Consider the following 72089-nt stretch of genomic DNA (forward strand, 5'->3'; position numbering starts at 1 on the left):
AGCAAGAATTAGATGAACTACAACATGTGGGAAAAAAGAAAAAGTCTTGTGGTAAGAGAACAAAGGAATTTATTTTAAAACTTTCAAAAAGTGTACACAATGTAGAAAGTAGAAATAATATCTCAACAACAAAGAAGAACAAGAAGAAAAAATGCGAAATTAAGGGGAAATCAAGTTTTAAAAAATCAATGTATGGTAAAAGGAGAAAGAATCAGTATGAAGAAATTAGAAAGATAATGTTTTACAATAGAGTTGTCTTTAACTTGTTGAAAGATGTGAAGAAATATAAAAACAGATCAGCATTTTATGAAAAGAAGAAACAGATTGAAACTATTGTTGAGAAGGCTTTGAATTAAAAAGGAAATTATTTATTTTAGTTTTAAACAGAATTCGATCATTAGATAAGCCAATACATTTTATGAAGTCCAAAAGTAAAAAGAAGAAAGTAATTAACAGAACTAACTTTTGTGATATTTTTTTGGGTGAATGGAAACACAGTTCAAGTTCAGAGCCTTTTTTTAATGAAGAGAGCTATTTTCAAACCAATACATTATTGTATGCATTTGATACCAGTGGTCGTGCTTATGAGGTTAAAAACGGTTGTCCAATTGAAAAGGAAAAGATGGCTCCCAGAAATGTAGAAGAAGTGATAGCTGATGAAGTTCTAGAGAGACGTACTAAAGCCCCAGTGTATACTTGGGATTGTAGTAGTATTTGCAGTATACAACAGGAATCTATTGATATTTTACAGAATTTCTTACGAGACTTCAGTAAAAAAAAGTGTTAAACAAAAGATTAAGATGTTGCAAGGACTAGATCCTTGCAGAGTGACAAAAAATACTGGTTTGCAAGGTCATTCTCTGGCTTGTCTTTCTAGAAAAGTATGTCAAAGTGTTTTTCATCATTTATAATGTTAGCAGTACATCATTCTCAAATGTGGAAGTTAGTGAGAAGATTGTATTACGCAAAAAGTCCAGCAATATTTTTAAATGATTTCAACAGTGCTCTTTTGCATGGGTCAGTATCAGATGTAAAAAAAGTTAGTGATGAAATAGAGTTTTGTTACTTTGGTCCTGAAGAAGATAGTAGACAAAGTGAGACATTGATAGAAGTAGGTGTTGAAGAAAAGTAGTACAGAGAAGTTTAAAGAAGAAATTACAAAGTTTAAGGTAATTTCGTGTGAAAGGCCAAATTATACTTGTATTTGTTGTTGACAAACTCTCTATAAAAATCAGACTAGGACGGTTGATCTGTATTTAAAAAGTGAAAGAGAAAATAATGATAAGTGGAAGGAATTTGCAACTTATTTGTTGGTAGAGGATTGCTTTGATTTGGGTACTAATCAGCGTATTTGTAAATATTGTTATAACAAATTAGAGGATAATAAAATGCCAGCTAGAGCTGTCCATAATAATCTAGAATTGGTAGCTAGTCCTCCAGAACTGATAGATGTAAACGTATATGAGTCTATTCTGATTCAATCTAAAACAGGTAAGTTGCCTCCCACAGATTTACAGAGAGGATTAAAAGGAAGAGTTGTATATTTACCTCTGGATTTAAAGAAAAATATTGAAACTATTGGTGTAGAGAAAGAAGAAAGTGAACCACTAATTATTCTAGTAAATGGTGTTCCTACTAAGAGTAAGAAAATCTGGCAGGAATTAGTGGATGTCAGGAAAGTGCAAAAGGCAACATTGTATCTTATAAAAAACAATGATTACTACAAAAATGTGTATGTGGAAGAAGAAGAAATACTTTTAGGAGATGATATTGAAATGTCAAGTGGTCAAATTGAGAAAGTAGACATGTCCAAAACTGAAGAAATTTATGAACATTATAGCGTACATCCTTTACACTCGAAAGAAGTGATGAGGATTACTATTGAATTATTCCAAATGAAGAACGCAAAGGGCACTCCCATGAGTGTTTGGCAAAAAAGTTTGGAAGCTCGTTGTTTTCCCCAGCTCTTCCCAACTGGAACAGGTGGACGATATCACGAACGATCAGTACAGATTCCTGCATCAGAATATCGGGCAACAAGATTGTATGCAGAAGATCCAAGATTTCGACAATGTATCCCATATATATTTCATCTTTTGTTTGAGAGTGACTTGTCTGGACTTTCATATGCAGTCAACCACATAGTAAAAACAGGACTACATCTTCAAAATGTTTCTGCAAAGGAATTTATGGATAAAGAATCTCAACTGATTAATTTTATGGCATGTCAGCATGGTACTAATGAGTATTGGTATCGTCGTCATGGAGAAGTTAAATGCGTGCTAAGGAACTTAGGAACTCCTACGTGGTTTGTTACCCTAAGCTGTGCTGAATACGCATGGGACGATTTACTTGAATTTCTTCGAGAAGCAAATTCAAATATTAAAAACATTGAATTCAAGACTCCTGGAGAATTGTGTTCTTTGGATCCTGTAAATGTATGCAGATATTTCAATCATAGGTTTGAAGCTATTATGTCTTTTATCTGCAATAAAAAGAATCCTCTTCTTGGAGAAGTTAATGGTTTCTTTTGGAGAAAGGAGTATCAAGCTAGAGGTACTCCTCATATACATATGCTTTTATGGATCAAGGATGCACCCACATTTGGAACTGATTCGGATGAGACTGTTTTATCTTTTATTGAAGATTATGTTACATGTGCTATACCAGAAACAAGAGAAGAAAACACCTTAAGGCAACAAGTGTTACGGTTTCAAACTCATCGATGTGGCAAATACTGTTGACGGAAATACAAGTCGAAGGAAAAGTTGTATACCAAATGACGTTTTGGATTTCCACATCCAGTAATATCCAAAGGAAGAGTAAACAGTTTCATGTCAGCAGTGAGACATACCATCACTAGAAAATCTCCCCAAAATACTTACAATTTGAAATGAACTGAAGAATCAAAGTATATTAATGATTATAATCCAGTTATTCTCTCGATGTGGAATGCTAATATGGATATCCAGTATGTTACGGATAATTCCATTGCTGTTTTTTGTTATGTAACATCATACATAACAAAATCAGAAAAGACAGAGTTGAAAGAAATGTGGGAAGAAATTTCCCATGAGAAGAGTCTTAGTAAGAAATTGTACAGCTTTAGTTTGAAAATGCTGTCCCATCGAGAGATTGGAGCGTATAAATGCTCAGATCGGTTGTCCTCTGCAAGTTCATATTCAAAGTCAAGAGGAATCATTTGATTTAGTTTAGGTCTTTCTGCAACGCGAAATCGAGTACTTAAATCTATACAAAAAATAGAATATTTTGCATTAAATGAACCAGAAACCACAGATATTGTTAAAACAAATATGTTGGATACATACTATCCAAATAGAAGTCCTCATCTTGAAAACATAGGTCTCTATGAAGTGCTGCAATATTACAGTTTTAAGAGAAATACTACAGAGAACAAAAATGAAGAAAAATATGCAGTGATTGGTTCAGAAGGATGTTTGGTGAAACATAGTAAAGGATATGTGATTAGTCATAGGAAACTGAGATGTGATACTCCTGATAAAAGAGAATTTTACTATTTAGCACTTTTGCAACTCTTCAAGCCTTGGCGTACGGAACTAGAATTACATGGAGATTTTCAGTACTATGAAGATTCTTTCAATGCATGTAAAGATAGCATTGAATGCACAGTTTTTGCAAATTATCTCAAAATGTTGAATAAAGAAATTGATCAAGAAGCTACTATTGCGGCTGAGATTGCTAGAGACAGTTCTCAAGACAGTCAAAGTTCTGCTCCACTGAGTCAAGATCCACAAGGACAACCAATTCTTGAAATGAAGCAGCAATCGCCATGAGTGAAGTGGAAATAACAATGCATCAAGCTTAAGAAGATATTATGGCCTTGGGAAATTTGGAAGAAGAACTAAATATTGAACAGAAAGAAATATATCAGCAAGTGAAACAACAGATCGACCATGGTTTTCTTCATGAAAAGAAAGAATGCACATGCACATCATTTTAACCTATCCAAATGTATGTCAGTGGTCAAGTTGGTACAGGAAAAAGATTTTTAATTAAAGTTTTGACTAGTTATCTACAGAAAAAAACGGACTCACATTTGTCTTGTGTTGAAACTGCTCCAACTGGGTTGGCAGCACACAAGAATAAAGGAATTACATTACATTGTTTACTAATGCAACCTGTAGAGCATGAAAATAAATTGGAATATCACATCTGAAGAAGCTTGTTATTAAGTTTCAAGAGTGCTAAAGAAAATGAAACTTCTGATTATTGATGAGGTGAGCATGGTCTCAAACTTAATGCTTGCCTTTGTGCATTAAAGAATGCAGCACATTTTAAAAACAGAATACGATGTCTTATTTGGAGTAAAACATGTAATAGTTTTTGGTGATCTACTGCAACTTACTCCTGTAAAAGGGCAACCAGTATTTAAAACGCTTGTGCATGAAGACACCAAACAGTCTTTGGGAAGTGTTGGAAACGTTAACATTTGGTCATATTTTGAATACAAAGAACTTATTAAAAACAAGTGACAGGCAAGTGATGAAGATTATAGAACCATGCTTCAAGATATAAGAATTGGAGTATTGACTAAACATGGCAAACAAGCTTTGCAAAGTCGGTTACATACAAACTTGTAATCATCAGTGATGTCATCAGTGATGTCATTTGAGATGTCATCAGTGATGTCATCAGTGATGTCACTGACCATGTTATGAATGATGTAATATGTGACGTCATCAGCAGTGCATTGCGGGGGCGCGAGTTATAGTTAGCTGAACTAACTATAACGGTGGAATTTCTATGGTTTTGTACGAGTGAAATGTCCTATTAACTATAACGCCCCTGAAACCTATGGTTTTTTCAGTGAATATATATATATATATATGTGTGTGTGTGTGTGTGTGAAAAGATAGTTAAGCAACTAGTAAGTCCCTCAGAACCTGAAAATCTTGAACTAATAAAATTAACAGTTTATGACCCAAACTTATGCCAAAGTCTGCATTGTTCAAAGCACATCAAAAGTAATCCAGAAACCTCAATTTATGACCATTGCAGCCAAGTTGCCAATAAATTGTGGCAAATGAAATTTCACAAAAACAGAATTCAGAATTTTGCCCCATTCTGCTTGTAGGAAAATACATTGACACATACATTTCCCAGCAAGCTTTATCATATTTATCGTCATTATTCTCTAGTCCTTTCTCACAAATCAGTCTGCGCCCATTCATCTCTGAAGTCCATCCCATATCACAAAGCTTTGCTCTATCTTCTTGCCTTGAACTAATTTTGGATGCCCTCCGATTTTGTTTCCACATGAATAATGCACATGTTCTCCAGAAATTGGACGAAGGTTCAGGGGTGACAGTTCAAGGGTTCATCATCACATTGCTAATTGTTTTAAACCAAGTTCATAGTTTGGTAACCAACAGGCATTGTCTGAACATTCAGAAGACAGATATCTTGTGTCTGGCTCCAAAAACACTTCTATGACCACTGCCTTTCTCTAGGCCTGATGCCATCGGGCTGCTGCCAAAACCATTCCAAAAGGTTTGTGAAGTGTGTGCCAGATTCATGAGCGATCTCTCCTTCACAACATACATGAAATCAGTCACTTAAAGCTGGTATCAGCATGTATGCCTCTTTTAGGGCATCCTCCCTTTTCTTTAATACGCCTTAAAGATTGGAGTGGTACTAATTCGCCTGGATTACAAAAACAGTTATTTCGTCTGTCTCCCCAAAAACGTGAAGGACAACCGGAAAGAATCTAAACCTACTTTGCAAAGCTCAGCTGCAGCCTCAGGTAGAAAGATCACATCACACCCACCCTCAGATCTCTGCATTGGATACCTATCAAAATGAGACGTCATTTTAAAACTTTATACATACTATATAGATCTGTCCATGTCTATGTGATCTGTTCATATATTTGTACCAGGTCACTTGTCTAAACTTTTTCAAAATTACCATTCTCTTCGGCACTTGACAGCCTCATCTACCTTCTGGCTGTTCATCCCCTTACCTAAATGTGCTCCTTTACTGAAAGAAACTTTAGATATTTTAGAGAGAGTGAGAAATATTAAGTTTATTGGACATAAGTCCATTTAACCGAGCATTATTCAAACATATAACATCTCCTAATACGTAATATATCTATACAGGGATCCTCACTTTCCCCTCATCTTTTCAATCTATACCTTCTCTCCCTGATCCATTCACTGAAAGAAAGGAATGTTCAAACCTTCAACTACGTGGATGATTTCCAACTAGTACTACCCATCAACAATTACCCTGCCACCATTCACGAATTCCAGATGACGATGCTGTTTATCCGTGACTGGATGAACAGCAATCATCTGAAATTAAACCCAGATAAAATGGAAGTGATTCTCACGGGAGACTCACTGAACCCCTTGAGCTCCCATTTCTGGCCTAAAGAGTTGGGACAGCCTCCCACTCCTTCCACACATGCCAAAACCCTGGGAGTCATAATTAATAATGATCTTACCATGAAAACTCAAATAGGATCTGTAATTTCTACATGCTTCTTCAAACTAAGAATAATAAAGAAAATCAGCAAGTTTCTAACACAGGAAGCAAAAATAAAGACAGTACTTGCCATGGTGATATCCCACATCGACTACGCCAATTCTTCATACTTTGTCATCCCGGCTTATCTCACCCATCGCCTTCAACTGGTTCACAACCAGGCGGCCAGATTAATTCTTCAGGAAAACAGACGCCAACACGTCTCTCCCCTCCTGAAGAAGCTACACTGGCTCCCTATATCCCAGAGATGCGCCTTCAAGGTGGGATGCATTATCTTTAAATATCTGAATGGCAGAAACCCTAAATTCATCAATAGCCTGATCGACAGGTACACTCCATCCCGCAACCTGAGATTTGCCCATATGCACCTCCTGACAACACCCCCCTTTAAATGGAAATGCTTTGGTGGAAAAAGGTTTTCCACACTAGGTCCCAGATATTGGAACTCCCTATCTCTAGAGATTAGATCCTGCACAGACCTCATGACCGTCCGCAAACTCCTAAAAATATGGCTATTTAGACAGGCATACAAGTAACGCATCACTCTAACACCTTTCAGAGTAGCGCCAAGAAACCAATCTGGTGTACGTGCGCTCTACAAATTAAGTATAACATAACATAACATACAAAAAATATCTAATAAAATACATATATTACAATCATAAAAACCGATATATTATTATAGTTCATAAATCTAAATGTTACGACAATAATTTATACATGCATACAACTTCTTATACACAAAGTATCTATTCTAAAAATATCCCATCAAATACATGACACAATCATAATATTTAAATATAAGCAATGATAAGAATATGAAAGTCTCAATAATGAATATATTCATAAAATACATTCTAAATAGCCACACAAATACACAAGAAAAATACCTACATTAAGATTTCCGATTGTTGGAGAAAGCCTTTCCTTCCCCCTACTCATTCTACTAACTTACAGCCTCAAAAAATCAGCCTATTAAATTGGCGACATCTAAAAAACGCATCTCATACAATAGTTCAATGGCCTCGTTCTACCGTATTTAATTAAAATAGGCTGCATAAATTGTCACCTAAGATTAACAAAATATAGGCGATCTATGAAAATATGCATACTGGAGATTTTTATTTTCCACCCACACTTGCAGAGGTCTTCCGGATCCATCATTCCCCCAATATCCGCAGAATAGCAAAACAAAAGATTTAACCCCACCCGGAGTTTCAAGAAATCTGTGCGAGATATTGGGTTTATGTTTAAACTGTTATATTGTGCTGCAAACACATCAAAATAATCCTGACTCGGCGTCAACATTCCCCCTTGTCAGGTGCATTGCAACATTTCAAAAAACAAATGACTGATGCAAACGGTTAACCCCCCCAACACACATAATGTTTGTCTGAGGTTCTGCTAAGGAGCCACTTCTCATGTGCAGTGAGGTGTCGCTGTGCAGCTTCCCTGATCCCGCTACTCAGAACCCAGTGCCTAACTTGGATATATCGAAATCGTTCTCTTTCTGGGAGCATCCCCTCCGTTCTCATGGCACTAAACGGAATGGGCCCATTCACATCCAAAAGGTGGCCAATAGATCTGCGCCCCTCCCACTGCCAGGGCTCTAATTCCTGTTGCTTCATTCCAGGTGTGAAGGCTAAGTTCCCCACAATAGGGGTCAGAGGGGATTGCTGAGTCGTAAGTCCCTTCTTCAGCCCCGCCGCGTCCCAGACCCTAAGAGTAGGAGCCGTGACAGCCAAAAGGTACAGACTAGGTGCACAGTCCATTTTATCCAGAAAGGGAACCTTTCACAGAGAGGTACCTCCCAAGGCCCGGTCCATAAAGAGCCATGTCTTTTCTGAGTCTGCTCTGGACCACCCAACCATGAATCGTAGTTGGGGCGCTAGAGGGCACACAAGCAAGATGACCGCACTTGCATGAGGCTCTTGCTACTCAGGGGCCAAAATTAATAATATCCTCCTCATTTGCCACGAAGTCGACACCAAAAAGCACTATAGCATGGTCGAAAGACTGCCGCCACGGTTTGAAGCAGGTGACACCAGCTAAACCGGCCCAGCCACCGTGGAAGACTCCTCCCAGCCCGGCACTGCTGATCTCCCAAGATGGCCGTATGGGGATGTGAGCCGGAACATCGTGGGTCGGCGGTCCTGATTGGGAAGGAGGACACATACACTCCAGTCCAAGCGGTGAGGTGCACGCAATAACTGCATTATGCCTCAGAAGCTGCTTCTAACGGGGGCTCGTGCCCATCGAAACACTGAAGCCGGCAGCAAACACCTTTACCAGACATTGCCATCGAGACTACTGCAGGCACAGTGAAACAAGTGCCGTGAGTGGGGGCCACTCTATGACACAGTGCTGCACCGAGGGACGACAGCGCGCTCGCCTCCTCCCCTCCCCTTTCTCCCAGAGGCCAACGTACTCAACTCTGTACTGGCAGTGCCTGACCCTTTGTTTTTCTGGCTAAATCTGGGGGCTGCGGGCTGTAAGGCGGGCTGAGGCAGACCAGCCGCCCATCCCCCTGTTCCAGACTGCTGCGTGCAGCCTGGGGCACCTGGCTGCGTCGCAGCTGTTAACCAAGCGCTTCAAGAGAGACCTGCCCGGGATGCTGTGGTGGTCACCACGGTGTGAACACCAGACCTGCAGCGCACACCTTGCCAGTCACTGTTGAGACACCCTTGTATGCCGTGCTACTGCCTTGAAAGGACACGGTTAAAAACCTACCCACACCCTAGATAGCCTGGGAAATGTCTAGCCACTGATGTGGACAACTGAACTGTAGTTACTCCATGCTCTAAAGTCCTCTTCCCTTGCGGTCAATGCTGATACACCCCCTGCAGCACCTCCTGAAGAGACAGCGAATGGGAACGAGCCGGGCATTGCAAGCGCCACAACCCAATATTATGGATCTCCTCCTTGACAATCACTATTGGCGTTGAATGCCAGGCAGAACCTACAGCTGACAGGCACTCCGGCACTCAAGGCCACATACTCCCTAATCAGACGGCGCAAACCAACTACCCAACGAACTCCTGCGGGACTGATAGCTGAGCGCCTTTTGCAATTTTGCAGAGCAAGCACTTTTTCCTTTGCCATTGCCCCATAACACGTACCTGCTCTTCGGCTACTAAACCTTCCTCCCCAAATTGTTCTGCCATAAAAAGCTAAATAAATCGATGCATAGAGTGCATCATGGGGAAGACATACGGGAGACAAACTGAAATACCATTTGAGGCTCGCAAGTCCTCCAGAATGCAGGTGGATGCGGTAGAAAACACAACAGATGATTCACCTAAGGGATGCCCACATCCATGGAGGAACTGAAGGAGCTTTTCCTCATTATGAAATCTAGCCTAACCTCAATAGAGGCCCAGATGGACGCCATGTGTACGAGGCTAGATAATGTTACACACAAGCTCGACCAGCACGAGGAGCGCAAAAAAGACGTGGAGCAGCGCATCTCAGAACTAGAGGATACCTCCACTGAAAGTAAAGAGAAGTTGCTAAACATGGAAAAGTCCTGAAAGTAATAGCTGCCGAAAATGAGGACTTGGAATCTAGGTCGTGGAGAAGCAACATTAGAATTCTTGGCGTACCGGAATCCACAAACACGGAGAAAATGGAGGAGTATGTTGAACGCCTGCTCACCACGCTATTTGGCAGTGGAAAGGGCGCACCGATCATTGGCCACCCGACCAACACCAGGAACCCCTCCGAGGCCAATAATCACGAGAATACTAAATTACATTGACCGCGATGCTGCATTATGGCTAGTGAGAGAGAAACAGACGCTGTCATTCGAAGGCATGGAAATAGCCATATACCCGAATTTTACCATGGTAGTCCAAGAAGCTCGCAAAAAGTTTCTCCCTGCCAAAAAGAAACTCCAACAGGTGAAAACTGCGTATGCCATGTTATTTCCAGAGCGCTTAAAAGTCACATTTCAAGGCAAGCAGCACTTTTTTACTAACCCTCAACAAGTCAATGACTTTTTGAAATCCTTACGCAATAAACGCTCTGGACAAGCGTCTCCCTTAAGCCCAAACGCCGCCCCACCGCTGCACTATCAGATATAGAATGACATGACCATTAAAGCACGTTTGCCGACAGGCCGTGGGTACAGCTTCGTGCAGACGCCGAGGGACACACACGCTTCATACTGAGCCCGCAAAGCAGAAGGCATACAGTTACGATCAGTGACACTAAGCATGGAATAAGTGAGCAAGCTGTCCCTCAAGAAAACTATGGGACACCTGGACATATGAGACATCATACTTGTCCCTGAGCACCCTGGCACCTTCGAGGAGGTTCTGTGTCACTCTTTAGCCTCTACCCAATAGGAAATCCCTAAACTGATTTGGATCTTTATTGTTACAGGTGTTGTCATATGTTCCCCTGTTGAGGGCCTTGTTACAGGTTTGGTTCGGTGGGGCGGAAGGAACACACGCCACAGAAGGATTGGGCTGCTGATGTGGGTGGGGGGCAGGGGGAAGTTATTCCTATGCCACTAGATGACAACACGATGACAACTCGCCGCACTAACACAGTTCGACCACATGACATGACCACGACGCCCATTGCACAGATTAAATCACGCACTCGAGATGAACTGCTCTGGCCCCCTAGTTACAATATCCTCACATGGAACGTGCACAGCCTAGGCAACCCCCACAAGCACAGACATATTCTAGCATACTTAGAGAGGCATAACATACAATGTACTATGCTAAAGGAAACACATCTCAGCCCTGCCGCCCCACCCACGTTCTCAGCCCGCTTTGCGGCTCATTGCTGCTTCTCCCTGTATTCCACGTATGCAAGAGTCACTACACTACTGGTCAAGTACAGTCTCCCCTACACAGCCATAAGCTCATACACAGATCCACTAGGACGCTATTGCATCTTATGGGGAAGGCTGGCCTCCCAACCCATCACATTTGTTTGCTGCTACAGCCCCAATGCTGATAATCCCGAATTCTTCCATATCCTGTGGGGGAAAATCCTGGACATTGGCTCTACACATGTGGTGTGGGGAGGGGACTTCAATACCACATTGGATCCGGACATGGATCGATCACACACACTACCGCATCATTATTCAAATGCCCAAAGCCATTTTAAGAATATCACCATGGACCACGGGTTGATTGATGCCTTGCGTAGTCTTCACCCCAACTGTAGAGAAGGCACCTGCTATTCTACAATACACTCCTCATGCTCACGCATTGATGGGTGGATCCTATCCAGGGGATTGAAATCGTGGATAACCCAAGCAATACACTTGCCGCATACCTACTCAGACCACTCACCCGTGCTAATAACTCTCACTCCGTCTTATGAGGATTCACCATACAGGTCTTGGTGCCTACCCACACATGCATTGTTAGATCCCGTCTTTCAGTCTGAACTGGAACAAGAGATAGAGGACTTCTACCCATGAAACATTCATTCAGTGACACAATACTCCACGGTGAGGGAGGCATTCAAAGTAACCATCCACGGAATATGTGTTGCCAAGGGAGGGAGGATATTAACAGACATTCGGAACACACTTCACAAACTAGAAAAAGACCTAAAACACCTAGACGTCCAAATGCAGAAGACACCTACCCCAGAGTTACAGGCGAGGGCATGAGAGATGGTGACTGAATACCAAGGAACTGCAGACAGAAAGTGCAAATTCAGGGGGAAATATTGCCAGGCTCGACACTACAGGGAGGGAGAAAGACCGGAAACGGTGCTTGTAGCGATTACCCGACCACCTAGATTCTCGAATACCGTGCTTGAAGTAATTGACGGGGAGGGTCATGTTCATAGAAACACCCCATACATCTCAGCAGCATTTTAGAAATTTTACAGCACACTATATATGTTCCACAGACCTCAACCCGTAGACTTTGCCCCCTTTTTTGAAGATACTGCAATAGGTTGGCTGAGCGATGCCGAAAGGGAGTTTCTCCTGGCAGACTTCGAAGATGACGAGATAAGGGCTGCTATCATGCAACTACAATCTGGCTGAGCCCCTTGTCCCGACGGACTTACAGCCGAATTTTATAAAACATTCAGCTCCACTCTCATCCCAATTCTTCAGCAGATTTATGAAGAGGCAAGAGATACAGGGGCCCTTCCCCAGACAATGCGCAAAGTGATCATCTTATCCATCCAAAAACCTGGTAAGCCAGCGGATCAGTGCGACTCGTACAGGCCGCTCTCCTTCATTAACGTCGATGTTAAAATCCTAGCCAGAATAATAGTGAATTGCATCAGCCCACTGACTGCCCTGGTGTTGCCAGATCAGTCAGACTTCGTTCAAGGCAGGGGAACATCGCATAACCTCCGAACCATTTTTCCCGTCCTTCAGGACATTGACCCTGAAGCAAACGCGGTGGCTGTCTTCTTAGATGCTACCAAAGCCTTTGATACCCTGGAATGGGACTGTTGGGCTTGGCCCTTCTTGCAGGATCATCCCTAAACTTTTTGCCGTCCTCCTAACCTTTTTTTCTAACATGATGTTGGTGGTTTTAGGACTCTGGGCACTTTAGCACTGGTTAGCAGTGAAGAGTGCATGTGCTCTCTGCCCTCCATAGGCTAACATTGGGGACTCCCCCTTATGGGATAGCTCCTAAATGGAATAAAATAAGTATGTCATGTTTGGTATGTTTGAACTGGAAATAATAAATGCTGTGCAATGGTGTGCGTAGATTTATTTTCACTATTTTAGGAATGCCACTTTTATAAGTTGACATTTCTGTGTGCTTTTGTGCCTGCCTGCATGTCTGTTTCTAGAAGTGACCAGGGCTGGTGAAGAGTGGGTGGCTCCAGGGAGGGCAGGGGGAGGCAGGGTCAGGCTGAATGAGAGATCTGCAATTGGAGTAGTGGGAGGAGAAATCCCCTGTCCCTGAATAGGTCTGTGTCTGCCCTGTGCAATGCTAGCTCCTCCCCCTGCTAACACCCCTCCCAGTGCCAGTTGGGACTGAAACTTCCAGGACCCTTCCAGAAGCTTCTGGCCCCTTCTAGACGCAGGGCAGAAAGTTGTATAAATACAGGGGCTGTGACCCCATGTGGTTTGTTGTGCTTGTGCTGACTTGGAGGGGACACTCTGCCAGGAGGAACCGCTGTGGGACCCTGCGTGCTGGGTCCTGTGCCAACTCTGCCCCTCTGCCCTCTACTGGACAAAGGAGAGACTCTGCAGGAGCAAAGGCTGCTGTACTGGAAGGATTGCCTCTTTGCTGTGCCTGACTGTTCTCAGGAACTGCTGCTCTGCCTGGTGGTGCTGTCCCCCGGTCTGCTGACCTTTTCCCTGCCTTGCCTCAACATTTTTGGGCCCTTGCACCTCGTGAGCTCTACAACTTTATTCTGTAGGACCCTGGTCTTGTGAGGACCCTACCGCTTCATGAGCGCTATATTTCCATTCTCCACGAGAGGAGGAGCGTGGGTCCTGCGGCAGACGTCTGGTGAGGGAATCCCGGCATGTGGGATTCCCCCTGCATGCTTGCCTAATCGCGGGAGCCCACCCCGCATTCTGCCGCATTTGTGGCCACCCCGCTCTACACTTTAAATTAAGAGAAAGCCTACCCCTCATTGCCGCCAAGAAGAATGGAATCACCGCCGCGGCCCAGGACAACAATGAGACATGGCCGCTGCGATCGCACGGCGACCACGAAGCCAGGCAGGGTTGTACCTGACTGGGGTTGGAGCCTCGCAGGTGCACTTCTGCTTTCCTCGTCCAGGAGAAGGCAATCCCGGTAGCCTGCACACGCCGAGCGGGCTCCCGTATGCCTGGGGAGACCCCCGCGAGCTGCAGCGATGACAGAGGGCGATACCGGCTGCGACCTCACCTGCCCAGATCCCAAGGAGTGGGGAGTGGGGCTGGGCTCTGGGTTTTGGTGAGGCGGGAACGGGACTGAGATGCAGTAGGCGCCGTGGGTTTTGTATTGTACACAGCTGCACCACACAAGAGCGGGCAGCTGCAACGTGGGTGCTGAAGGGCTCACATTCAACCCAGCTGCGCCGCAGAAGTGGGCAGCTGCAACGAGGGGGCATTTTGAGTTTAGGAGTCCTGGAGTGGGGTTCCAACCAGCATATTGCTAGTGCCAGAGTCTTGTCTGCCTCATTTTGCACAGCTGCGCCGCAGGAGCGGGCAGCAGCAATGTTGTGGGCAACATTACTTTTTGATTTCAGAGTCCCAGAGGGGCCCTCCAACTTGACCGGTACTGGTGGTACTCTGCACAGCTGCCCCGCAGGATGGGCAGCTGCAACGTTTGGGCAATTCTGTGCTGTGGAGTCCAAGAGTGGGGCTCCAATCTGTGCATTGTTGGGGTCACCAGGTTTGCTCTGCTGATTTTGTGTGTAATGCATTTATGCCTAAGGGAATGCCTAATGTGATGATGCCTAACGTCATGCCATGATGTTTTGGGGTTATGCCCCCTGCTAATGGGATTTATACCTAATGTTTTCATGCTAACGAGATGCCGCATGATAATGTATTTATGCCCAATGTGACTTATGCTGATATGATGCATAATGTGTTTATATGCCTATGGTTGATGCCTAATGTTTTTCCCCTAATGCTTACATTGCTGGTTGTCTGCATAATGTGCTTATACCTGATCTAAGGTGACTTATGCCTAATCTAATGTGGTTTACGCCTAATGAGATTCGTCATGATTTTCGGCCTAATGTCATGCTAGAATGTCTTAGGATGATGCCTCATGCACATGTGATTTATGCCTAACCCTAATGTGATGATGCTAAGTTCATTAATCACCCATAGCTACTGGCTCTTATCCCTGGTTGTTTTACCTTTATTCTTTGGGGCTTGTGATGGTTCTGGCAGTGACCCAATTGGCGCTGCCTTGTACATAATCCCCTGTATATTGCTACCTGGTGCCGGTTGGCACAGTGTATATATATATCTGTGATTGTATTCTAATGTGTTTTTATAATACAAAGGCTACTTTTATATAGCTTTGTGTGGAGTCTCTTTTGTAGTGTGCCTAGTGTGTCGCTGCTGTGAGTGTGTGTTGCGCAAACGCTTTACACATTGCCTCTGGGATAGGCCTGACTGCTTCTGCCAAGCTACCAAGGGGGTGAGCAGGGGTTATCCTCCGGGTGTAGCTCCCTTGCCCTGACTAGAACGGGGGTTTCTGCCTGGCTTTGGCGTAGGCCCTAGCCCACCGGGATACCCCATTGCTAACAGGGACTATTTGGCTTTTGTAATTAGATGGATGGGATTTCCCATACCCTTTCTGGCTTGGATCCAACTGCTCTATACCAATCAACAGGCTAGCATACTAATTAATGGTACCCGCTCTCCTGCTTTCAACGTAGCTATGGGAACGAGGCCCCTCCTCTTCTCTCTTGCGATAGAGCCGCTAACAGCTAAAATACACCAGCATAGTGGGCCTGTGCACTGCTGAAATACAATTCCATATCTGGAATTTCAAACCCTCCGGCAACAAATGGGTGATCCCCATTTTAATCTGACGAGCAGAGTGCAACCAACCTTTGAATCATCCATTTTAATCTAGACTGTTTACCTCCCCAGGTAAGGTGGATGAGTTGGGATTTCAGATTTTCAAAAAAGTATCCACTGGGGGCGTATGAGATGTTGATAAATAAATACAACAATATAGGGAGGATTACCATTTTTATCAATGATGTTCTCCCTGCCATTGAGAATGGCATGGCAATCCATCTGGTAATCTTGTCAGTCAGTATATCTAGCACCCACCCATAGTTGGCTCTCATTAATTCCTCTCTATCTCTTGTCACCACGATACCCAGGTATGTGACTGCGCCATCACACCAGGCGAGGGGATAGTCTGGATCAAACTTTGTGGTTGCGGCAGTGAGAGGAAATATTTGAGATTTGCTCCAGTTTATGAAACCTTCAGACAACCTCCGAAAATGTATGAGTACGCGCAGTATCGGATTGAGACTGTCTTCTGCGTTGCGGAGATATAGGGTGAGATCGTTGGTGTATAATGAGATTAAAATTTGTTGTAAGAACTGTTGAGGGAAGGACCCACTCTTTAGTCTGTGCCAATCTCCCCGCAATAGGTGCGTTTTATGAAGAAGGCACACCTCTGCCCCAGTATTTTCCAAATAGGAAAGGATCACCTTCCTCTCAGTGGGGTTGTTCAGCCCTTTAACATTTAGTGTGACCACCCGCAAGGTCCGTGGATCCCACATGGTAGGTATGAGGATCTTCGAGCAATCCGAGCCTCAGGTGTTGCACCACCCCGGTGACTTGCCTTCCCCCACCATTGTGATTAGATGAAATTGAGGACCATGGAGTAGGGCAGCTTGCAGGCACCCAAAAACCAAACCCCCAAACTAACCCCTTTATAAACCAAAGTCTCTGGAGCTAGTCGTGTCTTCCGAGGGTTTGTCCAACAGAGCTTTCCGTTCCGTCCCGATGGTAGCTGGATCCGGCCCTGAACCCTTGCCTCTCCTGGGCACTGTCTTCCATCGCTCTCTCGTGTTGCGCCTCTGGGAGTCAAGACGGGCCCCCTCCTGTGAACCCTCCTGTTTATTGATTTGTAGAAGCTCAGCAGCTGCCGTGAAGGAGCGGATTTGTTGGAGTTGTCCTTGCCATTTAAAGATGAGGCGGAAGGGATGGCCCCAAGAGTAGGGGACCTTTTGGTCCCGTGGGAAGCTTGTGATCGTCCTAAACTCTCTGCACTTCACCAGTGTCGAGACTGTGAGATCCTGATATAAATGAACAGCGTGACCTCTAAACTGGATGTCTGCTTGGTCACAGGCCTTTTCCCAGATGGATTCCTTAGGTTGAAAATATTATGGACACAGGTAAGGATGTCCAGTGTATGTGCTTTCCCCATGACCCAGCTCCCCACTCTGTGCTTTCTGTCGAGTCGGATGGGTGTGGTCGAGGGCCCCCCCACTATGTGCGTGAATAAGTCGACCACAAAGGCCTCAATATCCTCGCCTTCCGTGTTCTTGCTAACTCCTCTAATACGGATGTTATTTCTCCGGGAACAGTTTTCCAACTCCTCCAAATGGGCCTGGGGGTCCAGCCTTTGTTCCGAGATTTTGATGACTTCCTGCTGTAATTGGTGAATCTCCTCATCTCTCGAAGAGCCCTGTTCCTCAAGATCATCCAACCTCTGGCCAATATCCGTCACATCTCTACGGATTCCCTATAGGTCGCTGGCGAGATTTTGTTTAAGCGCCTGGATGTCCTGCTTGAGTCCCAAAAAAGAGAGACCCTAGGCAGGGTCCGGTGGCAGGCCCCACTGGGTTGTCGTGGGTAGATGAGGAAGCCCTGCTCCGTTCTCCTTTAGGTTCATTCTCCTGTAGGCCCCCGGTTTTAGAGAATAAGTCCTTTAAGGAGCCTCCCTTCTTCCCTCTGCCAGTCGCCATCTTGCCCCAGTCAGTTCTCTCCACATACCTCACTTAGACTGTGCTGCCAACTCTCTTGCAATGTTGGGCTAGTGCTGAGTGTCCGGCACGCCTCTGCCTCCCTCCGTCCGCTGCGTTGCCGGTAAATTCCCATTGGACCAGTCCAGCCCCCACACTCCCAGTAGATCAGAAGGGACATTGCACAGTCTTGACGCGCCTGCCTCCACTGACCCACTGACCACAGGCCGCTATTCCTCTGTGGGGTCGTTTTAAATCGTAGTCCCTTTCCTTCCTGCCAGGGAGCTGCCCCCACAGTCCCTCTGGGCTCTTCCACGTCCCAGAGTGGGAAGGGAGTGGATGTAGGCCTTCTAGTTTGTGGGGCCACAGTAGTCTCTCAGCGTGTGCCCCAGAACATCAAACACGGGTAGGGCTTACTGCTTCGTGGCCCCTACGCTGACCTCCGTTTCTCTCATTCTGGTCAGCCACGTGTCCTCCAGCCCAGGCCTAAATTCTAGGCGTGAGTTGCAAAATGCCGAGGGCCCCTTTCTGAGAGCTATTATAGGCAATGCAGGGCCCTGGGGAGCACTGTCCTCCATGAGCGCCGGAGCCACTGGGTCGACCCTACGAGGCGCTCCCTCTCCGCTGGCCACGATGCAGGGCATTCCGTGTCTCTCTGAGCCCGCCCGGAGCTCCGCTTCGACGTTTTCCGGGGCCAGATCTCTGTTCCAGGCCGGTCTATCTCCAGCAGCCACAGAAATGAGGTCAGGGCCGTCGCCCCGCAGTCCGGTCTCTCTCGCGTGAGCTCGGCTCCTTTCTGTGCCCTGCTTAGGGGCTTGCTGCATTAGTCCTCTTTGCTGGAAGGCGGCGAGATCCCGCTAGGCTGCACCTCCGGCCCGTTCTGTTGCCGTCGCTCACTTTGGCGCTCTGGGACACTGCATCGGGGGCACCAGTCACCGCCGCTGCCCCCAGCTCCAACCCTTCATCCACCAACCTTGTGCTGCCTCGAGACCGCTTTGTAATGCAGGCAGGAGGAAAATCAGGCTCGCCGGGACAGAGCGGAGGAGAAAGACGAGTCGACTCACTCCGTCGCCATCTAGGCCACGCCCCCTCCCATATTGGGTTTATACATTTTAGAAAGTACCTAAGGGATCACCTTCTATACTCCTCTTACATGTTGGTATAAGCACATCTCAGCCAGAACTTCTATATTTACTACCAGTCAGACGCCTAAACTGACCAATGACCATTTGAACACTTCACCTTCAAGGTTTTTCCATCAGCTTGTGTTTAATTTGCCTCATTTGCATGTTATCCCATTGCTGTACTCTTCCGAATCCCCTCTCCACTACCACCGAGTACTCTGAGATGACAATTTGTGGTTTGAGCACTTCACAACAGCTTTAAATAAATAAATAAATAAATAAAAGGATTGGTGAATTTTACTAAGTGGTTGGACTGGTTAGAGGAAGGACTGGGCAACAGTTTTCTGAAAGACAGCATCAGCATAAAATATAAGCATCCTTGGGTATGTTAAAATCAGTGGTCGAAGTGGGCGGGAACGGCAGGGCACGGCGTGTCCCTACTTCTTTAATTCTATAGCTTCCGTTCCCCTACTTTTTCATTTTGATCATGCGTCCCGGGACGTCAGAAATATCCACGGCCTTAGAGAAGGCTTGGCATTAGTGGCTGTTCGGGGACTGGCGGGGACCAGTGAAGGAAAAGGTCTCCGTCTCTTGCTTCCTGCCCAGACGAGACAAGGACAGTGTCCGCTTCTGCTCTGCCCTGGCAGCTGCCCCTCCCCACCCTCTTTCTTACAACTATTCCCTCTCTGTCTGTCTAACTCCTCCTCACTTACCGAAAACCATGACTCAAGAAATGGTTTTCACCCTCTTTCTTTCGGTCGTTCATTTGTTCGCCTGTGAAATGGATGCATAAAATAAAACTTTTGCTGGAAATGCCATTTTTACATTTTTCTATTCCAAAGTGCAGCCTCGGAAATAAAAGGTTCATAATATGAAAAATCAATAAAAAAACAAGACGGAGTGTTCTTAACCCCTTCGCTGCCAGACCTTTTCCCCCTCCTGTGCCATGCCCTTTTTTGGCTATTTGGGGTAGTGCGCGCTGAGGCCCCTGTAACTTTTTGACCACATAAGGTATCCACGCCAAATTTGCGTCCTTTTATTCCAACATCATGGGGCTTCTGAAGGTACTCAGGGTTTGTGGATTCCCCTGGAGGGGTCACAGAAATGTGCCAAAATACAGCAAAATTTAGTTTTGTTTTGGGAAAATGGGAAAAACGGGCTGCAAATGAAAGCTTCTGGGTTTTTCCCTGCACGTGTTATCAAAAACGGTTTGTGGGGCTGAAATCACAATTTTCCCAGCTTTTAGGGGATACCAGACTTTTGTCAGAAACCCAACATTTTTTACACTGTTTTGGCATTTTTCTGGGACATAGCCTATTTTTGCTATTTTTTGTGCTTTCGACCTCCTTCCAGTTAATGGTAGAAATGGGTACAAAAGCAATAATCGATCCTGGAAAGCTATACATTTTAGAAAAGTAGACAAAATTCTGAATTCAGCAAGGGGTCATTTGTGTAGATCCATCAAGGTTTTTTATCGAAACTAACAGTTAAATATAGGATAAATTGAAAATTTGTTGAAAAAAAAGCCTTTTGTGTCAACGTTTTCACCTGTAACTTCTTCTAATTATGACAGCTCTTTGAAAGCAATATATCGTTACATCCGCTAGACATTACTGGTTGTGGGGATATACAGGACTTGTAGGTTCACCAAGAACCCGACGAACCCAGAGCCAAGAACTGAGCAGCAACTTGCAATGGTTTTTTATTATGTACCGGGTATATAGTAATTATTCTGTAAAAATGTGGACATGGAAAAATCGGTATGAAAGACACCTATGTGTTTCTGAAATGGGAACAAAATATAGAGTTTAGAAACAGTAGATATTTGCACATTTCTGAAATTGGGAATACTCATACTAGCATGAGAATTATCAGTCATTTTTTAGAATGACTTCTTTTTTACACAATGTCTTTCATTTGGAAGGCAGAAATGCATCGAAAGTCAATAGGTAATAACAGTTCCTTTACAAATCTGAATTACCCTAAGTCTCCCGATAAAAATGGTACCTCAGCTAAATTTGAGGTTTGCAGGGCATTCTGGGTAAGGAAACTTTGGGGGATCCACGCAAGCCATACCTCCCTGGAATCCCCCGGGTGTCTAGTTTTCAGAAATGTGTGAGTTTTGTAGGTTTCCCTAGATGGCCGTCAAGCCCGGGGCCAAAAACTCATGGGACCCCCTTTGCAAAACCAGGTTGTTTTGTGATAGGTAATTTTGATGTCTCCTCAATAGGTTTTGGGCCCTTGCCTGACGCAGGCACTAGGCCTACCCACGCAAGTGAGGTACCATTTTTCTCTGAAGACTTTGGGGAACGCAGGGTGGGTGGAATTTTGTGGACCCACGCAGATTCCAGAACTTTCCACCACAGAAATGTGAGGAAAATGTGTTATTTTGGACACATTTTTAGGTTTGCAATGGATTCTGGGTAACAGAACCTGGTGAGAGCCAGTGAAGTCACCCCATCCTGGATTCCCCTCGGTGTCTAGTTTTCAAAAATGTACAGGTTTGCTAGGTTTGCCTACGTGCCAACTGCGCTAGGGCCCAAAGTCCACAGGTATGCACATTGCTAAAAAAAAATCGGAGCCCAGTGGGCTTTCTGCCGCCCTGGGGGGGAATCGGGGAAGGGGGTTTCATCCCGATATGCCCCTAAAGGGGCAGAAATACTGTGGCTATTTTTTTGGGGGTGGGGGCATTGGTATGACCATTTTGGGCAGCCCCCACGCATAAAAAAAGCCTGCGTACTCGCTGGCGCCTAGTGGGCTTTCTGCCCCCCCCAGGGGGCAGATCAGGGACCAGTGCTACCATCTGCCCTCCCGGGGGGGCAGAAAGATTGGAATTTCTCTGGGGGTGGGGTGGGGTATTGTCATGCCCATTTTGGGGAGCCCCTACCCCAACACTAATAAAACAAAAAAATCCATAGTTTCTAGTAGGCATTCTGCACCCCCAGGGGGGCCAGATTGGGGGCTACAGCTCCCATCTGCCTCCTGGGGGGCAGAAAGACTGTCATTTTTGTGGGGGGGAGGGTGGGGGCATTGGTGTGCTTGTTTCGGGCAGCCCACACCCTAAAAACAATTGCGCAAAAAAAATCACTGGTGGATAGTGGGCTTTCTGCCCCTCTGGGGGGCAGATTGGGGGCTACTGCCCCATCTGTCCCCCGAGGGGGCAGAAAGGCTTTAATGGTGGCGGGGGGTGGGGGCATTGGCGTGCCCGTTTCGGGCAGCCCCCACTCTAAAAAAAAAACTAAAAACAAATCCCTGGTGTTTAGTGGGCTTTCTGCCCCACCGAAGGGGCAGATTAGGGGCCAATGCCCCATCTGCCCCCCAGGGGGGGACAGAAAGGCTGTAATGGTGGCGGGTGGGTGGGGGCATTGGCGTGCCCATTTTGGGCAGCCCCCACCCTAAAAAAAACTGGAAACAAATCCCTGGTGTATAGTGGGCTTGCTGCCCCCCGGAAGGGGCAGATTAGGGGCCAATGCCCCATCTTCCCCCCGGGGGGGCAGAAAGACTGTGGTAATTGGGGGGTGGGGTGGGGGCATGGGCCTGCCCGTTTTGGGCAGCCCCCACCCATATTTTTTTTTTTATTTCCCTGGAGTCTAGAGGGCTTTTTGCCCCCCGCGGGGGGAGGCAGATTGGGGGATTCTGCCCCCATCTGCCCCCCAGGGGGGGCAAAAAGACTAAATGTTGCCAAAATAAATTGGGGGGAGCAAAGGCCCTTGCCCAAGGGGCCGCTCCCCCCTCCCTGGTGTCTAGTGGATGGATCCCTGCTTGGGGATCGCCCTCCTGTGGTGATCCCCAAGCAGGGATCCACTGGGGAGATTCTCCCCTTTCCAAAGATACCTCTCCCGTCTTTCTACGTGCTCAGGGGGCTGAGATAGCCCCCTGAGCACGTAGAAAGTGAAACTGAAATGAGCCTCTTGGCTCATTTCAGTTTCACTTTCACTGTAATGACGTCGGCGCGACGTGCGCGCCGAAAGTCATTATAGTGAAAGGGGGGGGGGGCCTCGGGGGCTGGGGAAGCTCTTACCCAGCTCCCGAGGCTATTTTGAATGAAAGGGAATCCCTCTGGTGCCCGCACCAGAGGGATTCCTCAGGGAATGCCTCATGACGAGCTGGACTCGTCATGGGCACAGCGCGACTGTGCTCCATGGTGAGACCAGCTCGTCATGGGCTCTGGAGGGGTTAAAGTGGCCAGATTGGTTTTATTCAAACCCCCAAAACATTAGCGTCACTTTACTGAGTTTGCCAGTGAAGCGCTGTTTTCCCGCGGTGGGGAAGTGCGCCAAACCTGGAGGTACTGCAATACCTGGTTGATGGGTGGATTGGAAAACAAAATGTGTACGCCGGCTTTGTGTTCACGAATTGGGGGGCATATTATCAAGGACGGTGTTAAAATTATTGCCGGTTTAGCGGCAGAAAACTGCCGCTAAAGCGGCGATAATGGGCTTGATATTATGCCCTAGAGAATTCCAATAGAACCCAAGGTTCACACCAGAACATGGGCTTCTATTGGAATTCCCAAGGGCATATTATCAAGCCCATTATTGCAGCTTTAGCCGCAGTTTTCTGCTGCTAAACCGGCGATAATTTTTAACGCCGTCCTTGATAATATGCCCCGAGGTCTTTTTAAACCATACTGCTTACGTCTTGTCAGCATATAAGCAGTGGACATTGAAATGGGTCCTTTCTGGGCCCTGTAGTGTTCAGGCAAAAATACTCGTTGATTTCTGCATAAATGTAAAAGCGTTAAGTTTACCGTGTTGTTTCTGCTTACATTTCACATGCTTTATTTAATCTTTCATTCCCTATGAGTGTTTGCTTTTTCCAGGATGTTGTTACTTTTTCCTTTAGGCAGCATATTGCTCTTGCCTAGTGCGCAATTTGAATTGAGTCGCATCCAGTTGTTTATAGCAGGTCAAATTGGATTGTAGTTGAAGGCAGTGTGAATTTCTTTCAGTGGGGCAGTATGGTGTTCAGTGAGGGAGTGGATGTAGCACTGGGGGCAGAGCTGCCGAATTTAGAACTAGGGAACCAGGTTCAGCCTTCATGAACAGTCCCCCAGACCACTCTCCTGAGGGAGCACATTGCCATGCTAGACCTTAGAAGGCCCTGCAAAACCGGAAAAGCCCTGGTGTCTTATCACCAGTTGGTGTACCCTAGCAGTGGCAAGTGTGGGTTCACCTTGAAGGCTTGCCCACCACAATCCATACTGAAGTTCACCTCCAGTCTTGCTGGCAGGCCTACGAAGTAGCAGACCCTAGAGCAACATTGACTGTCACTGAGGTCACAGGACCCCTGAGAAGAGCTGGCTCAAGGGTGGTGCGACCGGTATGACTGCAACGGATGCTGACTTTGAGTGGGGGCGTTGTAAATTATGGTTTTAAAAGTACTTGCTGCCTCCTTCCTTCCTGGCCTACAGCAATTTTCTGCAATAATAAAAATGTCATGATAACTCCCGTGAATAATCTTCTTCCTAGAGAGAGATCAAAGTTTTGTCTAGTGGAAGTTTTGACTCAGGGAAAGATAGCGCAGAGGGTTAATGTGCCTGATGCAAAGAAAATGTACCATGCCCATCACAAAGTGCACATATTGTAAATAGGTCAGTGGGTTACTGCTAATGTCAGTAAGATCCTTTTGTTACTTGCAGTTTATAAGTTAAAATCCTAACAAAGAACAGTGAGCTATTAACTTTCATCTAAGAGCTGCATACAAACTGCAAAGTATAAACTAGAGCTTTATGGTTTTTTCCCTAAGCCTTTGATTATCCTAATGTTGCAAAAAGTGTTCATTTGGATAGAAATCAATAATGATTATTAAAGAGAACCCCCAATCATGGTATTAAGTTTTAAATTCTGAGTTTGTGTTTCTCCAGATCAATCACTATTAAAAAATACTGCCTAATAATATGGTTGTCATGTGACTCCTACATCTTGTAGTCCTTTGTCTTATGTAACATTTCCCATACAGTGATTTACACACGTAAAATTGATTGTCGCTGTGTATATCGCTGACGACAGAAACTCCATGGCTTGGAAACAAATGACTTGTGCTTCCATTTTAAGCATATTTGGGACATTCTTTGATTAGAAACATATCCCTCTTTGTGAATTTATTAATAATAACTCATATTAATCGTTAAATAATCATGTGTATCCATTGGTTGAATTACATAACATAATAAGCTGTAACTGGTCAGTGAAATGCCAAACAAATACTAAAGATTGGGATGTTTTGCCAATCCTGGCCACACCTCTAACTCCGCCCACTGACCCTATTATCGGGTTATTCCCGCCCTCTGATTCTCGGCCCACAGTTCCCCTAATTTTTTTTCCCCACTTCGATCAGGGCCGGACTGACTACCGGGCGTTTTGGAATTCTGCCGAGCAGGGAGCTGATTTCACTGTGGTGGGGGTTGATTTCGTTCATGGAGACCTGCGTGTACTTCGAAATAACTAAAGCAAAACGAATTTCGTTCAGTACACGCAGGTCCCCATCAACGAAATCAGCCCCTAGCTCAGCAGCATTCCAAAACACCCGGTAGTCAGTCCGGCCCTGACTTCGACCACTGGTTAAAATGTCCTTGTATGAACGTATTTATGATATGTGCAATATATGTTAGGGCAAAGTTCAACCCTGTGATCGCTATGAAATGCACCAATGTGTAACTCCATGAAATAACAAGTAGCCAATATTTCAGAGTCCGGGGATGTGTAAAAAGAGGTGTCTGTTACATGCTGTAGCTGTTATATACTACTCGGATCCAAGACCACATCAAAGACTTTAGGATGTTAAGGGACGTGACGTGGAAGCAAGCAATGTCATGTGGTATATACTTAGTGCCAATATCGGCAACTGTAGTCACATATCAACAACACAATACATCAATAAACCACACGACACCTTGTTTAGTGGAGAACTTTGCTGCAGGTTTATTAGCATAACCAATATGCCAACATGGTGGGTTATCTTACGGGCGATCCCAGGGCAGGCCAACCCATATGCCGCCTGCCCGTCTGATAAGCCAAATTACACCGTGGGCGTCGCCAATTGGTGCATACCAAATCTTGGGAGGGTCCACGCCTCCCATCCGTGAACCACCAGTCCACTCGCTTACTCACACCACCCCCGAAAGAGGTGGGCGGAGCGTTCCTGGCAGCCCCCGGTTGCTCAGACCCACAACCGCCCGTAGGACTAACGGGGCGCCGTAGTTCTTCCAGGGGACAACGCTAATACATCCCTGGGTATCCTGGCTTAGCACCAAGCTGTGCTGCTGCATGAAGTACCCCTTGGTATCTGCAGACTCTGGATCGCCCTATAACTCTTCCACAGCTCTGGGAGTGGCCACCGTCACTACCAGGCCCCCCCACCAAGGTAGGCCTCTTTACTTCCAACATGCTGATACCGGGCCTCTCCCAGGTCCAGCCACACAAGTCTTAGCCCATACAGGACCAGAGGCCAGCATGCCCCTTCTGGACAGGTGCCCCCATCCTTTCTAAACTCCCCGTGGATTTTTGACTGATATGACTTAAAACCAATAATTAGGTGTTGGTTCAATGTTAACATTGCCTGGCTGAAGAGCCATACCTATGACAAGCCACTCCTGCCAGGAAATGCCCATGCGGGTGGAGGTAAGAGTTTACAAGCCCGCCTTACTTCCTCTTTCACTCAGTTATCTGAATCTAGCACTAGTCGGAGTATGTCCATCGCATTCCGTCAGTCACCACCCTATGAGAAGCCTTGCTCTCCCCCAAACTTCTGCTAGTATACCAGGGAGCAGACAGGACAGGGTGAACCAGAGGGGAACCAAAGTATAAAGACCTCTCTGGGAATTCCAAGGGTTCTACTAATACTTTGTAGCCCAATTGCGTTTAACCCAGGCGTTTCCCCCCAAACATATCGACCATGTCGCCCTAGTTGAAAGGCAACTTCCACAAGCTGCCAGCTGCCAGCCAAGGCTGGCGGGCAGGAGAAATTACACGTTATCATCACTCAAATCAAAGGTGCCTGTTTCAACGAACTCAAGGACGGGATACTAAGTGAACCTACCAGGATCTGCACCTGAACCAGAGGTCGGACCCAAGCCCCTCTAAGTTCTGCCACTCCACCTGCCTGTTAACATGAATCCCAGGGCAGACCACAGGCATCTAACCCAAGCTTGGCCATGCCTGAGCTAAAACACCTCTAAAAGGCATGACAACAGGCTAACCACCAACATTGCATTCTGAATGTTCGCTGACAACTACCAAGGAAAATGCGCATAATGAAGCAACTGGCACCATGCCATCAAATTATCAATTAAACCTTCTATGACTGCAAAAAGTGCTCTTGTGGTTGTCCGTATTAGTGCTCCCTCCCATCCATATCAGCCCTAACCAGGCAACCCGCACCCTCTTGGCACTGGCACACTCCTGCCCCAGCAGACAGAAAGTGCCTGATCGTGTGTCGCCCCAAACCTACGTTTATCACTGACGGTATACCCGGGGTTGATGACACTCAGTTGACTCTACTGCTGAATGCACGTTGCACCACCACATGTATGTCTTTGCCTCTTCCGTGTCTGGCTGCCAAGTATGATGACATTGCCAGCCCCAGACCCGGGCGAAAATAGTAGCTTTACAGCTGCTGGTACTATTGATGGTACACGTAGCCTGTTGAAACAGAATGTAATTCCCTTACTATTGTTGTGCACGAACCCACCCATTGGCTCTCCATGGTTCAAAACCTTCCTGCTTATAATAGTTTCCTTGAAGAATGTTGATAAATCTAAGTTCTGCAATGGCAGGACTGCAAGCTCTAATGAGTTTCTTGAAGGACACCTAGTTCACATCCCCAAAATTACCCCTTATCGCCGTGTTGTATGCGCAGGGGCGACCTGTCACAGTATCCAAATGCAACCAAGAAGTCTAAACTTACCCTGAACAGTGACCCCAACTGGCCCTGAAGTGAGACAAACCATGCTAGGGCAAATCAGCAGCCTCCCTCCGACTTTCATGCTTATTAAAGCTCAACATATTGACAGCTGATAGCTCCGTTCCCCGTGTGACCCCTGCTTGCAATCTTTGCAAGGGGGGGTGGGCCTTCAGGCCTACTTAGAATGCACCATTCTACCAGTCCTAAAAGACCTTGTCAGCTGCCTGGCCTAATTATTCTGGACCGGCACTAGAGGCTCCCGCTTCGGCCTTGGGTCAAACAATTCGCAAGGAACATTGCTTAGCAGAGTGTGCTGCAAGGTTCTGCCTCCTCATCCATCGCATCCAGCTATGTACTCAACACTCATCAGCCACCTACAGCAAGCAGGACTAGGACTCCAAGAGTCACAACAGGAATCACCGCCACAACCCCGGGAACGGATGTGCTCACCCCAACCTACTGATGCACCGACCGCTTGCTTACTGCGCACAGTATGGCTGAGACAAGGAAAGCTGTTAATTTTACGCCCTTTTAGATGAACGTTAGACAGACCCGACAGGGAGCATCATGTGAAATGAGGTAGGGACCACAACCCCCCCCCTGTGAATCAGCTCCGGTGAATCTTGTCATGACCCCTACTAAGCCCTTAGTGATCACCATCAACAACCTGCAGTGGCCAGGTGGCAGGCACCCAGCGGGACCTTCAAATCCCAATTACTCTCCAACTGCTTGCCGCCTGGCGGCACTCCCTGCTGCAGGCATCTTGTTGCCACCACAAATCGTCCCTCTTGACCCGTACAAAACTACATCGCAGAACTTGTGTGGTCACCTCTCATCGGGGGGTCGGTGGAACGTATAACATGCGTCCCGAATGAACAATATACGTGAAGGTATGCCGGCGAATAGGAATCAGAACCTAATAGTAACTGTGCCTAGGACCTCATGATTCAAACTGCGACCTATAGAATATTATTATTATTATTATTACTTTATTTCGGCCAATTTGGCCATAAAAGTCACATACATACATAGAAAATCAAGCTGTAAACATGGCAGCAATTTAAGAAAATGGTACATGGAGAAAGAATAGCTTTTACAATTCATTTCATTTCAATTTTAAAAATATATAAAAATATTAAAAATGTAAGAGTTATGTAAACATATACACCTTTCCAACTCAGAGTACCTGTCCTTGTTTCTTACGGGTTATGTAGGCAGAGTATAGGAATTTACTTATGCTAAATACAATGTACTGGGTTGAGTTGCTTTTCATGATCCTAAAAGCTATTGCGCAGGACCTAGTTCCCAAGAGGTTGCACATTGGTTTTAGCCATTTCTTTCTAGCATTCATGTAGGCGCTACAAACAAAAAACATGTGAACCTCATTCTCAGAACAGACGTTGGAACACATAGGGCAACACCCCGTTTTAACATTCAATTCTCCCAGTCTTTTTTGTGCCCATCTTTCGGTGTTGTAATTAAGCATAAGTATCCCGTATCTGAACTTTAAGTAAAGGGTTTTTGCAATGGGTGGCTCTATCTCGTCCAGGAATGGTTCAAAACGGAACTCATCCTTAAATGACAGAAAGACCTGGACTGCGGAGCCAACACTACTTCCATCCACTAAATTTCCGCTCATGTGGATCCAAAAAGCTCGCTTAACTATTAGTTTGGAAGAGGTGGACATTTTGTCGGGAGTCTCCCACATTGAATATAAGCCCAGGAGTGTAAACCATTTTTTAATATGCACTAGCCATTGGATGGAATTAAAGGAATCAAGAGTCATCAATTCATGTAGACCATTTCTATATTCTATCAGTTCCGGGGTGGACCAGAGCCTAACCCAGAATATTAATGGTCTTAGGATAGCTAGGTGGTCTGTTCTCCTAAAGTTCAGGTCAAGTTGGAGAGGTAAAAGCACGCATGAATTTGTTGTCCAGATTTTGAAAACTATTCTTGGCCCATGTGCCCCATATCTCTGCTCCATATAGCACAGCAGATTGTATTTTAAATTTAAAAAGTTCTAAAACCGGGGTTACACTTTTGCTCGTGCTAGTATTCATTTTGCATAAAATTGGCTTGACATTTTGGGCATATGTTATCTTGCTTTTCTCGATTTGGGCTTTCCAACTTAGTTTGGAATCGAGCACAACACCCAAATAGGAAAAGTTTTCCACAATAGCTAATTTTTGGCTATTCAGGGTCAAGAACCCTCTATCTGGCATACTGGGATTTAATGACATGCATTTTGTTTTGTCAGCATTAATTTCCAAGCCCTTTGTCTGGCAATAGCAACTGAAGGAATTAAGGAGTGCCTGGAGGCCCTTTTTTGTTTGAGATATAAGTATTGTGTCATCTGCGAAGAGCAACGCAGGCACCCTTTCACCATTGAGCTGCGGCGAATCATTAACACAAACATTCAAATATTCGGGGACATCATTAATAAACAGAGAAAACAAGGTAGGGGCCAGGACACATCCCTGGCGAACCCCGCGTTCAATAGGAATATTGCGTGTCAACTCGCCATTAGGGCCCCACCTGATGTTTGCAAAGTTGTCAGCATGCAGCTCAACTATTTGGGCTAGGAGGCATCCCGGTAGACCTATTTCTCTTAAAGTTTTCCAAAGTAGACTGCGTGGGACAAGATCGAATGCAGCCCTCAGGTCAACGAAGGCAACATACAGGTGACCTTTTTTAATGTGCACATACTTCCAAATCAAACAACAAAATCGAAAAATTTGGTCAATAGTGCTGGTCCTACTCCTAAAACCAGCTTGGAATTTGGAAATTATGTTCGAATCTTCCAGCCAGTCATTAATCCTGAATAGCAAGTGTTTAGCATATAATTTTTGGAGCGTGTCCATCAGACTAATGGGTCTGTAGTTAGAGGGTATCAGTCTATCCCCCTTTTTAAATATTAACACAACCTCCGCTGCACGCCAACTATCAGGAAAGTTGCAGTTTGATGATAAAGCATTAAACAGGCGGTTCACATATGGGGCCCAGACGTCAACTTCGTGTTTGTAAAGATCCCCCGGTATTTTATCCGGGCCAGGGGCTTTGGTGTTTTTAAGTTCGTTGATCGCCCTTACTGTCTCATCCAGTGTAAAGTTGAGGGGTTCAATAAGGGGGGATTCAATAAGGGGGGGGCACCATAAGCTCCCTTTACTGTCGCCATCGTATTGTTTATAAAGATTTGTAAAGTGAGTTACCCAGGTCATCTCATCCAGGAATACATCTTTCACAGCTCTCCCAGCGTGCCCCCCATTAGCCACCAGCCTCCAGAAGCCAACATTATCATTAACTTTTGCAGCAGCTAACATTTCAGCCCAAATTGATTCCTCCCATAGTTTTTTGGATGTTTTTAGTATACGTTTGTATTCCACCCTTGCAAATTTAACTTCTTCTTTTGCCTTGTTTTTAATGGCAAGCAATAAGTTTCTTTTAGCAATCCTGCACGAGTGGTCATACCATAACTTTCCGTGATTGGCCACTCTTATGTTTTGTTGCTTTTTTCTCGGCATTTTTGATAGATACGTTTTTAGTTCTGAAAAGAAGACTTTGTGTAGATCAACGAAATGATCAAAATGTTCAGGTAAGAAGGCATGGTCAACTATATGTGCAAACATTTGCTCAAAAAGAGAGTACACCAACGCTAAGGCCTTACCATCCGCCAGAACACGTGGCCATCTTACTGCACGTCTGTTGTTGTTTGTGTGGACGTCCTCACACATGCTTACATGGATATTCTCAGTTGATGTTGTGATGGTGTCACTAACCATATTCATGTTGATGTAAAGTTCCAAAGGATAGTGATCGCTTTCCCCCCTACTTATTACTTTCAGATCAATCAAAAAATGCCAGATGCTAAGAGAAACAAGTACAAAATCTAGATTGCTTTTAGCTTTAGAGAGGGTTGGTTGTTTTTGCAAGTCCGATGGGAGACGGCCATTGCCTGCTCTAAGGCCGTGATCTGCGGTGAGTCTTAATAATTGGCTGGCCAATGTGGAGTATTTAACAGATTTTGTGGTATCAAGCTGGGGGATATTATACGCTTGGTCCTCATCTTCGAACACATCAGAGATGCCCGGAACAGGTTCATAATTACAATTTAGGTCTCCTCCCAAGATAACCGGGGTGTCTCCAACTACGTTTTTCAAGAGGAGATCCAGGGCTTCAAGTGTTGGTGAAACCTTGGAGTGGCCGATCGGTCTGTTATAAACATTAACGATGTAACATTCGTTTCCACAGGGTGGAGTAACCCTTAGGGCCAAGATATCAGGAGAGCCTGTATCAACAAGATCAACCTGCATGACCAAGGTGATTTTTAGCCAAATTATTAGGCCCCCCGATGGTCTTCCTCGGTCGGACTGGACTGCCTCGATACCATATGTTTTATATCCTACCCGATGTGGAACTTCTGTAGCCCAGGTTTCTTGTAGCAGACAAATGTCACAGGTGTCAATGTAGTCTGCCCAGTCAGGGTCTTTTAAGTTCTTGCAAACACCTGCGATGTTCCACGATAGAATAAGTAAGCGAGGTGATAGGCTCTGAGTGTCAGGGGAGGGATTGACTACACACTGTTTAGATAAACTGCCTAGCTGTGGGTTTAGCATGTCTTTCTCTGCATCCCTGGCTCTTTCTTTCACTACAGTATTAGATCCCCCATCCGGACCACCCTTAGCTTTACTATAGCATACATTTCCGGCTTTATAAGATAATTCCACTTTCTGGGGATTTGAAATGGTCCTATGCATCCTAACCTTAATGATCTGATCATCATCATGCAATTGTAGGACATTTTTTAGTTTGGGATTACCTTTGTCCATGCTACAGAAGGTGTCATATAAATTAGAGATACAGTCAGGCATAGTGGCAAGTCAATCGACAGCGTCAAGGCAACTGAATCTATTGAAGGTGGGGATGCCAGACCACATATTATAATCGCCATGTCTAGCCGAATTGGGAGCACTGCCATAATAATGGTTGACAGGGTTCCACTTGGGGACATGATGAATGGGACTAGGTGAAGGGTAAAAGAATGATAGAGGTCTAGCTTCAATGGGAGGATTTGTACCGTACGATTTCCAATTGCATATTAGTTCAGCACTTTGGGGTTCTTCAAAGGATATGACAATACAGTCACCCATGGTTGATTTGGCCGTTGGCCCTACCCATGGTACCCTCCTAACCATAAGGATCTTACTTTTCATCTGGTTAGGAATGGGTTTATATTTGTCTAGCCAAAAAATCACTTTGTTTTTTAAAGATTGGAAGTTTTCTTCATATTTATTGGCTATCCAATTCTGGCACCCCTGTGAGGACAGCTACAAATGGACTAGCGTCTGGTGGCAGATCTATATACCCTCCTCTAAAATTACTGTACATGTGGCTAGACTGATGGTTTGACTTATGAGTGGTATTTATAAAAGATTTATCAGGCAAGGATTGATTGCTTGCAGAAGTAATGTAAGGATATGCAGGCGGATTGGATCGGGGTTTATTTGGGACTAATACGCTCTGGTTGGAAGAGTGGGTGGAGGGAAGAATTGGCAATTGAGAAGTATTACTATGTACCTGATTTTTCTGTGAAGGTTTACTAGTAATATTTACAGCTGTAGAAGTTGAGGAAGTTGGATTGGGTTTTTCTTTAGTGCTAGTTGGTTGTTTAACATTGGTATTTCTTACTTTCCCCTCCTTTTTTTGCTGCACATTCGATGAATTTGTGTTTATTGTTAAGACCGGGGCGGGGACTGGAGCTTGCTGGGTGGCTCTAGGCACTTCAGTACAGTTAAGGCTTAAACTTGACAAAGTGATAACACTTTTCTCAACTTCAAGTAGTTGGTTCTCAATGCCAGTTAGCCTGATTTCTAGTGGTTTAAGTAGTCTCTTTAGCGTCTCCCACACTATTTTTAAGAATTCTTCCCTTCCACCATCTTGTTCTGCCATATCAGACGAGACTCTTTGCCCCTCACTGGCTGAGTGATCAGACATGACGATAGAGATTTGTTCATCTATGTTAGCATTAGTATTTTCTACAGTTGCTGGGGCTACATCCTGTACAATGTTATCAGTTGTTAAAGTAGGCATACTTAGTGTTCCCCCCGTGATATTATGGCTAAGGGCTACTTTTGCTTTTTTCCTAGCGAAGGCGGTTAGGTGTTTGCGCTTTCTTTTATGCTTTGATGGTGCCTTGGCGGGTGACTTGCTTTTATTAGACTCTGTCTCAGCTGGTAGCTGACAGGGCACCTCATTTGCGATATCCTCAGCACTCTCCTTTGGAAGATTCAGCGGTGATAGGCTTTCAGATTCGGCTCTAACGGAAGGCCCAGGAGGTTCTTGATTAATAGGAGGGGTTGTTTCTTCTACTGTTGAGTAAACCTCGGCCGAGGTTATAATTGGTTTTGTGCCAGTAATGCGTTCAGGCGTTTTGGAGGTTGCAATGCTGCCTAGAGAAGATTTTTTTCTGAGTGCAAATTCAGTTGAGAGCCTCCTAGCACACTCAAGTTCTATTGAGACTTTGTGCTGAAGTTTAGTTATTTCATTATCAATAGAGAGGCTGGTCCTGGTGATAAAATCATCTAAGGTGCCTGTAGCCTTTTTGGAGGTCTTAGTAGCCTTACTCCTAGTTTCGCGCGAGGACATTGTGTGGAAGGGATATTACAATTAAATATGAGTAGTGCAGGAAGGCCAGCTAATGTAACACAGAAATTAAAAGCCAAGAGGAATGGCCCGGTCCGGTCTTAAACGGTCTCTAACGGCCTAAAACGGCCCTGTCTTTGCCCCGTCTTCGCCCGGGCTGCGGGAGTAGGATGTTGTTATGAAGCCTCAGGAGGGCGGGGGGCGGGCCAGCAGGGAGAGCGGACCGGAAGCTCTCCGTCGGTCTAGCAGGGACTTCTGGGAATTGAAGTCCCCGCACGCTCGCAGCCCCGCTGCAGCCACACGCCTGATGCCGCTTTTCCTCCTTACCGCCTCAGTGCTCCTCACAAACGTCAGGTATGTTCCCCTCCTCAGCACAGGCGAAGGGGCACCCGTGAAGCGGGTGCGCCAAGTGGTGGAAGTGCGCCGAGTTGTAGAAGGGTGAGCCGCTGTATCACGCTGGCAGTGCTATGTTCCTCCGTTTGGTGTGCAAACAATTTTGGAAAGTGTCCCACTCGTTTGGCAGCAAACTGATGTTATGAAGCCTCAGGAGGGCGGGGGGCGGGCCAGCAGGGAGAGCGGACCGGAAGCTCTCCGTCGGTCTAGCAGGGACTTCTGGGAATTGAAGTCCCCGCACGCTCGCAGCCCCGCTGCAGCCACACGCCTGATGCCGCTTTTCCTCCTTACCGCCTCAGTGCTCCTCACAAATGTCAGGTATGTTCCCCTCCTCAGCACAGGCGAAGGGGCACCCGCGAAGCGGGTGCGCTAAGTGGTGGAAGTGCGCCGAGTTGTAGAAGGGTGAGCCGCTGTATCACGCTGGCAGTGCTATGTTCCTCCGTTTGGTGTGCAAACAATTTAGGAAAGTGTCCCTATAGAATATGTATGGTGCTTTGCAGCACAGCTTGGCCCATCTGATCACTTTACAAACCTTGGACGCAAGCCTTAGCTGTTTACTCTCAGCTCCTAGCCGTACACGCCTTAACCCAGGGAGTTCCCTTCCTAACGGAGCATTTGTCCACACAGAACTGACAACTGCATCCCCCTTCCGGATAACGATATATGTGCTTAATGCTAGCCGGCTTACCGCTAAGTGTCCCAGGTCACGCATGCCATATCCAACCACATTAACTACTTTCTCTGACCGCAAGTGAAAGGATAATGTATTCACCAACCCAATGTAAACTAAACTTGCAAGCAGCACTTGTCAGGAGACATACAACATCTTGTCATTGAAGCGCAGCAAACGTGGCAATCGAACTTAGAGAGCTGACCCGCCTCTATTTCCCTTGACTCCAAGTATGACAAATGAGGCAATCCAGTCCCCCGCTCCCCTCCAAGGCTAGAAGGATGGCTTGGGCAGGAGGGAAGCTGCCTGTAGCCGACAATCCAAATTCTACCACAGGGAAGCACACAGGTACTGCAAAAATGTGTACCCTTACCTTCAACAGGAGCCAACAAAAGACCGTCATGATAGCCCTAGTGGTATCGGTTCTACTGCCGCACTCAAAAAATACCGGGCACTCAAAGTAAAGCCCCCCTCCTGTATACTCATGCAAAGCTGTTGGGTTGGCACTGGGCAGCGTGCCCACAATCAGTTAATGTCATTTTGGGTCGAACAAATGACTGTCCTTCCATTACTACTGGAGTCTAGGGGCAGACCTGGGGTTGCACGCTGTGTTTTCAAACAGATAGACATACTGCACGATTCAAGTGTGTCACTGTGGCTATAAGTGGCAGGGGAGAAATATGTATGGGTCCCCCCCTGGAGTATTGACTACCCAATAGTGGATCCAATATAATATAAGTCTCTGTTGTTCCTACACTGTCTTGAAAACACCTGAGACTGCCCTACGTGGAGGTGCGCACATGCTGTCCAGGTATAGCGCGTTGCACATGGTCGCCAGGATTTTACGATGGGCCCACATCTTTGCTGACACTGCACTGTGTCAAAATTCCCCCAAGACGGGTGCTGACCCAGGCATATTATCCCTCTTGCCTCACCTGTGAGGACTGCACAGCCAAACTAGTCCCACTGTGCTGCCCGGAGGACACGGTTGACAATCTCTGCAATGGCACCCTGCACATTTAAGAAACGCACCCCCATCGCATTGATCTGGGATTGGCAGCAAGATGACAGACATCACATCAACACCATATAATATAGTCGAGTGAACCGCCGACTGTGGAGAGAAACGCACGCGGCCACCCAACGGACACAACACACCTCAAATCATTCCAAAACCACTAATCATAACCAGGGTGCAGGGCAGGAGCGTATTGCACCCGCCACCCATACAAACCGTTACCTCAGACCACACGCGCTCCGGCAGCAGGTGTTATCAGCAACAAGGTGCAATCTCACTTGGATATAAACTGTGACCATAATTGATCTCACATGATTGCAGTTAGGCTTTCATTTGTCCGCTTATGTGAAGTGCAATCTGAACTTGGTCCTGGCGATTGCCTGAGACTCCTTAGACCTCCTTCCATCTGCCAGCTCACGGTCATGGGGCATCAATGACCGTGCATCCTGGAATGCCATAAATCTAGAACCCCGTCGATAATACCCAATAGTGCCACTCTGAAGTCGGTAAACTTGACAGAGAGCCCTGACGCATCTAGCAAGGTACCGGAGGACCCGGCGTGCGCGGAGCGCTGTACATAAGCACCGAATTTACAATACCTATTCCGTCACGGGGATAATAAGTGATTTGCCCATAATCACAGGATGTGGACGCGACCTCGAGGCTCGATCCCTGGTTTCCTGCACCAAAGTTAGCAGTTTGAGCCCCGGAGCACTGCGCAACCCAGGCGCTCCACACCCCCCACTGCCGTGCGTTGCACCTCCACCCCGGGATGCCTGGTGACCATGGGCAGCCTAGGTAAGCGCCGCCCCGCAGCCCACAGCAATGTGGCCTCTCGGCGCCCGGCATCCCTACTGAAAAGATTACTGTTACAATGACTCCACCGTCACAGGGAGCGGTCAACACGGCGTATATAGCGCGGACTCGACCCGAGGATAGGCCCGCTGTACCTGTGCTCCGTATTTACATTCATCTTCAGTTACGGGGATATTAAGTTATTTGCTCAGGAGTGGACGCGACCTCGAGGCTCGCTCCCTGGCTATCCAGTGCAAGGTCGCTGTACCTGCAAGCTGCTAGGCCAGGGGTAGAGGTGTGACCCTGGGACAACCGTAGCTAACAGAAATAATGGTGTATTGTGCAAGCCTGCGACCTTGAAGACAAGGCAGTCTCCCCCCAGGTGCTTCCCGGCCCGACCCTGCTTAACTTCGAGTTCGGCTAGGATCGCGAGCAACAGGGCGGCTGGCCACGCATGGTGAGGTAGCACACCCTGTTGTGCTATATGCTATTTGAAGTGTGAATTTACTTTGTGATCTTCTTCCTGCTCTTATAATGACTTTAATTAATCTGAATGTCACTTTGATCATTATAGCCCAACCATCACAAATCTTAGCTTATCCCTCATGGCTAGCAGACCCCTTCAAATCAATAGCCCTTTTCTAGTGCAGCTTAGCTAGGCACGCATGAACATGTGGATCCTACAAACCTCTTCCCCGAACACAAACCCTTACTCAACCTTTCACTATTTTAGTTTGTTTCGAATACAACTTATTTCTGTAAACCATGTGATGTGGTTCCTTTTACCTACTTTCCCAAAATGTAGTAACTCTTCAGTGGCCTCACCAACTAACTGCACGTCATGATGAATGACTGGTCCTTGCGTCAGGACACGAGTTACAGTATAATTGGCAGCTCGGACTGGAACTCGACTTGTTCCAGGGCCGCAGAGACTGTGAATCCCAATGAAGATAGGACAGGATCCTTGACATGCGCAGCATGAGAAAGAGGCGTAGGCCATTAGATTTCTTTTTAAAAGCGCTCGGTTAGGAGCGCACTTATACTGTAACTTTATACATGACTTCCTTATGAAAGCGCTCCCTTTATCCTAGTACGCATACATGTTACACAGCTTGGGCCTTGAAATTAAATACCGTGATCCAGGCATTACCTAAACATGGATTGTGACCTTTTGTTTCCTTGCGCTTTCATCGCATTTTATCTCCCATCATATATATAGCGCGACTCGACCCGGCGGTATTGGAGCGCTGTACCGGAGCCCCTATTTGCATTACACATTCAGGCAGGGGAGATAAGTGATTAGCCCAAAAGTCAGGATGTGGACGCGACCCCCAGGCTCGCACCCAGGTTTCCTGCCCCAAAGTCGGCGGTATAAGCCTTCACATGCCCGGGGCTGTTGGGTGCCACCCACGTGGGCGCAAACTCGACCCGAGAGTAATGGAGCGCCGTGCCGGAGCACCGTGTTTACATTACACATTCGGGCAGGGGAGATAAGTTATTAGCCCAAATCACAGGATGTGGACGCAACCCCCAGGCTCGAACCCTGGTTTCATGCCCCGAGTCCGCAGTTTAGGCCTTCACATGCCCGGGGCTGTTGGGTGCCCCCCACGTGGGCGCGAACTCGACCCGAAGGTATTGGAGCGCTGTGCTGGAGCACCGTATTTACATTACAGATTCGGGCAGGGGAGAATAGTGATTAACTCAAAATCACAGGGTGTGGACGCGACCCCCAGGCTCGAACCCGTGCCCTGCAGTCAAGACCAGACTGCGTGGACTCTGTCAGAAATAGCACCCAGAAGAGAGCCTCGGCACCCCCCGCCTGCCCCCAGATACCCCTCCTGACAATTAAAATACTCCAGGGCTGGAGACGTAGTCCCGGGAGGGGGGCCTCACGCTACCCGCTCGTACAATGGCCCCCAGCTGTTGCTGCCTTTGTGTCTCACCTCGTCCCCTGAAAATGTAGGGTATTTGCAAAACAGTGTGATATATCCCCTGGCTGCAGTGCTTCACGCGGAAGCCAAGCCCCCGGTGCCACCCTGTGCACTGCCCCTGAGACGGCCTGTGGTCTCCTACGAGACCCGGACCTACCTACACTCCAGGTCTGCACTGAACTGAGCAGAGAGGCCTTAGATGCACAGGGGGGGGGGGCGGGTGACAAGAAACAGCGAGCCTGGGCACAACAATGGTAATCTGCAGGGGAGATGGCACTGAGGGGAGGGAAATAAACACCCCGGAACCAAACGCTCCCGATCCGAGCGCGCGCGAGGCCTCCCGCAGGAGCAACCTCAATAATTAAATATCGATGTGGACATCGAGGGGCACAGGACAGGGGCAGTAGCACCCTCTTACTCTACTCTCCCCTCGCGACACGCGACCCACCGTATTCTGCCCCTCAACGTCCACATCCGACAGCGCCACAGGAACCACAAGGCGAGACAGCAGGGACCAAGAGGCTGCACGTTGGGCGGGGGACAGCTTAAGTACCCCTGCCCCCCCCCCCCCCACCATCCCCGGAAGTGGGGTCGGCCGGAAGTCTTCCCTGGATCCTGGCCCAGGGAAGCTAGAAGGACGACTCCAGTGCCTTCCTGTGGCACTAAGGCGGCCGCCCTATTGAGGGGCCGCTGCACGGCCCCCCTGGCAGCCTTGGCAGTGTGACCGGCCCAAGTCCAAGATAGTGCGGCGTTGTTCTTAACTTGCTCACACTTAGGGGCAGGCAAGAAGTTTAGAAAAGTTACAGTACTCACCTGGAAGTTCACTAGTAAACAACTGCACGCGAGCCACAGTTCAAGGATCCAATCTAAGTCAATTTGTGATGGGGTTTCATAAATCAGAGGGAGGTGACAGCCTGGATGGGATACGAAAGAAAAAAATCCAAGCCGATGAGGCCTCCAAAAACACTATATACTTGTAACACATAACACTTTATTGAAGCACCACAGTTCAACCTTTGAACCTGTGATGTCAGGGGGGAGGGCTGAGTGATCATGTACTCCACTTTCAGTGACCCAAAGCTTCGGTGAACTCCTCGGAGGCAGCTCTGACTGTCGGACCCTGGAAACGGTGAGCCTTGCAGATGCATGCAGCAAAGGCCACCTCTTTGAAGCTTTTGTGACTTGAACATTCCAAAAATATTACAGCTGATATGAGTCCCATTAAACAAGTTTGGCTGCACAGAAGCTCCATCAAGTTGCTGATCCTAGTTTTAGAGGGAGACATGGCCAGATTTTCTGGATGCAAAATGAAGTTGCGTTGCTCAGACGTACATCGAAAGTAATGTGCTCTCTGACGCGCGCTGATTTTAATGAGTGCTTTGCTCAGACACATATTTTAGCTAAAATAAGCAGTGACTGGCGCATCCTTATGTAAGTGGCTTATGCAGGCGCGTGGGACGTAAAATACGGTACCGGCGAGCGCCCTGCTAGATGCTGCGATTGTAAAGCAGCCTGACACGGCAATTCATAATTTAGTTAGCACGGTGTTACGATTAAACATTCGGAGTGAAAAATGTGTTGGCTGACTCGTTTCCCCTTATTTGTACTTCGTATTTTGTTTTGCCGGCCCCGCGCTCACATCTGCTGCTCGCCGGAGAGTCTGCGGGGATGTCGGCGGAGCCGCGCAGTGTCCATTAAACTCGCCGCGCAGTATATCTTTTCGGGGGGGAGCGCGTGACCTTTTCTGTTTGTCATTTCCCGGGCACTGCACCAAGCCGTCCTCCGAGGATGCCGGCTTTGTGGAGCGGGCCCCGAGCGGCGGGGCTGCAGGAGCGCCGGGCTTCTGGGCTCGCTGCCAACCGCAGGATAATTGTCATCCGCAGGAAAGAGCTAGAAAGGCTTGGCTGACTCCATCTTTTACAAATAGATTCGCTCTCTTTTTTTCTTTTCTCTACTGCGGCAGAATCACAAGCAAAGAGCTGAATATTCCCTCCGCGAAACAGCGACTTATGGTTTTAAGTGAGAAATATGGAAATTGCGCTCTAATAACGACATTCAATTTTGACGAAAGTATAAAACGACAGCGTGGATTCGCCGAAGGTTTCAGTGATACAAGTTTATGTTTTTGTAAATTAGCTTTTGCATCGCTCCAGCACGCCCTTGCGAAGGCGCACAGGGATATTTAAGATAGAGCACACGTCATCAGTTTAGTGGATCAGCGGACGTGCTATATCGTCCTTAGCGGCAGAGGGGTCACCGAGCACAGAGCCCCATGCTGCCACACGTCTTTAATTGCGCTGCTGCCAAAACACGATCTTCAGTCCATTAATTGTACTTTAAACTGTTCCCTTGACGATGATCCCATGCCAGGTCTCTTCCAAGAGCTTTTTGTTGATGGAGTACTGGGCAAAATACATGAGAGCATTTTATGCATAAGTACCCCCTCCGTTTATTCAGGGGGTGGGGTAACAATGTTATAACCCTGCCCTGTGCACAACATACACCATGCTCTGGACAGCTGATTGATAAGTGTAATAGGGTATAGTTGAGGTATCTTTGATATCACTTCAGCTAGCTTATTACATCTACTGTGCTCTATACACCTCATCAATAAGTGTGATATGGCATAGTTGGGGTATCCTTGATATCACCCCCCCCCCTGCGCACAACACACACCATGCTCTGGACAGCTGATCGATAAGTGTAATAGGGTATAGGGTATAGTTGGGGTATCGATATCATCCCACCCTGCTCACTATAGCCACTGTGCCCTATAAAGCTGATCGATAAGTGTAATAACATATAGATGGTACTGTACTGTGCTCTCCCATTTTATCTGTTTTGGGGCCAATTCACTAAGGCATGTTTGAGTGTGTAAAATAGTGCCCACGAATATGACCCCAACCGTCTCATTACATCCACTGTGCTCTGTAGAGCGGATCGATAGTTGTAGTAGCATACAGATGGTGCTGTACCCCGCTCTCAATATCCATCATGCTCTGGACAGATGATTGACAAGTGTAAGATAGTACATTTGAGGTAACACTGATATCACCCCACCCTGCTCTGAGCATCCACCATGCTCTGCACAGGCAATCAATATGTGTAATGGGGTACAGCAGTTGGGGTAACATTGACAATACTCCACCCCGCTCTCAACATTCACCACTTCCTGGGCAGTCAATCGATAAGTGTAAGTGGTACACTTGGGGTGTCACTGATATCAACCCACCCTGTGCTCAACATCCACCATGTGCTGGACAGCTGACCGATAACTTAAATAAGATAAGGTTGGGGTAGCATTGATATCGCCCCACTCTTTTCTCAACAACCACCATGGTCTGGACAGCTAATCAATAAGTGTAACAGGGTATGGTTGGGGTAACATGGATATCACAAGTGGGGTTTGAAACACAAACATAATCATATATTCCTATGTACTTCAACGTCATTGTTTCTGTCACGTGATTAGGTTCCGTAGGCTTGTACTGAGAGAAAACATGTATTAACTCTCCTAAAATTCATGTATTTTAAAATTAGGCTCCAACTGAGACTTTTCTATCCGGTGCCCCGGTCATTTGAAATGACCAGCGTCTTTTGATTGTTTGCGGTGCTGCTTGCTATTCTTGTATTCATCACATTTGAGACTTCCCAACATGTTTGTATATTATATTTTCAGCAGGGGGTCCCTCATAATAGTTCAGCATCAGGCATGAAGCCTTACATAAGTCTCCACTAAGGTACAGCACACGTTTGTAAAAGGAACTGGTGCTGCATGATCTGAACTTCACTATTATGTTTGTGAAATTCCTTTCAGTGTTTGGGGGTGTTCCCCTTTGCAGTGACTTAGGACTCCATGTCAGAGGGACACCATGTATTCAGTTCAGGGTATTTGAAATTAGCCAAGAATGGCTAAGAGGCTATTCACAAAGGCAATTGTACTGACAAGTACTACTCTGGGAACTCCAAAATGTCTTTGTGAATAAGCTCGTAAATGTTGCAGAATGCGCTGGTCTGTGAAAGAAAGGCAAGGATTTGATATAAGGTCCCCCTGGCATGGACCGGCAGGGCAACCCTAAAACAGGGTATTGATGTTTTGGTGAAAGGTCTTCAAGTGAGGGTAGTGACGATGTGCTCTGTGGAGGTACATGACCAACTTGTGAAGTATTGCTTTATTGCCAATCGTCAGGGCCAGTGCAGCCCATCACAGCAGGCTTTGCTCCACAGGCTTTGACGGAGGGAGAAAGGACAGATTAAAAGCCCGACATGATGCTCTCCTGCTGCCCAGCCCTGAGTTGGAAGAGCAACAGAGCACCCAGACACACTATGCATGCAAGATGGGAAGCCAGTACTGCTCAGAGGCTGCATGCACAGTGTGTGCCTGCAGCAGCACAGGCAGGGGGCTCTCCCTGAGCCATGACGGGCCTCCATGCTCCACGCTCTCCCCTCATTGGCTAACCCTTTCAAGGTTCAGCCATGACTTCGAGCACACGTCAGTCACCGGTTCGCCTACACTGTGATTAATGTATCTTTTCTCTGGGTCATTCAGAATTATATTTTCCTGTGACTTGCATTAAAACTAAACGGATTTTATGTCTGTTCGAAGTAAACGTGCTTGCTAGGAAGCACTCGCGCTGTTCTATTACATTTATCTGCGATGATTATTTATTTTTTAATTTAAATATTTTATTGCACGCTTATGGCCACCGGATTTAGTTGGTAGGCATGTGTTTTTATATTATTTGTGTGGTATGTGCTTGCAATATTAAAAAAGAATCATCATTTCAGCACAGAAAGCCCAGACCTCTTATCTTTTACTTTGTTGGTTGTAACATTGTTTCATGAACAGTACATACATAGGCCATTTCACAGAAAGGTGACTACCTCTCGTTTCGAAGTTTTACCAGCTCCCATGCCAAGTAATTCACTAATGTTCTCCCGCTATGCCTGGGAACCTGCAACAGTTACACGTTTCTATCCTTACTCCCGCGATTATTTTGTGAATATTCAAATGCAACCATGTAGAGATATCTATTTCTGCATGTGCTATTCTGCATAGTGAAGACTGGGATATGTTGTAATCTTGAGAAGTAATGTTTTATTGTTTCAAAAATCACATTTATTGTGCCTTAATTCCTTTTCTTTCCTAATGGTCCCTGTTGGTATCTCCATTCCTCCCCGCGCCTAGTTCCATCCTTAGAATGTTCACGATTCTCACCAGAGGTTTGTCATTTGACAGATGACTGTTGGTGATGTAGTAAAGAATAACCCGGCTCTCCAAGTACCTGTGATTTCTGACGTCATTCTTTGATTCCTGACTCCACATTTACACTACTGAAGAATTTGAGAATTCCCAAATTCCCGAGGGAATTCCTACCCAGAAACTCCAGTGCCTCACTCCCCGAATTGGATTTGTTAATGCACAGTATGCCTCCAACATGGAGTAATATTGTGCATGAGTAAAAGGATTTACAAGTGAAGGCATCCTTTTGAGATGACCTAGGATTCATAAATCAATGAATTTGCATATATGAGTTGGACACACATATTCGGCCAAGAGACTTTTAATTACATGCACTGGGCTACTTGAAAATAGAGAGTTATTACCCATCGCACCAATCTGTTTATGCAGAGTATCAACTGCTTGTCTGCTTTAATATATTTTTTAAACATTACTTTTTACTAGACTGACAAAGGGAGCAAATCCCTGAAAGAACAAATGTGTTTTCACAAAGATGCACAACTGACTGTTTCTTCCCCAGCGCCCGGATACCCTTAGGGATGATAAGTTCGCGCTTCACAAATGTGAAATTTATTTAAATGTGGAATTTCATTTAAAGATGTATCTAGTTTGTGACGACCATAAAAATAATGTCACCTCCTTGAGTCAATTCAGATTCTACTTCCATTTATCGTTGGGTTTGCCCAGGTAATGCACTGCAGACATATGTTTAATATCTTTAATTGTCACTGAGAGGAATTTTAATGCACACCATAAAAGTAGGAGTAACACGGAACTTTATAATTCTTTCCACAATTAGCTTGCTTTTTAGTTTGATTTAAAGTAGTCGAAATATTAAGTGCACATTATTGTCAAACTATTCAAAATTGAAAAGTTAATTAGAAAGAATAGCAACTATACAGCTGCAGAAACATCGGGAAATTAAAAACTCTTTATGGACTGAGCAATGATACAAATAAGTTATGACTTTCTAAAATTCCCTTCTCCGTAGACATCACATTAGAATGGTGCTGCTTGTTCTGTCATAGACGTTCAAACTTGTGGACCACTCTTCATCATCTCCTCTCCACAGCAGGTGCAGAATATAGCGCTTTGAAGCATAACGATGTCTTTTCGAAGCATACAAATAAAAAACTAGGCACCACTTTAGTCTAGAAAACGTCACTTTCATGGGACAAGACACCTGACTTGATCACCTGGCAAGTACTAGATCACTTTTCAACCCAACATTTACAACCTTAAGTCAGCCGACACTCTTGAGGTATGTGTTTCTCCAATTACTCCCAACAAATCTAAAGTGAGCTATTTGACAATAGCTACTTGGGACCTTTTTATACAAGGGGGATGGGGTGCTACCAACCCACGATTTGGCTAAACACTCAGTTGCATTACAGTGGCGAAACAACGGGACAAGAAATGCACTACTTAAGTCAGGATTGTTTTTCACGATCACTATTGAAATCTGGTCAGGTCTCAGTTTGAGGGGCTAATTAGACTCGTAGGGGCGCGGCGGTCTTCCAACTGCCCTAGTATAACTAGGGCGGTCAGGCCCCCCTGGGACCTCCACAACTGCAGCAAACTCCAGGGATTAGAGATCCCTGGTGGTGGAGCGGTGGTTTTGAGGTCACAATGTGCCTGATGGGACCACCACGGTCCCACCAAGCATGTTACAAGTTTCCTCTCCACTGCGATTTTCATGGCGGCTCCACCACATGTTGTGCCCCCCTGTATGCATGCGCCCGAGTTCCTGCATGGCATAGACTGCAGCAGTCCATGCTGTGCAGGTACTGATTTTGACTTTCCCATGGCGGTGCCTATTTCATAGGAACCACCATGGAAACGCCAAAGAACCGCTCGCCAGACCAGGAGAAAACTCGTAATCTGGCAGCCTGTTCAACCACGGTTCCACTTCTGCACTGCCAAACTTATAATCAGGTACTGAGTGTTGCACATCTCACTCCTTAAGTAAACCTAATGATCTCTGGTGGTTCATAGTTGGTGGTGTTGAGAAACTGTACATGCTGGGTTAATGCTTCGTCCATGCTTAAAGCATTCTATCTTGCCTCTTTATAACATACCAATCCAATAGGTAATCAATTGGCCCATATCTGAGGTAGGATTACTATTGTTAAATACTTTTAATTCGAACCACATTTAAGGGCTGTTAGACTTGAAAAATGTCTTGAGATCTTTGTCATAGCGGCTTTATGCTGGTCATACCACAGTAAATCTATCTGCTTTCTTCTTATACCTGCACTGTAACTTGACTTCATCTTCCTCCAAATATAAATTAAACAACTTAGAAAACTGTTTATAAACTGACTACCAATCTGACTACTAATCAACCTATTGACCTCTGAAGGAAGCTGAATTTTTTTAAATCTTTGCGTGTAAAGGTGCATTTTAATCTATGTGCAATCACATTTTTTGAATACTATTAAATGTTTTAAAATAATGAGTTGGCTTTTTAAATAAAGAGGCTATATCTTTTGTACTTAAGCGGATCCATACACAGGACATTTGTGTTATTACATCCCATATGCCCAAAATCCATACCGAGATTTCTTTGGGGAGAGCTAATTATATACTTAAAGTGAAATGATTGTTTAAAACACATCTCTTCATGATGGCCTCTACCAGGAGCTGGCGCACATGTCTAACGACAAATTCAAATGATAAATTATAGAATTGATCTGGGGACCTTTATGCCTGTGTCTGGCCTGTGAGTCTTCGTCCATTTGGCTATTAATAATCGCATTGCCGGGGAGGAGCCTAGCGCGCAACAAAGATGGCCGCGTAGGTGCGAGGCTCCCGAGGACCTCCGCAACCTCCTACATTTATCCTGTATTCATCCTGCCTCGGTTGAGGGGACTGTGTTGGTGAGCCTGAGCTGAGGTGGTACCCGTTTCCCGTTCTCAAATCGGACCTCGGGTGCCGGAGTGAGCACCGATTGAAGTTTGCGGCCTTCTCCTCGCCGGACCCCGGATTTGCGCTGGGGGGTGACCTGGTGGCAAAGTGAACAACAACGGCGGGCTGGGCCTGGCGAGTCGCGTACCCCGCACTTTCGCTTTCACTTTCGCACCCCCTCGCCTTTTCTGCGAGTGAGATCGCGGAGCTCTTTGTGTTGGTGTGGCCTCGCTGGGGGACCCTGCCTGCCTGCCGGCTGTGACCCACCCCGCCGATCTGGGGTGGCCCCCCCCGGAGCTCGTGGCCCCGATTGCCTGCCCTCTACGGCGTCGCTGGTGCGAGTGTGAGAACTGTGGCGATGGCCACGAAACAAGATGGAGATCGATCAAAGACCAAGTCGACCCGGCGTGGTGTCGTACATCAGGCCAACATCATGGACCGCTATACCCTCCAGAGGGATCTCCTGGCGGACCACACAAGTCCTCTGAGGGCCCTTCTGATGCCCCGGACTTGCCCACGGATCTGACTCTGCAAGACGTCATGGGCGCCATTGCCGAGATGAAGGCCTCGGTGGGCCAGCGGTTCGATACCCTGGCACATAAGATCGACGCGGTCCTCGTGGATGTTGGCCTGGTGAGGGCTGATCTCTCCAAGACCAACGACCGGGTTGATTCTTTGGCCCAAACCGCATCGGGCCTCACGACTGAGGTGGCGGCCCTACAAACGGAGGTGTGCCGACTTCGTCAGGCGAGTGCACTTATGGATCGGCGCCTTGAGGATTCCGAGAGTCGGGCCCGGAGGAACAACATCCGCATCATCGGGGTACCCGAGGGACGGGAGGAAGCGGCGGCGGATCTATTTGTGGAAGACCTGATCGCTACCCATCTCCAGCCTCGGGGACTGAGTACATTTTTTGCCGTGGAGAGGGCCCACAGAGTTCCCGGGGGAAGGCCGAAGGTCGGAGCCCCTCCGCGACCTCTTAGTGCCCGGATTTTTAACTTTCGGGACAGGGACGCGATCTTGCAAGCCTCCAGACTGCAAGGGCCGATTAAGCTGGAAAATATGGAGGTGAACTTTTACCCTGATTTTACCCAAGCGGTCCAAAAGCAGAGACTGAGCTTCCTGGGCGTCAAGCGCCGACTTCGGGACATGAACCTAAAATATGCCATGCTCTTCCCGGCCAAGCTGCGAGTGGAGGTGGATGGTCGCACGCACTTTTTTGATCGTCCCGAAGCGGCCGGGGACTGGCTGGATACTCTGTCTGGGGATCGTGATCGAGATGGCGGGGGGGGCGGCGGGAGGAGACGGCCCACTGGATCGGGACTGAGGGGTTGATATTGGTCCTCACTCTGGACGACTATGATGCCAAGCTTCTGTCTTTGTTCTTTCCTCTCCCATGGAGGTTGGGTGGGGTCTGGAAGGGGTACTCTTTCCTCCTCTAGGGGGTCTAGCTAGTTTCATTATATAGGGGCGACAGGCACACTGCAAGTTGGGGGGGCTGTCCGGGCTCATGCAGGGGTGCAGGGAGGGGGGAGTTTTGTTGGGGCGGGTGGGTTGGGGTGGGGTGTTGTTCGTTTACACCACAAGGCAAATGTATCATTGTGTTATCTCTAAAGTGCTCTCTGGGGGACGAGTGATGGCTTCTATTTATGATGGGGGGGTAGGGGACTGAGTTTGTTGTCCTGGAATGTTAATGGACTGGGGGACAGGATAAAACGAGGTGTGGTCCTGCAGTTCTTGAAGCGAATTTCGCCCGATATAGTTTTTCTGCAGGAGACACACCTCATTGGCAACTCCTTTCGTGCTATGAATCGACGGGGCTACCGCCTTGTGGCCCATTCGGGCTTCACGTCTGGTTCAAGGGGTGTGGGCATTATGGTTAAGAACTCGCTCCCGTTGGAGATTGATGAGGTGCTCCATGACGACAGGGGACGTTACACGGTTTTGGTGGGCAGAATGGAGGGCAGAGTGGTCGTTTTTGTGTCAGTATATGTCCCGCCGGGGCTGCAGACGACCACCTTTGCGGACCTGGGGCGCCTCCTCCTTGGCCTTCCGGAGGGGATTCTAGTGGTGGGGGGGGGATTTTAATGCTGTGGTTTCCGGAACGGTGGACCGTCACCCCCCTAGGGATCTCCCCCGGGCCCAGGCGTGGTTGCCTGGCCTCTTGGATACCTTGGGGCTGGTGGATTGTTGGCGTTTGAAACATCCCACGCAGCTACAGTACACCTTCCATTCCGGGGCTCATGGTAGTCTCTCACGGCTAGATTATGTCCTGGTTCCGGCAGCTCATGTGGGGAGGGTGGGAGAGGTGAGCCATTTGGCACGGGGTATCTCGGACCACTCCCCGCTCTTGTTGCGCTTTGATATTCTTCCGAGGGGAGAGGGTAGGGTGGCCCCGATTAATCCCTGGTACCTGCGTGACCCCACCATTCGCGCGGAGCTGGTTAAATCCCTTAAGCGCTACTTTGACGAGAATGTGGGGTCTGTGTCATCGGCGGTCTCACTGTGGGAGGCGTTCAAAACGGTACTCCGGGGAGAGGCCCTGTCCCTTATTTCCCACTCCCGGAGGCGCGAGCAGGAGGAGGTGACCCGTGTTGAAGCTGAGATAACCGAGTTGGAGGGTGATCTAGAATATGGGGTGACGGATGATAAATTACATGTTCTCCGACTCAAGCAAGCGGCCTATAAGGCCCTCGTCACGGAGGCGGCCAGGGGCCTCAGTAGAGAGCAACAGGGGAGACTGTATGATGTGGGTGATAAGGCTGGTAAATTGATTGCGTGGCTGGACAAAAAGGAGAGAGCGAATCGAGTTGTCCCTTTGATTGAGAAACAGAATGGTGTGTGTGTCACTGAACCGGAAGAAATTGTTTCTTGCTTTGCAGACTATTTCCGTGGGGTGTATTCCCCGGTGTCCTCTCGCTCTGAAGAGGATTCCCATGCCCTGCTCAGAGATATCGCGCTGCCTTCCCTTTCGGAGGAGGACAGAGTGTCGTTGGACGCCGCTCCAACTTCTGAAGAAATTGCCCTCGCCATATGCTCGGTCGCTTCCGGCAAGGCCATGGGTCCTAATGGTCTTCCCATCGAGTTGTATAAACTGCGACCGGATACGCTGGCACCACATCTCCGTGCTATGTTCCTTGCGGCCCACTCGACGGGTTCCCTCCTGCTAGACCAGCGTCTGGCTACAATTGTGGTTATCCACAAGGAGGGGAGGCCGCGGGACCGAGTTACATCCTATCGGCCCATTTCGTTATTGAATGCGGAGCCCAAAATTCTTGCCAAAGTGTTGGCCAATCGGCTGGTCGGCGTAGTGTGTGACTTGATTCACCAGGATCAGTCCGGCTTCATCCCCCATCGCAACACAGCGCTTAACCTGCGGCGTTTGCATGGGGTGCTCGCACGTGTCCCGTACATACGGGAGCCGGCCATCTTGGCGTCCTTGGACGCCACTATGGCGTTTGACACACTGGAATGGCCATATATTTGGGCGACGCTCGTGAAATTTGGGTTTGGCCCTGGGTTTATCAGTTGGGTTAAATTGTTGTACTCTGGCCCGCTGGCACAGGTGGTCGTGAACGGTAGAGTATCGGCTCCGTTCGAGCTGGGCAGAGGCACGCGGCAGGGCTGCCCGTTATCGCCGCTCCTTTTCGCGCTCGCCTTGGAGCCCCTGGCGGAGTGGCTGCGGTGGTATCCTTCTATCCGTGGTCTCCGCTGGACCCCCGAGTATGAGGACCGCGTATCCCTATACGCTGATGACATTCTCCTGTACCTGGCTTCCCCACGTAAATCACTGATAGTACTGGTTGATGTACTGCATTCATTTGGCCATAACTCCGGCCTTGTTATCAACTGGGCTAAATCGTGCGTGTATGTTCTCTCCGGGGAGGCTCCTATCCTTCTGCGGGGCTGTCCTATCCAGATCGCCCCGCGGGGATTTAGGTACCTGGGTGTCTTCATTACCCTGGATGCGGAGGCCCGATATAGTCAGAACTTGCTTCCCCCCCTCCAGCGCCTGAAGGAGGATGTCGCACGTTGGAGGCGCTTGCCGCTCTCGCCGCTCGGCCGGGCGGCATTGTTTAAGATGATGTCGCTGTCGCGTTTCCTGTACGCTCTGCAGAACACAATGGACGTCGTCCCGGCGCGCTACTTCCGCGAAGTGGAGAGTTTGCAACGCCGCCTGTTCTGGGAGGGGAGACCGCGTATCGCCCTGGCGAAGCTGACGCTCCCGTGGTATGACGGGGGGATTGCCCTCCCGGATATCAAACGGTATTATTGGGCCTCCCAGCTGGCTGCGATTAATCACGGCATGTACGAGCCCGCTCTAAACCCAGCCTTTGAAATGGATAAGATGTTACTGCCGGGTGGTGATTATAACCGAGCGCTTTACTCCAGCTCGCTCGACGCACGTCTGACGGGCCCCACGCGTGTCATGGTACGAGTGTGGCACGCGGCTAATGTAGCGATGGGGTGGAAAGATCGTTTGACCCGGGCGTCGCCACTATACGCATCTGAGCAGTTGGGCACCCTGTGGACTTCGAAGGGCTTCGAGAGGTGGGACATGATAGGCATCAGCAGGGTGGGTGATCTCTGGACTAGGGGGGGATTCAAAACGTTCGAGATGCTGCAGACGGAATTCCAGTTGCAGGACAGGGAGTACTTTCGGTATATGCAGATCCGTCATGCGCTATGCTCCGTCTTCCCGGATGTTGCCTCCATCCCGGAGTATTCCCCTCTGGAGGACAGAGTGCTAGATGGACATGTACCGGAAAGCACGATTTCACTAATCTATAAAAAACTTATTAATGACCGCGCGGGATTGCTAACTAGCCTTCGTGAGGCATGGGTTGCCGATGGATTGGAGCTGGACGACGAGGACTGGGTCTCTGCGGTGGCCTCCCCGAAAGAGGTGGCCATACCGGCCCGCCTTCGCTTCGTCCAGCTCAAGATACTCCATAGGGTCTACGTCACGGGGCCAAGGCTATTGCGTATGGGCTATGCTGTGGACGGGCTGTGTAAGCGTGGGTGTGGTTCTTTGGGGACCTTTCTTCATATTTTGTGGGACTGCCCGGAGGTGGAGCGATTCTGGCGTGGTGTGCATGAGGTCCTGCGGGTGGTTACGCGTGTGTCGCTGCTGCCTGAAGCGAGGAGATGCCTTCTGAATGTGTGGGAACCAACCGACTACTCGGCGCCACAGACGTGGTGGGTGACTCTGGGATATATGGTGGCCAAACGCGACATTGCCCAACTGTGGGGTTCCCAGAGGTCGCCGACCGTCTCGGCCTGGAAGGACAACATGGACTGGTGCATGTTTCGGGAAAAGGTGGTGTATGTTGCGAGAGGTAAGCCTGGGACATGGGTGAAAGTATGGGGCCCCTGGAACGCCTACCGCGGGGGAATCTGTACCCCGCCGTTATTGCCCGATCCGTCTCCGGCCCCGTCCCCTTAGCCGGTTTATCGCCCCAGTACCGGGCACTGAGTCCACCTAGTCCCTGTCCTGACCTTTTCCCCCCCTTGATACTCCTATGGATTGGTAGGGTCCCCCTTCTAGGGGAGCACATGTTGCTGTTTCCGATTGTGGGTTGCCTTGTGGATTTGTTTTCTGTTGTTATTTATATCAAAAAGAAACCGTTATATGGGGTCCGGATGGTGTGGCTATCAACGCTGCTAACTCCTGTGCATTTCCCTTTGCCGCAGCATGCGCGCTATTGTTTGTACCATATGCTCCTTCTGTTTGCTAGCGGCCGGCCTGAAGGTTGTAGGCCCATCTTTGTATATTTTTTGAATTTTGTAATAAAAGGTTTAAAAAAAAAAAAAAAAAAAAAAAAATAATCGCATTGCCTTAGTTTCTTCAAAATCATAATGACATGATTATCTGCTCTACTGTACCATGGGAGCACCAATGACACCCCAATTCAATATTTCTATAATTATCCACTACAGAATTTGACAGGTTAGCATTAAACTCATCACCAATTGGGACCGGATAAGTGTGTTCCTTCTCAATTGTAGTAGGAATACATTTAAAAATTGTAATGTAATGCATTACAAGCGAATCAAAGGCACATACCCATTAATCAGCAATCAGAAAGAACCATATTCCAAAGAAGATCTTGTAGAATAAAACCCAAGGAAGTTTACTGCATTACTTGGATGTTTAAGAACCGTATAATTTCATAAGTAATTTACTGAAAATAAAAAGGCAATGGCCTCTATTGGAACGTCTGTCAGGAAAATAATTTTCCACCTGGAAATGTCGTCTGGTGGATGTACCTTGCAGGAAAATATTGCTACCTCTGAATTTGACAAAGTGATAGTCTTTTGATCATCTATTAAAATTCCTACCACGTAAAGAGAGAGAATCATTACTTGTTGGTTAAAATGAGAAATAGCCTTGGCAGCGGGCATTCTCCAATTAGACTATCTAGCCAGTAAGGACCAAGCTGAAATTTCATCTCTGTTCTCAGTTACAGCCCACGACATCGCACCAGCAGCATGGAAGTGAACTTGCCACCCTCTCTCCTGAGCCAGAGTAAATGACTACTGGTCAAGCTTCTGGGAGTTAATCTTTGGGGAGTACAAAACCATTATGTATGTAAAGGGGGCATCTAAACATAGGGAGCAGTTCGGAACTCTCATTTAGTCAAGATAATGTCAGAGGCAAAACATCAAACTCCACAGAAGAATTTTCATAAGAGAAGATTTTCTGAAATGAAACGAATTTAAAGTCTACTGAGCTGAGTCATTTTAACTGAGGATGAATGTGGAAGATACTCAAAATCCATAATCTATTTAAACAAAACCTTCTATCACCAAATACATTTGTAATTTCCACCGTTGATGGAATATCTGAGAGGATTCCATGAAAGCCACCTGTTCCTGTGGAAAGTTTCCTAAACACAGCGAGAGGTTGTCATGTGATCCACGGGGGGTTAAACAAAATAAGTCTAAAGCTAAGGAATTCAGTCTTGAGCAAGAAGGAGAGTCTCATGATGATACCCTCTAGCTCTAGTGAGCAATTATGCAGGTATTAGAGACTGAAAATTGCAGAGGGGGAGCCATCATTGAAGTCATTAGCTTCTAGGCGAAGTGATTGAAATCTGATTTATGGAGAGCATTTGTGTGAGATCATGTGCATTTTAGTTCTTCCTCTTTTTAATTTTCCCTTTCTTTGCCCAGATGTATATTGGTGTAGTCGCGTGTAGCTTGTCCTGCTTCTGTTGAACTTTTCCAACTTCAGCTGTAAAAGTAGATTAGAACTTGCACCCCTCGCTATTATGCTACCCAGTACTCAGGCTAGAAGTAGAAATACTTTGCGACTAATGATAATGCAGTTGGTGCTTCTGACTCTGTGGGCTGCCTTTAAGGCCACCCAGAGAGGGTAATCTAGCTCCATTATGACCAACATTAAAAAAAGGTGCTTATCTTTAATTCAGACACTGGCATTGATGAAATGTCCAACACCACAGCAATATGAATGCATCCCAACAATCTCCCTTATCCAACAACTGAGAGGTCAAATAACAACTATCATTGCTAATAAGGCAGAACATACTCTCCTTCACTTTAAATGACTTTCTTTCAAGACTTATATTAAGATAGGATCCCATCTTGCTCAGCTTCTCTGGGAAAAACTAGTAAGCTCTTAAGTTAAGGAGATATTGATGACCACAGACTGGAATCTATTACTGAAAGATTCTGACAAATTGAGTGAATGTTTGAACTTTTATGATCACCTCCACACAGCTATGGGGTGCTTCCACATGACCCAACATGACTATATAAGCAAGGCCTAACTTACAAAAATTGCCACTCTAAATGTGGAACGATTGTTGGCCCCTCTACAAGAGGATGAAGTGAAAGGCCAATTTTCTTGCTCAACATAGATGTTAAACTACACCACAAAATCCTAACATATAGACTACACGACTTACTCTCTGGGGTTACACATCGTCATCAATCAGGCTTTGTCAAAGGCCAAAAAACCCACAACAATATTTTTTAATTGATTTCTCTTACTGAAAAAGTAGTTAAGAATAAATTCCATCCCTCCTTGTCACACTAGTTGCAGAAAAGGCCTTTGACTGTGTGGACTGGCAATTTCTGAGACAAGTCCTGCAGGCAAGAAGTATGGAACCCTACTTTAGCTTGATGATAATGGCCAGCTATGCACCCCCCCCCACACAGCCAGAATACCCTTAATGGACAGATCTCTCACCCTTTCAGTTTGATAAGAGAATGAGGCAGGGTTGTATCTTGTCACTCCTCTTGTTTGATCTCGATATAGAACCATTGGCGGACCACATCTGAGCAACTGAAGCCATTAAAAGGATACCATTTGGTGCTGAAGAATATAAATTAGCCTTGTTTGCAGACAACCTCATTATCACTTTGACAGACTACACTTGCTCCTTAAAGCAGACATTTCAGCAACTCAAGACCTATGAGTCATAAGCAGGATACACAATAAATGTGTCCAAATCCGAAGTGTTTAATATTACCCTTCCTAGAGAATTAGAGGCAGATTAAAAGTGACATTCCCACTCAGATGGACCTACTCTCAGATTCAATATCTAGGGATCTATCTCACACCCAAAGACTCAGATCTGTGTAGAGCAAATTACCCAGTGCAGCTTAATGTGATGAAGCATAATTTCCATAAATGAGCAGCTCTCTTCCTGTCATGGATGGGTAGAATCAATGTTATCAAGAATAATATCTTGCCCAGAGTTCTGTATTTGTTTCAGGTACTCATGGTTGCCGTGGAAGATTCTTTCTTTGCCTCCCTACAAACTGCTATAAATAAGTTAATTTGGAAGTTCTTGAAACCACAAGTTCCTCTGTATTTCTTCCAACAAATTGAGCATTGCAGGGGACTAGCCTTACTGAATTTTAAATTATACTGCTATGCAACACAACTCCGCACCGTAGTGGAATGGTCTAAAATGGAGACAGACACATCATGGCCTCATATGGAAAGAGCAGTTATGACACGGCCATTAAGAGAGGTGATTTGGCTCTGCAAATCCCATAGACCTTGAAATGATTATCTTAGCATGCCAGTGAGCGCAACGCTTTGGAATTGGGACATGGCTAATAGGCAAGAAGCTATAACCACATATCCTTTCCCATACACATCAATACGCGTCAATCCTGATTTTACTCCAGCACTAGAGAGGAATAGCTTTGATAGATGGCAACCACAGGTTTGTAGATATATTTTGGACCTATTCCCACCAGGTTGAAATTAAATCGTTCCTACAATGCAAACTAAATTTCCAGTTGCCTGATATGGAAAGGCTATGATATACACAATTACAAAACTGGGTACTGTACCCCATTAATAAACATGCAGCAACATGAGACAGGATTTGAAAAAGTACTAGCCACTCCTACCACATAGAGGGGGGTTCATATCCAAACCATACCATACAATTAGGGACATCACCCCAACACATATGTGGGCTTACCAAAGTGAATGGAGCAGGCCACTAAATAGAACAATTACTGATATGGAATGGGACAGGTTGTGGTCAGATTTACACACATGTTCAATCTCAATCAAAACTAAAGAGATAGATTACAAGTTGTTCAACAACTGGCACCTCTACCCTTCAAAATGCCACAAAATGTTCCATATGGCTAGCCACATGTGCTGGAGGAAGTGTGGTCAGGGAGCAACTTTTGAACAGATTTGGTGGGACTGTCCGACACTTTAACCCCTTCGCTGCTGCGGACATTCCGCTGCAGCGCTGGGGGGGGCAGGGGGGCAGCGCGGTGGGCCTGTGCTCATGACGGAGCCGCTCCGTCATGAGCCACAGTTGAGCTGTGCTCATGACGGAACGGTTCCGTCATGACTCTGCCCATTTGCGTTGTCGCCCCGCACAGGCGGGGAAACAGCGCCGCGCAGGCGGAGCGGCCGCCGACAGGATTGTCATGACGGAACCGTTCCGTCATGAGCACACGCCAACCGTGGCTCATGACGGAACGGTTCCGTCATGAGCAGGGAAGGGGTTAATCCTTTTGCAAATACATGTCCAAGCCTTATACAAGATCATAGGTTTCCTCTAACATTTCACTGCAGCTTTGTTCTTTGCCAAGGCTGCTTCCTCTGGCACCTAAACATATAATCATTAATAACCAAGTAATAATCTGGAACTGTCTGTGAGCAGTGAAATTAGCCATAGTTGAAGAAAGCAGGCTTTCCGTCGATTTGCCAATGGTATGGGAGCCTCTAGGACATTATAGTGACATAACGTTTAATTAATCAACATTAAAAACTATCATTTTACTTTGAGGCACATTGGACTCCAGCTGTCGACTATCTTTTGAAAGGCCTTCCTAACATGGTATGCCCACCACGCATGAGAACTTTGAATATTTTCCACAGATTGAGCGGGGAGATTGATAATCCTGACTCTGTTGAAGCTGCCCCCACATGATACTGGCATAAGTTGACTGTTAGTGATGGTACAAAAGTTTTGCTTTTTTTCTGACTTTCCGGATGGGTAAGATTTAGGGGGTAGGAGGAAGAGGGAGGGTTAATTTTCCCCTTTTCCGTTTCTTATTTCCTTTACTCAGTTTCCAAAATGTAGACAAGATCTCATAACGGTAAATACAAGCATATACTGTCTCATTGCTAGCTTAATGAATATGAACCGCTGTTAATGACAATACAATCTTGTAAAAAAAAAAGCAATAATGGAAAAAAGGTAATGGATCACAGCAGGTTAGAGAATCTACAAATAGACTAATTGTATAGAATACAATAAATAAATATCACAATGAAGAATACTTACTTTAAGATAAATCACAAAATGTATGATAGTACGTAATCCTTCATCCACAGTGGTATACTTACATTTCTATGACTTCTTTACCTAAAGTATGTTCCCTTCTTGTCAGAAATCAGGATACTAGACTTTGAAGAGAATTTCTGTCTCAACACATGTTCAGAAACTTTTACCATTTTGTATTTATTCCTCACATTACCATCTGATAACCTCATAGTATATCTCCACACCCTATTGACTTTCATAATTCCAGAAAAATTAGAATAATCTTTAAATGGTCTCTTAGTCGACTTCACTCGAACCATTGCAACCACCGAAAAAATATTTTTTTCCTGCCTCAACAATTCTGCTTTCCTTTTTCACACTCACAGCTTCTCCAGTTGCCCTCCTCATTCAAAATAATTTCAACAAGGTACTTTCTTTGCTTCCTTTCATCTGTCAAAGACGATTTATCACCATCTATGTAAGAAATGGTGAAATAGACAATGTTGGACTTGGCACTCTCTGCAGGGTGATCTCAGAGTTTTGCCTTCCCTTGCTTTCTTTTGCTGAACCCATTTTTGGTTGACTTTACTCCTGCTAAACAGCAGTAAAGTTGCTGTGCTCTCCCTTGAAATCATGGGAAAATTGGCCCACACTTGATTGGTGCATTTAATTTACTTGTAAGTCACTAGCCTCTGGTACTACATGTCCCCAGGGCCTGTAAATTAAATCCTACTAGTAAGCTGCAGCACTATTTGTGCCACCTATTAAAACAGATTTGTAAAACATGCCCGAGGTTCAGTTTTAAACTGGAATTTTAACCAGGCAAAATAAACCTTTTACCAGGTATAAACCTCACTTTTTAATACATATACATCACCCCTAAGATAGGCCCTGAACATTCATAGGGTAGAGTGCACAGTATTTAAAATGTAGGACATGTGGGTTTATGTTTTATATGCTCTGGCAGTCAAAAACTCCTAAAGTTGGTTTTCGCTGCTGTAATGCTATATCTACCGCAGACTAACACTGTGTTACCCTATTACACTTAATAAGTGATAACATCACGTTGGGACTAGATAGGTTATACTGTTTACACTCAAATGAATAGTAATTTAAATTCCTCTTTATTGACAAAAACAAATTTTAAGTTTCAATTTTGCAAATGCCACTTTTAGAAAGTTTGCATTTTTCTGCTTAAACCAAACATGCCTTTCCACCATTGTTCCGGGTACCATGACTCTGAGTGACTCTCCTCTTGTGCTTTGTATATTCTTTCTAGACATGGGGATAAAAGAGGCCTAGGTGTGAGGGTAATGGGTCTTCCTGACAGGATCGCAGGAGAGGAACTGTAGCCTGCCATGTTTGCACTTCATAAGGCCCTGCCTGTAGTCAACACAAAGTAACCTTGCACCAGCCCTATTCTTGGGTCTGTTCCCATAGACAGTTTGGAGCCAAGACCAGGTGAAGTGAATTAACTAATCAGAACTAGTTATAAAAGTGGTACCTCCAGAACTTCTCATCATAACACTCCTGTACCTCTGGACAATTCAGAAGAAGGACTGACCAGCTGTCTGAAGAAGGAATATTGGACCTGCATTCCTTGAAACCAGGATACCCAGAAGTGACTCCAAGGGTCAGTTGGCTGACCTCCTGTTTGAGCAGCAGGGACACAATGTGCCTCTAGAGAACTCACTGCAACTGCCCAACTGACCAGCACCACCCGGACCTTTCTGAGCCCTGTTGCTGGCCTGTGCTGGAGTGAGTCTTGTTCCCCAAGAAGTGCTCTCAGATCCAGGACCCTTGGCTGGCATCAGAGTGTACTTCTTTGAGGAAAAGGTAAAGATACAGAAGTTTTGGGCTCATAGCAGCTGCCAAGTGACGTCTTTGCGCTGAGGATTGACCGCCCGAGATGACCGCAAGTGCAAAACTTCTGCGGGACCTGCTGCTTTATCTGACAGCAACCATCCACGGTGACTGCACTTTACTTCAACAGCAACAGCGTGCAGTTACTGCCAATGCGAAGCTGCAGTGGCGTCCCACTCTTAATGCTACAACAGCGACCATCTGTGATGCCTGACCTACTCCTCGAGCTAAGAATGATCTCTCTCATGACCCACCAACATAAACACCAGCTCTTTATGTAAATTTGAGATGTTAACTCTTCAACGCAATGTATCTGCTCCCTGGACCTCACCTTTGCACTGTTGCATGTAATTTTCCCCCAGTCCAGTGCGACCAGACAACAGTGAGTGTCGCTTTATATGTTTCGGTGCTATTTTCCCCTAAAACAATAAAATCTCCTATCTCTTATTCTACTGAACTGATTTTTGTCAATTTCGCTTAAATGTACCCTATAAATTGTCAAGGGATTTTTCTTTGCCTATGTTTTCACTTTATTACTGTTTGAGTACTGCATAAATACTTTCCGCATTGCCTCTTAGTTAAGTGTTAGAAATTGGGTCTCTGGTTTACAGAAGTATGCACCTTGTCCAAGCAAGGACCACAATACTAGCCAGGGTAAGTCAGTCACACACCATAAATTATCCTGTGCTTACTATCTGGTAGCTTGGCACTGAGAAACTTAGGGGACAATGTTTAAAGTATTTTTGCAACACAACACACAGTAACTCAATGAAAACACCAAAAATAGCCTCCACACCAGGTGAAAAACATAGATATGATACTTGTAAATAAAACAAGACCAAAACAACAGAAATCCAATGAGTAGTAGCCAAGATATGAATTTTATAAGATACAAGTAAAAATAGTGCTTAGAAGCAATAGGCGCCTATGGGGGTTATCTGGTTGCGCTGGACCAGGGTAAAGTCAGGAGTTCAGGCCGACCGCGATGGAGCATGGGCCAGTTACAGGAGTCATCCTAGGCCAGCAGAACACAGTACCTTGATCCTTGTTGCAACAGTGAGATGCAAGTGCAGCTGAGCAAAGCATCAAGGTCAATCCCGCATTCGAGGTGACGCACCAATTTTCTTCACGCAGTTGCAGGGTTGAGTTGGTACTGAAGATGATGCCAAGAGCCGAGAGGCGTTGATCCATACATGATGTGCCAGGTTTCTCCACACAATCGAAGGAATGTTTCGATCTTCCCACACTGCTGCAGTGGCGATGCATTAGTTCCGATGCATTGGTTCTTTAAGGCATTGCACTGGTTCAGAATGTGATGCGCCAATTCTGCTTCAGCAACAGAGTCGATGCATCTGTTATGCTACATGCAGACTGGAGATGCGCTGATTTCATGCGAGCAAGCTCTTGATTCCACTTCCAATTGACCAGGCACAGGATCAGGTGGTGAGACAGTGATATACAAAAACAACACCAAATGCACCACTTAAACAATATAATTCAAATAAGTCCAAATCCTTAAGGTTTTTTTCTTAATCAAAAAGATCTTCTTTATTATGCAGTGAGTATTGCAATTATAAAAATGTTTCCAACACAGCCATAGCAGCCGACTCGTTTCGTCCACCTCTGGACTTCTTTAGGGCTGCAATAAATTTATACAAAAGCGCACTATAAGTGTTCAACATAAAGACTAGGCACAAACATTTATGACACAACAATAAAAAGACATTATGGACATTTCTAGACGCATATTAGATGCCAAAAATACAAGCTCAAATGCAATAACATCATGTCTATTTTAACAATTAAAAAAACACAACATGTGACATTACAGGAAAAAACCGTTGATTCATAAAATCACAGTTGCTGTTTGTAACAATATTTTTGTGACAAATTGAATAGTGAGTAGGCCGATGAGTGTATAAGCAGAATATATGAACACTCCTCTCAAAATGCCACATAAAACGGCCTTAATAAGCTCATTATGTCAAAAAAGAGGGTTAAATCAATGCAAGGTAATGGGTGGTAGACCACCCGATTCTGAGAAAATTGCAAAGCGAGAATGAACGTGACAGTGCATAAAATGTGCAAGAAGTGTCACCTAGTGTGGACAACATTAGCGAGTTCAAGTCTAGATCCGACTCGAATAGGGAGAAAAAGATAGAGACATAGTGACTAAAGGGGAAAGGGAGGGATATACACACCAAGAGAACTTGTTGGGGAATAACACCGTCTTTGGATTCTGACTTTCTTGTTTCAGCTCCCTCACTATTTCAATTGGCAGTATAGCTGGGGGTAGAGGTCAGTATTCCTAAAAGAACAAGACGACATATAGGGTCCACTAGTATGTCAAAAAGGTTATATAAGAAAGGACGTCAAGTTTAAGAACATAACAAGTATTTTACTCACTTTTTTTAAAATGGAAAGCATATTAATCGGTGTGGAAAAGTTGTCTATTGATTGGCCCAAATGAGGCTTGCCAATGTAGTAGTGGTCAATGTAAATATTCATCCAATTGTGAGGGCAGCTATAACACATTCCAAGATACCTGCAATGAGGGACACATGTCAAAAAAGTATCCAAACAATAATACAACGTAAAAGTCCACTAATGGTACTTAATGAGAGGAGTGAGAAGGGGACGGGGACATCATATTTTGAGGAAATCGTATACCTCTCACAAAATGATAACAACAAGTCAGTTTCATTAAAGGCGCTATAGCGATCAAAACAGAGGGTGCAGAGTAAGTTTACTCATACGTTCCAGTCTTTGCATTAGATGTTGTTTAGGTCTCCCTTTCATGATTAGACGACATGGGGAAGCCCACCTTGCTAGCGTATTTATGGTTTTCTCTACTTAGACGTCACCTTGGTTGTTTTCCAAACTTGGATCGTTATAGGTTTCTGCACCCTCTGTTTTGATCGCTATAGCGCCTTTAATGAAACTGACTTGTTGTTATCATTTTGTGAGAGGTATACGATTTCCTCAAAATATGATGTCCCCGTCCCCTTCTCACTCCTCTCATTAAGTACCATTAGTGGACTTTTACGTTGTATTATTGTTTGGATACTTTTTTGACATGTGTCCCTCATTGCAGGTATCTTGGAATGTGTTATAGCTGCCCTCACAATTGGATGAATATTTACATTGACCACTACTACATTGGCAAGCCTCATTTGGGCCAATCAATAGACAACTTTTCCACACCGATTAATATGCTTTCCATTTTAAAAAAAGTGAGTAAAATACTTTTTATGTTCTTAAACTTGACGTCCTTTCTTATATAACCTTTTTGACATACTAGTGGACCCTATATGTCGTCTTGTTCTTTTAGGAATACTGACCTCTACCCCCAGCTATACTGCCAATTGAAATAGTGAGGGAGCTGAAACAAGAAAGTCAGAATCCAAAGACGGTGTTATTCCCCAACAAGTTCTCTTGGTGTGTATATCCCTCCCTTTCCCCTTTAGTCACTATGTCTCTATCTTTTTCTCCCTATTCGAGTCGGATCTAGACTTGAACTCGCTAATGTTGTCCACACTAGGTGACACTTCTTGCACATTTTATGCACTATCACGTTCATTCTCGCTTTGCAATTTTCTCAGAATCGGGTGGTCTACCACCCATTACCTTGCATTGATTTAACCCTCTTTTTTGACATAATGAGCTTATTAAGGCCGTTATATGTGGCATTTTGAGAGGAGTGTTCATATATTCTGCTTATACACTCATCGGCCTACTCACTATTCAATTTGTCACAAAAATATTGTTACAAACAGCAACTGTGATTTTATGAATCAACGGTTTTTTCCTGTAATGTCACATGTTGTGTTTTTTTAATTGTTAAAATAGACATGATGTTATTGCATTTGAGCTTGTATTTTTGGCATCTAATATGCGTCTAGAAATGTCCATAATGTCTTTTTATTGTTATGTCATAAATGTTTGTGCCTAGTCTTTATGTTGAACACTTACAGTGCGCTTTTGTATAAATTTATTGCAGCCCTGAAGAAGTCCAGAGGTGGACGAAACGCGTCGGCTGCTTTGGCTGTGTTGAAATTTTTTTTTTTATAATTGCAATACTCACTGCATAATAAAGAAGATCTTTTTGATTAAGAAAAAAACCTTAAGGATTTGGACTTATTTGAATTATATTGTTTAAGTGGTGCATTTGGTGTTGTTTTTGTACATGTACATTCCAGTAACTGGAACGGCAATGTGTTGGCGGGTGCCAACCAAAATTGCACACTTATGGTGAATGGATTATATCACCAACGGTTACATTGAGTTATCTTCAAATCCGGTGCTGCCCTAAAGGGCTACCGCTAGCATTGTGGTTTGGTGAGACAGTGATATTCCTGTGTCTCAAGTAACAAGAGGCAAGCCATCAAACCCTTGGAGATCACTCTGTGTTCAAGGCAGAGCCCAGCTCTCTCAGCAGAGTCAGATAGCTTCAGGGCAGCACAACAGAAAATCAGTTCTGCCAGAGTAGCAGTCCAGGAGAGTGACAGTGCTTTTAGCAATACAGCAGTTCTTCTGACAGAGGGTCTTTACAGGTCCAGGTGTGCCTGTTTTAGTGGGGTCCGAGACCCAGTAGACCCTGTACATGGAGTGGGAGTATCTTCAAAGAAGGGTATTTAAGGTCCACAGAGGTCCTTTCTTTCTAGCCCTGGCTCCAGAATCACTACAAGGGGTAACCAACCCTTTGCATGGGGACAGGCCTATTTAGATGTGTTGACTCCTCCCTCCCATCCTACCAAGGATGAGCCATCAGGATGCAGATGGGCATTCAGGCATACCTATCCTTCATTTCTGTGTGGCTGTCTAGATGAAATGCATGAGTCAAGCTGTCACTCACCCTGGATTTGTATTTGAGACAGTCTGTAGACACACAGAGCTTTAAGAGCATGGAAATGGCCACTTTCTAAAAGTAGCATTTCTAAAATAGGAATGTCAAATCCAACTTTACCAACTTTATCAGAGGATTTGTCATTACTAGTCCAAAGATATAAAACATGAGAGAGCTACTCTTTTCTAATCAGGAATTACAGCTTAAAAGTGTAATAAGGAATTCCCAATGTTAACCTATGAGAAGTGTAGGCCTCACAGTAGAGAAAAAGGAATTTAGGTGTTTTTCACTACCAGGCCATGCAAAATTAAAAAGCACATGTCCTACCTTTTGCTTACACAGCACCCTGCCCTATGGGCTACCTAGGGCCCACCTCAGGGGTGACATGTGTAATAATAGGGGAATGTAAGGCTTGGCAAAGGTTTATTAGTGGCATGTCAAAATGGCAGTAAAACAGCACACACAGGCTCCGCACAGGCATGCTTGAAACATTGCTAAAGGGCTCCTTGTGTGAGTTGCACAATTAGCGCTGCACGTCTACTAGTAGCATTCAATTTACAGGCTCTGGGCACAGGTAGTGCACTTTACTAGGGACTGTGTTGTTATTTTCGTTAATGTTTTTAATAATGTTTACTGTTTTGAAAATGTCTTTGGTTCGTTTTGTTTTTTTGCTGTACATGTTTGTAAAACAATTATTTTCCTTGAACCATTGTGGCTTTTATACTGCAAGAGAGAGGGCTAACACTGGAAAAAGGGGCCACAAAAGTGTATTTTCAAATAGCCCTCAGAGTCTATGAGAGCTGCAGGATGCAACCTGCTACAAGAGAGCAGAGAGGGATGACCCTCAGGATTAGAAGGTGGATGTTGAGGATGTAGATGAGGAAGGAAATAGCATGGCTTCAAGGCTAGAGCTGTAGCAAGAGGAGGAGGACAAATTGCTCACAGGAGTTAGGTCCCCTGCCAGGGCAGAGCGCTGTGTGTTCTCCCACAAGCTGATTCCTGAAGATTTGGTGGACAGGAAAGCTGAAAGGAAGTTTCAAATGAAGCTGTCCAAGATGTTACTGGCTGCAGAAAAGGAGAAGTCTGAGGCAAAGAGAACCCTAGCAAGCAGAAGGCTGAAGCAGAGAGAGACGTGAAAGATAAGATAATCTTACTAGAAATGGTGGTTGTGACAATGCATTGCCCAATGGAGATAAAAGGGTCCACATTCCTAAAGACCCATGTGCCTAATTATGTGGTTTGCAGGCTACGAGGTAGCTGTAGGGATGCATAGGGTCCCAGAGGAGGATTGGGGTGTCTGGTCTGTGGAGGCACAATGCAGTTATTAGCAGGGATACCCAGTTGAATTTAGAGATGGCTGAACAGATGACCTATGCCCCGAGAAAGCAGCCCTTGTCAAAAAGTTTACACTTACCCCAGAGGGATTCCACTTAAAATCACAAACTGTCTTGGGTAGATTTTGTGGACTACTCAGGTAAGGCACTATCTAGTTAGGTGAAGGGCAGCAATGTGAGTTATGTTGATGGGCGGTATAACCTGATTCAATGAGAACAAATGCTCATTAATTACTTTATAAAATTGAGCCAACACATTATAGACAGCAAGCTCTCTGTACCCAGGGAGCTTGCAAAGGAGGCTGATCTCAGCATTAGTACCAGAGTGTCCAAGAATGTACCTGGGGACATAAGCACCTACTGTGCGACTCTATTTTTTAGTACAACCCAACTACATGTTTAGGTACTGTAAGTCACCATCTTTTCCAATTTATGCAGAATCATTGTTATGTCAGCCATTGACACGATGTTGCCTGACCTTATCTTTCTAAGAACTGTGAAAGGGTGAACTCATTCACCTAATGACATAGATAAAACACTTAATGCAATATCAATAATCAGGGACAAATGCCTATCAAGCTCAAATAAGAACAAATACAGACATTGCCACAATTGTGTCCTTTCACCTTTTAGGTTCATAAGTAAAGGTCTGGGACATACCCCTTGATGCACATAATCTATGTCAGACTTTCCTAAATGTATGTCAAAAATTTCAATCTCTGATAAGATGTAGCATATAAGGACCGCCACTTGACCACTTGTGAGTGGAGGTCCCTCGCACATATTATCGCACAAGATTCTACCAGATTCTGACTCACCTACTGCCAGTGCACTTTGAAGATGCTACATCTTACCTGAAGCTGATAAAGCTGAGTCCGGAGGAAGGCCACTAGCCCGGCTCGTTTACCTTTCACAGGGAACACTGCCTTCACAGCTCCATTGATAATGACAGCTCTCGCTGTCAACAAGGTATACAGTGTGTCGCTTCTCCCTAAGAAACTCCAGACTGCAAGTTGCTCTACCTTCCATGCTTCCATGCTCTCTTGGTGTAGCACATAGAAGTTGGTTTGAGGGTGTTAGGCTTTAGATGACATTTATAATTTTATTCTTGCTGTTCAAAGCATGCCTTCTTGCTGTGTTTATGATCTCCTGTGTAGATACTTTTGATGTGCTGAGAAACAGGTTCACCCTCTTCTAATAAATTATTTTGGGTGAAATTGCCTATTCTTCTTAGTGCAGTGTGTGTGATATTGAGAATAGCGAAATAGGTCTGTTTCAGTTGCCATAGTTCATATGATCCAGTCACAGAGATTGTTTTTAACCCAAAATCAATAGTTCTACTTCCTCAAAGTATTGGGTGGGATTCTGTGGGGCTAAAACAACCTGTCTTTCACATTTGGCGCTGGTGCTTTGAACTGAGTTCACCTGTGTGGGGGAAAGCAAACAGTGTAGAACTATGCCAAATTTGTAGCTTATGCCATACTGGGAGTAACCTCAAGTAGGGTAGGTCAGGTCCACCCCAGCAGAGTGAGAGAGGGTCCAAGGTGACACAGAAAGAGCCCAAAATAAGGTGGGGGGAAAGAGTTCCCATGCCTTATCTGCAAAACAGGTGGGAGGTTCTTGTAGGTGGTGGCCTAGTACATCACATTTCCAAACCTGCAGCTTTGATTGTCCCCAGTTAGGACACAAGAAGGGGGGTATATGTGCACAGAAACCATTCACTAGTGGAAACTCCACAGGGGTGGCCAGTGTGACCTTAAAGGGAAGTAGCCCCAGGAGCAGAGGGTATACATTTCTCATTTGTTGGGAGATAGGCTCAGAGGGCCAGCTTGTGATCCCTTAGGGTGGGAGTCATCACTTCCACCAGGTCACAGAGAATGAGATACCTGTCACTGCTCTGAGAAATACTGGTGTCAGCTAGACCATGGTGGTGCAAAAGCTGTTTTCTCCACATCAGTACCTGCCAGGACAGGTATGTAGGGTAGCCTAGGCCCAGGGGCCGGACTTTGCCTGCCCTATTGCTCCGGCATACCAGGGGTGAGGTGTCGCTGTGGTCCAAAGGAGAGTGATAGTCAGCTCTCAGAAGCCAATTGAGTGCAACATAGGAAGTGAGTTAACAGTGGTGTTAAAAGAGTTGGGTGGAGCTGCTGCTAAGGCACCTTGAAAACTCAGGCTTCCAGGGGTACTTCTCCCAAAAGTAGAGTACAGAGTCCTTGATAAAGATCAAAGGGTAGGAAGTGGAGACAATCTACAGTGAGAGAACCAGTTGATATGGGGTTATCAGCCATGAAAAAAGAGCACCTCAAAACTGACCCTGGTAAGGCCATGTCTGACCCAGGTCAGGGGGTGCCTGCACTGTCACACATATGAAAGACAGGAGACCTGCACCAGGCAGAACCCTGCATGACATAAAGTCTGTCACATTTGAGAGGGGTGCAGGTGACCCCCTGGAAGTCCTGGTTTGTCAGGACCTGTTCAGCCTCTGGGTATAGACCTTGGGCTGAGATGTCAGTCTCAGGATACCACCCGTGGATAGTGGAAGTTGGATGCCTAACTCCTGTGGCTATTGCCCCCACTCTGAAAAACCCCAGAGGTCAGGGAAACCTCAGGAACAAGTAGGGAATTTCTTGCCAAACCCAAGACTGGACGTGAAGCCTGTCCAAGGCCCCTGCTTGGAGACTCCACCTGGTACTGGATGGCGTGGCTTTAGTTTTGACACTGACAGCTGTCAGTGGCCTCCATCCATTGTTGTCCACATTGGACTTATTGTCCTTGGATTGGGGACAGACGTCTGATCCAGGTAAGGAATGGACCACATCACCTTATTTGTAATGGTGGTACTTCCTCCTTACTGAGATACAACCTTGAGCAAACTAATGTTTTGAAGTCTTTTGGCTGGAGTTGGGGGGGTGGGTCAAGCTGGACATGGCTGTCTCTACAGAGTCCCCACAGGTTTTTGGCTTCCCTTGCCATTCTTTGCTAAACCCGTTTTTGGTGGCTTTTAGGATCTTGTGAACTTTACTAATGCTAACCAGTGGTAAAGTGCTTGTGCTCTCACCTGAAAACATGATAAAACTGGCCTACACTTGAATGGTACATTCTTTTTACCTGTAGATCCCTAGTATCTGGTACTACATGTATCCAGGGCCGGTAAATGTAATGCTACTCGTGGCTGTGGTACTCATTGTGCCAACCACTAAAGTAACTTTGTAAAACAGCTCAGGCCTGCCACTGCAGCCTGTCGTGCAGCTTTAAACTACCATTTTTACCTGGGAAAATAAGCCCTTTGCCAGTATTTACCCTTTCTTTTTAAAACTTGAAAGTCACCCCTATAGGGCAGGGTATATGGTATTTAAAACGTAGGATATACGGGTTCACGTTTTACATGTTCTGACAGTGAAAAACTCCAAAAGTCATTTTCCATGGCTGTACGGCTATCTTTCTCGTAGACCAACACTGGATTACCCTATTATACTTAATAATTCCTAATTTCAGGTTGGTACCAGATAGAGGTATCAATCAATCAATCAATCCTTACATTTGTATAGCGCTCTACTCACCCGGTAGGGTCTCAAGGCGCTGGGGGAGGGGGCCGCTACTGCTCGAATAGCCAGGTCTTGAGTTGCTTTCTGAAGGAGAGATGGTCCTGGGTCATTCGAAGGCAGATGGGGAGGGAGTTCCATGTCTTGGCGGCCAGGTAGGAGAAGGATCTTCCTCCAGCGGTGGCTCTGTGAATGCGTGGTACGGCAGCGAGGGTGAGGCTGGTCGATCGCAGCTGGCGGGTGGGCGTGTAGAAGTCAGGCGGTTGTTGAGGTACTTGGGGCCCAGGTCGTGGAGAGCCTTGTGTGCGTGGGTGAGGAGTCTGAACGTGATCATCTTGCTGACGGGGAGCCAGTGCAGGTCTCTCAGGTGGCCGGAGACGTGGTTGTGTCGGGGGTTGTCCAGGACGAGTCGTGCGGAGGCGTTCTGTATGCGCTGGAGTCTTTCCTGTAGTTTGGCTGTGGTTCCGGCGTAGAGGGTGTTTCCATAGTCCAGTCGGCTGGTGACGAGTGCCTGGGTGACCGTCTTCCTGGTTTCGGTGGGGATCCATCGGAAGATCTTACGGAGTATGCGCAGGGTGTTACAGCATGATGAAGAGACGGCGTTGATTTGTCTGGTCATCGAGAGGGAGGAGTCCAGGATGAAGCCCAGGTTGCGTGCGTGGTCCGTTGGCTTGGGAGTGGTGCCCAGGGCAGGGGGCCACCAGGAGTCGTCCCAGGCGGAGGGGGCTGATCCCAGGATGAGGACTTCCATTTTGTCTGAGTTCAGTTTCAAGCGGCTGTTCTTCATCCACTCAGCGACGTCTTTCATCCCTTCGTGTAGGCTGGCTCTGGCGGCGGCGGGGTCGTTGGTGAGGGAGAGGATCAGCTGGGTGTCGTCGGCGTAGGAGATGATGTTGAGGTTGTGTTGGCGTGCGATGGTTGCGAGAGGGCTCATGTAGACGTTGAAGAGGGTGGGGCTGAGTGATGATCCTTGTGGTACGCCGCAGATGACTTCGGTGGCCTCGGATCTGAACGGGGGAGGCGCACTCTCTGGGTTCTGCCGGCGAGGAACGAGATGATCCACTCCAGTGCCTTCTCTTGGATGTCGATGTTGCTGAGGCGCTGTACTAGGGTGCGGTGGCAGACAGTGTCAAATGCCGCAGAGAGGTCCAGGAGGATGAGGGCTGCTGTTTCCCCGTTGTCGAGCAGGGATCTGATGTCTTCGGTGGCTGCGATCAGGGCGGTCTCGGTGCTGTGGTTGGCTCGGAAACCGGACTGCGAGGGGTCGAGGGAACCGTTCGTCTCGAGGAAGGCGGCGAGCTGTCTGTTGACTGTCTTCTCGATGACTTTGGCAGGAAAAGGGAGGAGAGAGATGGGGCGGAAGTTCTTGAGGTCGGTGGGGTCCGCTGTTGGTTTCTTCAGTAGGGCGCTGAGCTCTGCATGCTTCCAGCTCTCCGGGAAGGTGGCGGTGGTGAAGGAGACGTTGATGATGTCCCGGAGTTGGGGTGCGATGATGGAGTCGGCCTTGTTGAATACGTGGTGGGGGCAGGGGTCGGTTGGCGATCCGGAGTGGATGGTGTTCATCGTGCGGGTGGTGTCTTCGGTGCTGACCGGGGTCCAGTTGCAGATGGTGGTGGTGGGGGGCGTTGGTTCGGTGGTTGGGTGCATGGTTGGTGCGCCGAAGCTGTTGTGTATGTCGGCGATCTTGCGGTGGAAGAATGAGGCGAGTGAGTCGCAGAGGTCTTGCGAGGGGGTGATGTCGTTGTTTCCGGAGCTGCGGTTGGAGAGCTCTTTGACGATGCTGAAGAGCTCCTTGCTGTTGTGGGTGTTGTTTTCCAGTCATTCTTTGAATGTTGACCTTTTGGTGGTGCGGATCAGCTGGTGGTGTATGCGGGTGGCGTTCTTGAGGGCAGTCATGTTTTCTGTGGTCTGGTCATGGCGCCAGGCTTTCTCGAGGGTGCGGCAGTTCTTCTTGGAGTTTTTGAGTTTGTCGGTGAACCAAGAGGCTTTCTTGCTGCTGGGTCTGCAGGGAGGGATCTTCAGTGGTGCGAGGTCATCAGCGCAGTCGGTGAGCCACTGTGTGAAGATGCGGGCTGCTACGTCGGGGTCCGTTGCGCTGGCGGGAGGGTTCCGTCTGAGGGAGGTGGTGAGCTGGTCGGCGGTGATCTTGCTCCAGCTCCTGCGGGGAGCCTGTTGCGGGTGGTG

The sequence above is a fragment of the Triturus cristatus genome, chromosome 2_1 (genome assembly GCF_964204655.1).
Source record: "Triturus cristatus chromosome 2_1, aTriCri1.1, whole genome shotgun sequence".
Classification (NCBI taxonomy): domain Eukaryota; kingdom Metazoa; phylum Chordata; class Amphibia; order Caudata; family Salamandridae; genus Triturus; species Triturus cristatus.